This window comes from Trematomus bernacchii, unplaced genomic scaffold, assembly GCF_902827165.1.
Source record: "Trematomus bernacchii unplaced genomic scaffold, fTreBer1.1, whole genome shotgun sequence".
Lineage (NCBI taxonomy): Eukaryota > Metazoa > Chordata > Actinopteri > Perciformes > Nototheniidae > Trematomus > Trematomus bernacchii.
The window spans coordinates 633,004-705,092 of NW_022987705.1; the positions used below are offsets into that span (position 1 = coordinate 633,004).

General features: G+C 40.8%; 2 protein-coding genes across 2 annotated transcripts; both read right to left on the bottom strand.

Annotated features, from left to right (window-relative positions):
- Positions 1–4,266: 4,266 nt before the first annotated feature.
- Positions 4,267–32,692, bottom strand: LOC117490690 (protein NLRC3-like). The gene is made up of 10 exons (XM_034140469.1): positions 32,546–32,692; positions 21,775–21,909; positions 18,868–19,026; positions 18,232–18,275; positions 16,199–18,056; positions 14,090–14,263; positions 13,022–13,192; positions 9,073–9,113; positions 8,877–8,904; positions 4,267–5,461 (listed from the first exon to the last, which is right to left on the bottom strand). Exons 2-9 carry the CDS (start codon positions 21,897–21,899, stop codon positions 8,891–8,893), a joined length of 2,586 nt encoding a protein of 861 aa, XP_033996360.1. The 5' UTR covers positions 21,900–21,909; positions 32,546–32,692; the 3' UTR covers positions 4,267–5,461; positions 8,877–8,890.
- Positions 32,693–60,951: 28,259 nt separating this feature from the next.
- Positions 60,952–71,417, bottom strand: LOC117490181 (solute carrier family 35 member F2-like). The gene is made up of 9 exons (XM_034139795.1): positions 71,289–71,417; positions 69,719–69,824; positions 67,220–67,392; positions 66,471–66,598; positions 63,794–63,953; positions 63,446–63,602; positions 63,276–63,328; positions 62,857–63,011; positions 60,952–62,431 (listed from the first exon to the last, which is right to left on the bottom strand). The coding sequence occupies exons 1-9, from the start codon at positions 71,320–71,322 to the stop codon at positions 62,174–62,176; spliced, it is 1,224 nt and encodes a 407-aa protein (XP_033995686.1). The 5' UTR covers positions 71,323–71,417; the 3' UTR covers positions 60,952–62,173.
- Between the last annotated feature and the right edge of the window lie 672 nt (positions 71,418–72,089).

The following is a 72,089-nucleotide window of genomic DNA, read 5'->3' on the forward strand; positions in this document are numbered from 1 at the left end:
GAGTTTAGAGTGAAATGATGTTAGAGGTTTAGAGTGAAATGTTGTAGAGTTTAGAGTGAAATGATGTAGAGTTTAGAGAAATGATGTAGAGTTTAGAGTGAAATGATGTAGAGTTTAGTGAAATGTTGTAGAGTTTAGAGTGAAATGATGTGGAGTTTAGAGTGAAATGATGTAGAGTTTAGAGAAATGATGTAGAGTTTAGTGAAATGATGTAGAGTTTAGAGTGAAATGATGTAGAGTTTAGAGAAATGATGTAGAGTTTAGAGTGAAATGATGTAGAGTTTAGAGTGAAATGATGTAGAGTTTAGAGTGAAATGATGTAGAGTTTAGAGAAATGATGTAGAGTTTAGAGTGAAATGATGTAGAGTTTAGAGTGAAATGATGTAGAGTTTAGAGTGAAATGATGTAGAGTTTAGTGAAATGTTGTAGAGTTTAGAGTGAAATGATGTAGAGTTTAGAGAAATGATGTAGAGTTTAGAGTGAAATGTTGTAGAGTTTAGAGTGAAATGATGTAGAGTTTAGAGTGAAATGATGTAGAGTTTAGAGTGAAATGATGTAGAGTTTAGAGTGAATGATGTAGAGTTTAGAGTGAAATGTTGTAGAGTTTAGAGTGAAATGATGTAGAGTTTAGTGAAATGATGTAGAGTTTAGTGAAATGTTGTAGAGTTTAGAGTGAAATGATGTAGAGTTTAGAGTGAAATGTTGTAGAGTTTAGAGTGAAATGATGTAGAGTTTAGAGTGAAATGTTGTAGAGTTTAGAGTGAAATGATGTAGAGTTTAGAGAAATGATGTAGAGTTTAGAGTGAAATGATGTAGAGTTTAGTGAAATGTTGTAGAGTTTAGAGTGAAATGATGTAGAGTTTAGAGTGAAATGATGTAGAGTTTAGAGAAATGATGTAGAGTTTAGTGAAATGATGTAGAGTTTAGAGTGAAATGATGTAGAGTTTAGAGAAATGATGTAGAGTTTAGAGTGAAATGATGTAGAGTTTAGAGTGAAATGATGTAGAGTTTAGTGAAATGTTGTAGAGTTTAGAGTGAAATGATGTAGAGTTTAGTGAAATGATGTAGAGTTTAGTGAAATGTTGTAGAGTTTAGAGTGAAATGATGTAGAGTTTAGTGAAATGTTGTAGAGTTTAGAGTGAAATGATGTAGAGTTTAGTGAAATTAGATCAAGATCTGAGTACTTCTACTTTTACTCAAGTACAAGTGTAACAGTTGTGAATATGCAGTGGTGTTTATGTGTAAATCATTTAGTATAATCACACACATTCTGTGTTTTATATTTAATAATTCTGTATTCTTCATTTATTGAATGTTCAATACCTGACAAGGTCGGAGATCAGTGGGCGGAACCTCTGAAATGTAGTCCCTGTACTCAGAAGATTATTTTTGTGGGGACTTCACCCTTCATATTGTGTCCCTCACGTTTCCTCTTGCCTTGTTGTAAATGTTCCACGTGAGAGGAGTCACTGTGAGGGATAACAAATGTAATACTGATTTGTTATATTCTGTCAGATTGTCAGTGATTAAACGGATATCGTCTAAACCAGTGGTTCTCAACTGGTGGGTCGCGACCCAAAAGTGGGTCGCGGACCCGTTTCAAGTGGGTCGCGGATGTGTGAGTGAAGAAAAAAAAGTTGAAAAAAAAATTGCAATTATTTTTTTATTTTTTTTGGGAAAAAATGCAAACTTTTATTTTGAAGGACCGATTTTCTAACGCTGTGCATTCAGTAGGCGTTGGACTGGAAGTACCGGAGACCATAAATGGTTTTGAAAACTTCTGTCACGTAGTGATCATCTTCTCAATAAAACATCTCTGCTGATGTTTTTTCGAGTCTTCTGGCCAATCAGAATCAAGATTGTTGGCGGAAGTCCCCACGGAGAATAACTGAGGTAGAACTATTCTTTATACATCCATGGGTACAACTTCAGATAAAAATGAACACATAATGAAATATGACCCCCTGTTTGATGATTGACAGGTCACAGAACAATGGGAGCTATCTACCCTTACCCACAATTTAAAGTAAATCACACAGACTATCTCCTCTTTACTCTTCTCGCAGCAAGATGTCAGAACAAAGTGAAAAACAAACAATGGCATAAAATATTATTAATATGTCAGGTAGTAATAGATTTATTTATTTTCTTCTCAGAGTGTACCAGAATGCGTAGTTTATGTTATTATTTCTAAAAATCTCCTGGGGGAGAATCTCCCCAGACCCCCTGCTGGGGTTGGGTTTTCAGCATGTGTGCCTTTTTATATAGTTCAGCTTTGACTCCATCATCTCATTAAACCTTGTTTAAAAGCATACTTTAGTTCTGTGAAGGGATATATGCACTGTACTTCACTTTTATTAATATTGTATTCTGAAAAGCGTATATATTACAGCACGATTTTTTGTTGAATAGATTTGAGTGCTTCAAAATGTTGGGTCACGATGTATTGACCAAGTAAAAAGTGGGTCCCGAGGCCTGACCAGTTGAGAACCACTGGTCTAAACTGTATGCTGGCTCGGGTCTCATCCATGAACAACGCAAAACACAACGCAGAGCCCGCTTAACGACACCGGTTACACAAGATCTGAGTACTTCTACTTTTACTCAAGTACAATATATGAGTACTTCTACTTTTACTCAAGTACAAGATCTGAGTACTTATACTTTACTCAAGTACGAGATCTGAGTACTTCTTCCACCTCTGTTCATTGCTCAGGTGGAAATCACAGAAAAGACTTGAGGAGAAAACAGAGCTTGGACTACCATCTAGTGCAGTGGTTCTCAACTGGTTAGGCCTCGGGACCCACTTTTTACTTGGTCAATACATCGCGACCCAACATTTTGAAGCACTCAAATCTATTCAACAAAAAATCGTGCTGTAATATACGCTTTTTAGAATACAATATTAATAAAAGTGAAGTACAGTGCATATATCCCTTCACAGAACTAAAGTATGCTTTTAAAAAAGGTTTAATGAGATGATGGAATCAAAGCTGAACTATATAAAAAGGCACACACTAACCCAACCCCAGCAGGGGGGTCTGGGGGGATTCTCCCCCAGGAGATTTTTTGAAATACTAACATAAACTACGCATTCTGGTACACTCTGAGAAGAAAATAAATAAATCATACATATTAATAATATTTTATGCCATTGTTTGTTTTTCACTTAGTTCTGACAGCTTGCTGAGAGAAGAGTAAAGAGGAGATAGTCTGTGTGACTTACTTTAAATTGTGGGTAAGGGTAGATAGCTCCCATTGTTCTGTGACCTGTCAATCATCAAACCGGGGGTCATATTTCATTATGTGTTCATTTCTATCTGAAGTTGTACCCATGGATGTATAAAGAATAGTTCTACCGCTAAGTTATTTTCCGTGGGGACTTCCGGCAACAATCTTGATTCTGATTGGCCAGAAGACTCGAAAAAACATCAGCAGAGATGTTTTATTGAGAAGATGATCACTACGTGACAGAAGTTTTCAAAACCGTTTATGGTCTCCGGTACTTCCAGTCCAACGCCTACTGCATGCACAGCGTTAGAACATCGGTTCTTCAAAATAAAAGTTTGCCTTTTTTCCCAAAAAAAAAAAAAAAAATTCCAATTTTTTTTTTTCTTCACTCACACATCCGCGACCCACTTGAAACGGGTCCGCGACCCACTTTTGGGTCGCGACCCACCAGTTGAGAACCACTGATCTAGTGGACAAACAGAAAACTACACCCACACACTTGGAGCCCAACAGCAGACTGTGAATTACTGGAAATGGTCTGTGTTTCTGACAGACGTGGAAAATATATATAAAAGTACACACTCACACAAATACCTGTACTTTCTACTTCTTACTTTTTCTAAACAGGCTGGTTACTTTAGTTTTAATCTGTGTTTGGTGGCGTGATCATCATGATTTGAATGTCAGAGTTTTTTCAGACAGGATTTCATTCATTAGTTCATTTATTTTATGAGTTTGATGTTAGTTTCAATCTGCTGATGAAGGAGGTGCTACATGAACAGAGCTCAGAAACAAAGTGTGAGAATTTACCATATGCATTTTTTATTTACTTATATTACATTTTTATGGATTCTTTATCATTGTAATTGTATTGTTTTATCCATAACTCCATATATATCCATAACAAAGATTATTATTTTTATTACATTTCTATGGATTCTTTATACGTGGACACAGACCCTCGTCCCCCGTCAATAAACTGAATCCCCTCTCTGCTCAGCTGCTCATGCATTTCATTTTAAAGACATCACAGAATCAGAATCAGAAAACCTTTATTAGTCCCAGAGGGGAAATGTACATTTGTTCCAGCAGAAAAGAGTAAAAGACAGCTTAACGTTAACTAAGAAGCATGCATACAAATATTAAAGATACTTTTTTTTTTTTTTTTTTTTTTTAAATGGCACAATTTACAAAATACACATCCTGTAGCAGTTCTGAAGAGAACACATCTTAAAGGTTTCAACAATATCTGATCACATTTCATAAAGACTACATGCACACAAAGCTTTAGCAGAGTTTCAATGACACCAGGCAGAGCTCCTTTAGAAGAGTTACAAATCAACGGAAACATTTGATTGGATATTAAAGGTCTCCTATTATGCTATTTTTAGGCATATATTATGGGTCTCAGATATAAAAAAAAACATGTCTATTAGGGGTGGGGGAAATAATCGATACAGCATAGTATCGCGTTACTTTGGGCGGCGATATTGTATCGATACACGGATGCCAAGTATCGATATTTTATTATATAAACTGTAGCATATCCCTCCGAAAGATGGTCGTATATAAAACAGGAAGTTAAGACATGTATACAATTGCAATGAAAGTAACAGAAACAATGCCATCTCCTTTTCAGGTTCAAAGAACACACATTGGGTTATTTACATAAACTATTCATATTGTAAATACATTTTTTAACCTGGAAGGGAAGATGGACATGAATATGACCCATGTGATTTGCAATATATCGTATCGCAATACTTAGCATATCGTAGAATCACAATACTATCGTATCGTGGCTTAAGTATCGCGTGTAAGCCTGCCCACATTTTAGTAGTGTCGTCATGACGCAGCAAATCTGGATCAGCTCCGTTGTTCCCCCGTTTTTAGAGATGTGGGTACGGAGGAAAAGAGAGCGGGTTTTATTTTCTGACACTTTGTGAGTCTCCTGACACACCAGGGACACATATTTATGTATAAAAGACATCAAAAAGTGCATTTTGCATGATAGGAGACCTTTAAATGAACCCGGGGTGATGAACACAAAGAAGAACACATTTCTTCTTCTTGGCTTTTTCTGACTTTGTCCTCAAAGACTTTGAGAGCGTCTCCAAGAGAACCCAGTGCTTTGATCACAGGGAGAACGTCTCCCCCCCAAACGCAGGATTATGGGATGCCTGTGGACCATTTTGAGATGGACACGGGTCAACAGGTAACCCTCTGGGACCTGGAAGAGAAACAGGGAAATACTTTGGTTATAAAACCAGCAGTAGATTGTAGACGGGCTTCTTCAACTGATAGAGGAGAGTATTTGTTCTCACTGGATCAATACTCTCTGATCTGCTCTCACCTCTCTGTACTGTATATACAGACAGTGAAGTAACTAAGTATATATACTCATGTGCTGTACTAAAGTACCATTTTGATGTACTTGTGCTCTACCTGAGTATTTAAAGGCCTCTGGTTCAGAATCCCTGCTGGTTGAACCTGTTATCTGAACGTATTCATGTTTATGTTAGGCTGACCCCATCCTAGGTTAGTTTACTGTATAGCAGAGGTTCTTCTGAATGCAGTCCCTCATCAGAACCACCTTTATTAACAGGTACGTTTACACACACAAGGAAGTAGATTTAGTGTCTGGTGGTGCAAACATAAACAACATAAGAAAATAAGTTGCAATAGAAGGTCAAGAATATAAAGATAATAAAAATAAGTATTTTTAAGAAACTATTTACAATTAAAAAAAGAATAAGACAAGTATTTACACCAAATGTAAATGTAAATATACACAGAACCTTAAAAGCTACAACACTTAGCAGAATGAAAATATGACAATATATGTAAAACTACAGAGAGTTGTATTTTAAAGCAGGGCAGTTTCTAGCTGTTTGGGGGCCCCATGCAAGATGCTGTTTGGGGGCCCCATGCAAGATGCTGTTTGGGGGCCCTATGCAAGATGCTGTTTGGGGGTCCCTATGCAAGATGCTGTTTGGGGGCCCTATGCAAGATGCTGTTTGGGGGCCCCATGCAAGATGCTGTTTGGGGGCCCCATGCAAGATGCTGTTTGGGGGCCCCATGCAAGATGCTGTTTGGGGGCCCCATGCAAGATGCTGTTTGGGGGCCCCATGCAAGATGCTGTTTGGGGGCCCTATGCAAGATGCTGTTTTGGGAGCCCTATGCAAGATGCTGTTTGGGGGCCCCATGCAAGATGCTGTTTGGGGGCCCCATGCAAGCCGCTGTTTGGGGGCCCCATGCAAGATGCTGTTTGGGGGCCCCATGCAAGATGCTGTTTGGGGGCCCCATGCAAGATGCTGTTTGGGGGCCCCATGCAAGATGCTGTTTCGGGGCCCTATGCAAGATGCTGTTTGGGGGCCCTATGCAAGATGCTGTTTTGGGAGCCCTATGCAAGATGCTGTTTTGGGAGCCCTATGCAAGATGCTGTTTGGGGGCCCCATGCAAGATGCTGTTTGGGGGCCCTATGCAAGATGCTGTTTGGGGGCCCCATGCAAGATGCTGTTTGGGGGGCCCCATGCAAGATGCTGTTTGGGGGCCCCATGCAAGATGCTGTTTGGGGGCCCCATGCAAGATGCTGTTTGGGGGCCCCATGCAAGATGCTGTTTGGGGGCCCCATGCAAGATGCTGTTTGGGGGCCCTATGCAAGATGCTGTTTTGGGAGCCCTATGCAAGATGCTGTTTGGGGGCCCCATGCAAGATGCTGTTTGGGGGCCCCATGCAAGATGCTGTTTGGGGACCCCATGCAAGATGCTGTTTGGGGGCCCCATGCAAGATGCTGTTTTGGGGCCCCATGCAAGATGCTGTTTGGGGGCCCCATGCAAGATGCTGTTTGGGGGCCCCATGCAAGACGCTGTTTGGGGACCCCATGCAATATGCTGTTTGGGGGCCCCATGCAAGATGCTGTTTGGGGGCCCCATGCAAGATGCTGTTTGGGGGGCCCTATGCAAGATGCTGTTTGGGGACCCCATGCAAGATGCTGTTTGGGGGCCCCATGCAAGATGCTGTTTGGGGGCCCCATGCAAGATGCTGTTTGGGGGCCCCATGCAAGATGCTGTTTGGGGGCCCTATGCAAGATGCTGTTTGGGGGCCCCATGCAAGATGCTGTTTGGGGGCTCCATGCAAGATGCTGTTTGGGGGCCCCATGCAAGATGCTGTTTGGGGGCTCCATGCAAGATGCTGTTTGGGGGCCCTATGCAAGATGCTGTTTGGGGGCCCCATGCAAGATGCTGTTTGGGGGCCCCATGCAAGATGCTGTTTGGGGGCCCCATGCAAGATGCTGTTTGGGGGCCCTATGCAAGATGCTGTTTGGGGACCCCATGCAAGATGCTGTTTGGGGGCCCCATGCAAGATGCTGTTTGGGGGCTCTATGCAAGATGCTGTTTGGGGGCCCCATGCAAGATGCTGTTTGGGGGCCCTAGTTTTTACAGTTTTTTTAACTACAATGGGGGGATCCCGAAGCCTTTAAGATGATCTGTGGAGATGCATCAATCTGTTACACTTTAAGAGGAAAACAAGCTAATTTCACGAAAACCAAGCAATTGAAACTTAAAAATTATTATAAAAAGCCAAACAATAAGGCTCCTCTACCTCAATAAATGCAAGAGATGCAGCATTTTCTCAACAATGTATAATTGACATTGACACTCAGACGTCACTCATTGGCTGACAGCCCAACAATGATTTGGACTTTATTGATCCCCACAAACACAAGCCTCAGCTTTGCTATCATTGCAGATTAGTTGTGTTTATATCCTACATTTGATTCTTAAGCATATAATGCTTCACCGAACACAGGAGGGGGCTTGGCTGTCTACAAATAAAGACGGCTCATTTGAATTCTCCCCAAATATATTGAGGCTGAACCTGAACTTTCAGCTTTGGGCCCCCTAGTGGGCATCCGCACAGTCCGCCTATAGGAAGAAACGGCCCTGCTTTAAAGTGGAGGGCTGTGCAGACGTGTGCAAACATGGCATGAAATGAAAGAAGGATGGTTATATAAAGATCTTATTAAAGTAGTGTTTGGTCATGTTAGAGGATCAGCTGTATGAAGATTCAGGTGTGTGTTCAGGTGAGAAGAACACTGGATTCTGGAGTTATGAAACAGAGTTAGTAAAGTTCAACTCCAGCTCAACGAACACAAAGTACAATAACAGAACATCTAAAGACCAAAGCTAAATATTCAGATTACTGGGAACCTCTGAGTTCCTTGTCAATTTCCAATGGATTATTAACGAGTTAATAAGCAGGACCAGCCAATCACAGCAGAGCGTGAGACATTGATCACAGCAGATGAACTGATATATAATTACATAAAAAAAATGTTTTTTCAGGTTATGGTGACACATCTTTCTTCTTAAGAAAAGCTTTAAGTACAATTGATTGTTTTTGCTCATTTAATATTGAGGGCAGCCAACAGGAAGTCTCAGCTGCAGCCTTCTTTCATATTTTCCAAAATGCCTCCACGCTCCTCTTTACGTCTCAAACTCGCCCCGTAATAAATAAACTGTGAACAAATAAAACCTGAGTTTGCAGATTTGTCTTGAATCCCAGAAAACACTGACCAATAACTACATTTTATTCTGTAGTGAAACCTCAATAAATAAACTTCACACGGTGCGACCTCTCACCTTTCTGTGTGTCTTCACTTCCTGTCACCTGAGAGGAGAAGGAGAGAGAGAGAGAATAATGATGATGATAATAAAACATGAAGAGAAACAGACAGAATGATGAAGAGAGAAACAAGAGTATTGTTTTCCTCTGAGGTCATGCTCCATGAAAGAGTTTAGTATCTTGTTGAATGGAGGATATGGTTTCAGTACTCACAGGTCTTCTGGATCGTGGCTCTGATCGGCTCGTCATTGATCCTGTAGGGATGAACCCAATCCAACAGTTTTAGATCCAGTTTAAAATAAGTGTTTGTTCTTTGAGTCAGCTTCAGAGTCCTGATCTCATGCTTTACATCCCATCATATCTTCTCTGCAAACACTACGACTGACTGCCACAGCTCTCAGCTGCATTACAGGAAGTAACCAGTCATTAGAAACTAGAAACATCCCATAAAAAACAGACTACCTTTCCCACTCTTCTGTAAAATCCCATATGTCTGTTAGAGAGTTGATTACTAAAGTGTGGCTTTGCATGTTCAGCTGGCCTTCTATAGTTGATGGAAGAATGAGAGAGCCTGCAGTCAGTGGGTAACATCACTGATCTGTTGTGATTCCCCAGTGAGAGAAACACCTCCCTGTGTTTAATACAATACTGCTGAACCAGCAGAGACCCCTTACTGACCTGAGGGTCTCCAGTCTGCAGTCTGGACTCTCCAGGAGATCTCTCAGCAGCTCCACTCCTGAATCCTTCAGAGCGTTGTCACTCAGGTCCAGATCTCTCAGATGGATGTTGAACTTCAGAGCTGAGATCAGAGCAGAACAGCTGATCTCTGACAAACTGCAGTGTCTCAGTCTGAATAAAGAAAACATGATGGAAGTTTAGAAAACAAAGTTCCTGTTAGAAATAACTCCAGGTTTAATAATCTGTTCAGAGTTAAACAGGGTTTGAATTAGGGATGGGAATGATTCATCGAATATTCAAAATGATTCAGGTATTCGAATATGAGGTATGAATATTTGTATTGTAATTATTATTGTTTTTATGGGAGGGGTGCCTAAGTTGATTACATATTATCAAATGGATTAATTAAATGTTTACGACCGTGCCATTTTAAATGTCTAAAGAAAAATATCAATAAAAAAACCACGTGTAACGTTACCAGGGCTCAGCACAGAGGACGATGCTCTGACGTCATCACCCTCGCACATTTGTCATATGTTTACAAAAAACTATATATATATGTTAAAACCTTTCTCGTTCTTAATATAGACTATATTTAAGGTCGATATGTGTTGACTTTAATTTAAAATAGCAGATCTCTGTGACCGGATATAGTTTTTCGGCTTAGTGAACGTGTCTCTGCTCTGATCAGTGTGTGTGTGTGTGTGTGTGTGTGTGTGTGTGTGTGTGTGTGTGTGTGTGTGTGTCAAACCCCCCGACCCGTCCTGTAACACGGAGCCGTTTCCTAAACCATGCTAAATGTGTGTGTGTGCATAAAGTGAGTTATGATCACTGAATCTGGTGATGATGAAATAGTTTGCAGTGAGATTTACTCTCATACTTCTGGCTATACTCGTGCAGCCCTACAAATGAACTGAGATTTCAACACAAATGATCTTAAGCAAGTGTGCAGAGCGATGTTGATTTAAAATAGTAATTTGAAGGTTGGATATTTGTAAACCTTTTTTTGATTATATATTAATAATTTAATATATACCCCCGCACCTCCACACAGGGTTCCTGCAGGTTTCGCCTACTCAAATTTAAGACTTTTTAAGACCTTTTTAAGACCACTTTGAATAGAATTTAAGACCTATTTCACGGCAAGAAAGTATGAAGGAAAATTGCTATGAAAGAAGAAATACGTCCCATAATTACTTACAAAGTAAATGTAAAGGCATAACAGAACTGTGTTAGCGTGTTAGACAAAAAGTGTATGTGTCTGTGTGTGCTTGTGTGTGTGTGTTAGGGGTGTGCAATTAATCGTATTTTAAATCGCAATTACGATTTTGGCCTGCCACAATTACGAAATTATTTAGCTTTGCTCGGTTGTGACAGTGCACTACAACATATTTGATCTAATTAATTTTAGTCTAATTTATTTGTATTTATCATATTTATATATGTTTAGTAGCTTGTGGAAGTGCGCTCCAAAATATTTGTTGATCTTGTTTATTGGTATTTATTATTTTGATATTATTTATTTAAATGTATAATTTATTTAATTTATTTTTGTATTGGTTTTTCAGTTGAATTATACGTTCAGGGTAATCAACAGTTAAAAAGATACTGTTCAAATTATTATTTGTTTTAAAGTTCAATAAATGGATGTTTTCAAAGTCAATGAATAATCGTATTTAATAATCTTGATATCAATTATTGACCAAAATAATCGTGATTATGATTTTTGCCATAATCGAGCAGCCCTAGTGTGTGTGTGTGAGAGAGAGAGAGAGAGAGAGAGAGAGAGAGAGAGAGAGAGAGAGAGAGAGAGAGAGAGAGAAGAGCTATATTCAGAGCTCTGCTGCCTTGGCTACAATCTTTCATCGTTGCTGTTGTAGGATTGGTGTTTAGCTACGGTATTTAGCGTCTACGGCACCTCCGCTTTTAGGGTTGACATACACCCAAACGTCGCCCAGAGGTCCGCCGGTGTTGTTGCAGGAGCTGCTGCACTAGCTAACGCTACATTAGCATACGCTACTTTCTTTTGCAAAAGGTGCAGCGGGCTTCAAACACGTTCCCCTCCACTGGTTTCAACCAAGCACTAAATTCGATGTTTTCCAACCAAATACGGTTGAACTTACACTTCCCCATATTTATTTTTAAGTAGATTCTAAGATACATGAGTTTCTGACTGCCGCTAGCTGAAGCTTGCTAGGTTACTAGCTGGGTGTTCTCCAATAAGGGGCCGGGGGAAACAAAGTTAGTGATTACTGGTTCCATGTTGATTTATTTCAATACAAATTGTTGGGGGGAACTGAAAGGCTCTTACCGTACTGGTTACTTTGCAGCCCGGACATTTCCCCCAAAACACATTTAGACGCGATCTCAACACAGAAGTACCTTTCAAATCCGATCATTTTTAAGACCTTCTAAATCATATTTAAGACCTTTCTTATTTTTTTGGTCATATTTAAGACCTTTTTAAGGCCTTAAATTCAGATTATCAAAATTAAGACTTTTTAAGACCCCGCGGGAACCCTGTCCACAGAGAGCCCCCCCCCCCCACATATCAAACCCCAACTTAACCCCTGAACGTTACACCCTAACGGAGAGTCCTACCCAACAAACTAAAATGTATTTATTATTAAAAATATTTATATATTTGTTTTTACAGCATCTCCACTGACTCATGGAGCACAGAGTGAGTCTGTTATATCTCATCTTAGCTCTTAAGGTTGCCTTTCTGGTAGGTCAGGTACAACTGGCAAAAAAGGGGTGGAGCACCAAGATTGGTCCATAACCAAAGGTGAATAACTTCAATACGCAATCACATCCCATAGGCACACTGTGGTAGGCTATGTGGGAGGCATGGTTTCCCTTATTCTGCACTGTGACTGCAGAGCTGCTAGAAGTCCTTCTCTGGGGGATAGACCCATGCATTGGAGGAGAACATCATTTTACTAGATGTTATGTTTGCGTGATTATTCATAATGGATAGAAAGACATATGTTGGAGGAGAGTTAGCTTGTCTGTTTCTCTTGTGATCCTAATTTTCATATTTTTTAAAGTTTGCATTGCTCAAATTAACAATTGTGTGAAAATTAAAGGATAAAGAACAAAAAACAGACCAAGCCAGGCCAGCTGTTTTTCCCCATCTGTTTAATAAGTCAAGCTAACCAGCTGCTCATGGTAGCATAATGACATACAGATGTGATGATATACCAGCCATTAGTCTACAAACTAAAAAAACATCACGTAAAAAACATTAAAATAAAAAACAGACTACCTTTCCCACTCTTCTGTAAAACCCCATATGTCTGATAGAGAGTTGATTACTAAAGTGTGGCTTTGCATTTCCAGTTGGCCTTCTATAGTTGATGGAAGAATGAAAGAGCCTGCAGTCAGTGGATAACATCACTGATCTGTTGTGATTCCCCAGTGAGAGAAACACCTCCCTGTGTTTAATACAATACTGCTGAACCAGCAGAGACCCCTTACTGACCTGAGGGTCTCCAGTCTGCAGTCTGGACTCTCCAGGAGATCTCTCAGCAGCTCCACTCCTGAATCCTGCAGAGCGTTGAGACTCAGGTCCAGAACTCTCAGATGGATGTTGGACTTCAGAGCTGAGGCCAGAGCAGAACAGCTGATCTCTGACAAACTGCAGCGTCTCAGTCTGAATAAAGAAAACATGATGTAAGTTTAGAAAACAAAGTTCCTGTTAGAAATAACTCCAGGTTTAATAATCTGATCAGAGTTAAACAGGGTTTGAATTAGGGATGGGAATGATTCATCGAATATTCAAAATGATTCAGGTATTGGAATATGAGGTATGAATATTTGTATTGTAATTATTATTGTTTTAATGGCAGGGGTGCCTAAGTTGATTACATATTATCAAATGGATTAATTAAATGTATACGACCGTGCCATTTTAAATGTCTTAATAAAAATATCAACAAAAAAACACGTGTAACGTTACCAGGGCTCAGCACAGAGGACGATGCTCTGACGTCATCACCCTCGCACATTTGTCACATGTTTACAAAAAACTATATATATATATATATTAAAACTTTTCTCGTTCTTAATATAGACTATATTTAAGGTCGATATGTGTTGACTTTAATTTAAAATAGCAGATCTCTGTGACCGGATATATGAAATTATTCAGGTATTGGAATACGAGTTGTGAATATTTGTATTGTAATTATTATTGTTTTTATGGGAGGGGTGCCTAAGTTGATTACATATTATCAAATGGATTAATTACAACAGCAGCACAGCTGATCTCTGACAAACTGCAGCACTCTTTAACTTTGATCAGATGTTTAACAGCTCCTTCATCTCCCTCACAGCTCATCAGTACTGACAGCATCTCCACTGACTCATGGAGCACAGACTGAGTCTGTGGAAGCTCAAACACTCTCCCTCACACATTCACCTTCTCTTTGTTATTCTGATCAATATTCACTCATTAGCAACAGTGGACAAAATAACAATAATATTGTATTTGTTCAAATTCAGTAAATCATAAACACAACGCAGTATGAACTGCAGTCAGTGAACTGACCTGAGAGCCTCCAGTCTGCAGTTTGGACTCTTTAGTCCAGAACTCAGCAGCTCCACTCCTGAATCCTTCAGATCGTTGTGACTCAGGTCCAGATCTCTCAGATGAGAGGGCTCAGACTTCAGAGCTGAGGCCACGACTTCACATTCAGTCTCTGAGAGTCCACAGCCACTAAGTCTATAATAACATATATATTACAACATGTGTTAAAAAGAGGAAACATTATATTAAACTCAAGCATTTGATGAAAACATATTTGACATTTGCTGTTAGTCCATTTAATATGATATATTTAAGCAATAGCTCACGACAGGCCGTGGTATATGCTCATTATATCACAGCTAAGGGGCGTGGTTCGGCCCGACGCGAAGCGGAGGGTCGACAACCCCCTTAGCTGTGATATAATGAGCATATACCACGGCCTGTCGTGAGCTATTGCTTTTATAAAACGGTTACCAAGTGTGGCAATATGAAAGAAAAATACACACTCTAATTTAAATAGTTTTTATTAGTAAATAATGATGTTCAAAATAAAATAGTCCCTCCGTTGCCTTCTGCACGAAACATAGTGCGAGGTGGTTGCTATGCAACAACACTAACAACAGCTAGCGAACATATTAGACAGAGAGCGTTGATCCATTATTTGGCTATTTATTTACATTAATGTGTATGTTGCCGTTTATTGTGCACCCACTGAAAAACTGTCCAGCATCAGTAGCATGGCTTACGTGGTTACTTGTATAGGCTGAGGTTGTTCTAGGCTGTTGCTTGGCGTGGCGAGAATATTGCTCCACTTTCTCCGGTCCCCGAGATTGGGCTTCCAGTAGCTCTGGAGAGAGCTTTCGCACCTGTGGCCACTAACGGTCATAATTTCTCTGCTTTGTTTCAAGACCCGCATCAGAAAGCTTTTGAATGGTGATACTTTTCCAGTTGGTCTACCTGCTCTTCACGTAGCTCTACATATCGTCGTTTAGGTGCTTTTTGTTCTGGAGATAGGCACTCCTCAATCCACTCCTCCATAGTAAGACCCCCCCCCCCCCCCCCCCCCCCCGGAGGTCGAAGTTAATCTTAAATGTTTTTGCGGACCTTTTTGATTACAGATTTGAAAACATCGTTGCTCGCTTTAAAAGTAGCACAATTCATTATGTCAAACCTTGGAAAGTATCTAAATATCCCTGCCCTAATGCCAAAGGAACTGCACACTGAATATGTTTTTGCCGTTTGATGTCTATGTCTGGACCGTTGCGTAAAAAGGAGGGTTTCTGCCCCGTTACTTCTCCGCTGCTTTCTTGTTCCAGTTTGCCAACTGTATACTGTTTATCTCAGACGCGGAGGGATACTGAGTTGTTGTGAAAAGTAACTTACAATTCTACCCGTGGTATACGCTCAGTATACCACGGGTAAGAACCAATCAGATTGCTTGATTTTACTTGTCCGTTTTATAAAATATATATAATATATAATAATATATGATAATAGAGTGTAATGTGTTGTCAGTGTGATCTGGTCACATGTCTGTGCTCCTCCTGTCACTGACTGTTACCATAGAAACAGAAATTAAATAAATCACAATATTAGAGATGTCCATATTTCAATGTGGATGTGAATGATGGATGGAGGATGTTTTGGCTTCTCTGAGCATCTGAACATTTATTGTAGAAACAAACACAATTAACAAACCAATAAAGTTTCAATATTTTCAACTGAATACCATCAGATGTTCCCAGTATATCAGCATTAAGACTTAACTCTGTTATTGGTGGGAAATGTTTTATTTTAAACTCTAATACATTGTGATAGAAACGTGTGTTTAATGATAAAGAAACTACTAGAAAGTAATAAGTGCTTTCTCTGATAACTGTAAGTCCTGCTGTGTGGTGTGATCACATGCTGAGAAACCTCTCAAGTCCTTCATGTGTTTGACATGTCTCCTCCATCACTCAATATGAAGAGAGGAACGGTTCAATTTAACTATTATTATAAATAAATAGAAGAACAGTGTTGGTTTATTTTGCTCTCAGTATTTAAACAGCAGAAATGTCATCGTGTTCATTTGAATAATTAAACTTCTGATCCACATTAGTTTATAAAGTTAATCACATCTGGACTTACTGTGCCTTCCGGCAGTTCCTCACAGCTGGAATCAGTCTCCGTCGTCCCTCCCGTGATGTGTTGTACTTCCTCAGGTCCAACTCATCCAGAACCTCCTCTGACATCTGCAGCATGTCGGCCAGAGCAGAGCAGTGGATCTCAGAGAGTTCCTTCTCTGATCTGTTCTCTGACTTCAGGAACTCTGTGATCTCCTGATGTACTGAGTGGTCCTTCATCTCTGTCAGACAGTGGAAGATGTTGATGCTCCTTTCAGGAGAGATATCATAACTGCTCATCCTCTTCAGGTTGTTGATGGCTCTTTGGATGGTTTCTGGTCTGTTGTCTTTGTGACCCAGCAGGCCTCCTAAGAGTCTCTTGATGATTTTTGGACGGTTGTCTGTGCGACCCAGCAGGCCTCCTAAGAGTCTCTGGTTGGACTCCAGAGAGAGGCCGTGGAGAAAGCGGACAAACAGGTCCAGGTGGCCATTTTCACTTCTGAGGGATTTCTCCATGGCTCCCTTCAGGAAGACATCCAGGGATGGGTATTTCTGATCACTGCTGTTGCTATGGTCTCTCTTCAGGAAGTCCTCCAGTACCTCTGTGTCTCTGTTGGTGTAACAGTGGAACATGTAGACTGCAGCCAGAAACTCCTGAATGCTCAGATGAACAAAGCAGTAGACTGTTTTCTTGAAGATCACTCTCTCTCTTTTGAAGATCTCTGTACAAACTCCTGAGTGCACCAAGGCCTCGGTGACATCAAGACCACAGCGCTCGAGGTCTTCTTGGTAGAACATGATGTCTCCTTTCTCCAGATGTTCAAACGCCAGCCTCCCCAGCTTCAGAAGAACCTCCCTGTCAGCCTCCGTCAGCTGCTGTGGACTCGTCTCATGTCCCTCTTCATACTTCTGCTTCTTCCTCTTGGTCTGGACCAGCAGGAAGTGTGAGTACATGTCAGTGAGGGTCTGGGGCAGCTCTCCTCTCTGGTCTGTAGTCAACATGTGGTCCAGAACTGCAGCAGTGATCCAGCAGAAGACTGGGATCAGACACATGATGTGGAGGCTCCTGGAGCTCTTGATGTGAGAGATGATTCTGCTGGACAGGTCTTCATCACTCGATCTCCTCCTGAAGTACTCCTCCTTCTGGGCGTCAGTGAAGCCTCGTACTTCTGTTACCCTGTCCACACACTCAGGAGGGATCTGATTGGCCGCTGCAGGTCTGGAAGTTATCCAGATGAGAGCCGAGGGAAGCAGTTTCCCCCTGATGAGGTTTGTCAGCAGCACGTTGACTGAGGACTTCTGAGAGACATCAGACACAACCTCATTGTTTCTGAAGTCCAGAGAAAGTCTGCTTTCATCCAGGCCGTCAAAGATGAGCAGCACTTTACAGACAGCCAGCTGCTCTGCTGTGACCTTCTGTAAGGTTGGATGGAAAACATGGAGCAGCCTGAAAAGACTGTACTGCTCACCTTTGATCAGGTTCAGCTCCCTGAAGGAGAGCGGGATCACCAGACTGACATCTTGGTTTTCCAAACCCTCGGCCCAGTCCAGAGTGAACTTCTGCACTGAGAAGGTTTTTCCAACTCCAGCGACTCCGTTGGTCAGGACCGCTCTGATGAGAGTCTGTTGGTCAGGTGAGGCTTTAAAGATGTCCTGGCACTTGATTGGAGTGTCATGGAGGGTCTTCTTCTTGGAAGCTGTCTCCAGCTGCCTCACCTCATGTTGGGTATTAACCTCTTCACTCTGGCCTTGTGTGATGTAGAGCTCAGTGAAGATGCTGTTGAGGAGGGTTTCACTTTCATCAGTTCCTTCCGTCACACGTTCACATCTCCTCCTCAGACTGAGCCTATGTTCATCTAAAACCTCCTGCAGACCACGTTCTGCTGGAAGAGAAGGAAACAGGAGAGAATCAGGAAAATGCTCTGAGAATCTAATTAAAAAACAGAGTTTAAATGTTTTATAAAACACCTTAATGTCTATGCTCTACAACAGTATACCTAATCAAAACCAAATGAACCAGGAAGAGGAATAAAGCTCTGCATGAGTTCGGCCTCTTACCTCGTACAGTTCTGGTCTGACTGGCTGGACTTCTCCTCTTCGCTCTGTGGAGATGAACACATCCTTTATAGCACTTTACATTAGTGGAGTTGATTCTCACCAATGGGCAGAGCGTCACTTTACACTCAAGATGAAATGTTTCACGCTGCACGAATACGCAGGTGACATGAATTTCACATCTTCACTTCCTGTGTGTTGCCAGGCACAGATCTGGGTTTTGCATTGACTCTACATGTAATCTCACAAAACTCTGTTATATATATATGTTTTTGTTGCCTGTCCTTGTTTGTCTACCCTCCCTCATACTGTAAAGCGTCTTTGAATTCCAGAAAAGCGCTTTATATATATAATTTATTATTATTATATCTGCTAATGCTAAACACAACCAGCTCACCAGGTTATCACTATTATTAATAAACATCTTAATAATACATATCACAAACATGCCCAAGTAGTGAATAATGTTTTAGACGATATATTTAGTTTTTAGTGAGTATTTATCAATATTTGTGCCATTTAAAACCATGTTATGCCACAGATACAATGATACTATGATTGCATATTGAAATATCCTTAATATATTAGGTTGTATGAAAACTGAATCCTCTTCAGGTCAGTTACAGCAGAAACTCTTACTTTGTGTCTGAGGGTCCAGGTTCATTTCTGAAGTCTTGAAGCCAGCCTTTACTGAAGTTTAGAGGTTGGCCTCTAGACCGGTCACTCTTCAGAGACAGACAGCTGAAGACTGAAGGTGTGTCCTCTTCCTCATCTTTTAAATCACTCATCTTCTCCAGTCTGACACACACACACACACACACACACACACACACACACACACACACACACACACACACACACACACACACACACACACACACACACACACACACACACACACACACACACACACACACACACACACACACACACACACACACACACACACACAACACACACACACACACACACCCCCAACCACACACACACACACACCACCACCCACCATTTTGACTGCGATGTCACATGTTATGTAATTTATTATTAGTATTATATCTGCTAGGGTGGGAATCACCAGGCTCCCCACGATACGATACTATCGCAACACTACACTCACAACTTCAAATGAAAGCGTTTAGTTTATTTAATAAAAGAGCACATGTTCAATGTGAAAAGTGACAGTAGACATAGATTAGTTGCAATTTGGCGCTACAAATATATGTAAAAAGACAATGGAAGGGGAAACACTGCTAAGTATTGCGATACAATATATTGCAATATTGCAAATCACATGGGTCATATCCATGTCCGTCTTCCCTTCCTGGTTAAAAAATGTATTTGCAATATGAATAGTTTATGTAAATAACCCAATTTGTGTTCTTTGAACCTGAAAAGGAGATGGCATTGTTTTTGTTACTTTCATTGCAATTGTATACATGTCAGTGTTTCCCCTATATACAAATAGCGGCGGCGCAACGCCAGCCAGGTACCCAAATATTTTTATTTTAATTAAAATAGTAATAAGTGGCGACCCTTTTTCATTTTTGATTGTTTGTTATTTGGATTTGTAGTATTTGTGTTACTGTATGTTCAATAAAGGTGTATTTTTGCTAAATCTTGAGACATTGCCACTGTATGTACTAGGCAGGGCTGATTTTTGGCATAGGCGGTCGCCAGATCTGGGGGGCGCTGCGCTGGCAGCTCTGGGAGGGGAAAAAACATTTTTGACCGTTGGTGCTCATCCTAATTTTTGGCCTTGATGTAACAACATCATAATTAAGTAATTGTAACACCCTTTTCACCCCGGTTACACGTTTCATTTGCCCTGTACGATGGGCGCTGTAAGTGATGAAAGTGGGGGATGTTAGCTTATCAGGCGCCCGCAGCTCACAGCCAAAGTGCGAGCATGGGAGCGAGAGAGGGAGAGAGAGAGACAAATTATGTAAACACATATATCCAAGGCACTCCTTTATAATTATTAGGATAAATAAAAACAGGTTTGAAATCATTCCAATGTATACTATAGGACAGTAAACCAAAAATATCGTTTAAAGTTGGAGAGATACAAAAATATGCATAAATAAATAAATAAATAAATGTTAAAGGTAGGGTAGGTAAGTTTGAGAAACCGGCTCGAGATCGCTAGAATTTGAAAATACACAACCGGAGAAAATCTGCCACTTCCTTATAGAGCCCCTCCTCCAACACACACGAACGCGTACATGACCAATGAGGGCACGAGATAAGCTTGTGCACAGATGGAAGGCTGACAGGCAGGTAGGCCATCCAGTTATTTTAGCCGGGCCGGCTAAAATGATTGGTCGTGCTTTTTACAGTATTACGGCTTCCACAGATGACATTTTTTAATGGATTTTTTGTCAAAGCACTTAAGATATTCATTGCTATCGGGATGTTAAGAGCATTCCATGGAATATAACAAAAAGTGTATCTCGAGCCGGTTTCTCAAACTTACCTACCCCACCTTTAAGGTAAAATAAGATATAAATGAACAACAAAAATAAAATAAGTTACATTTATTTGTTATTGGCTATGGTAGGTTATTGGTTATGTTCACATACTTATTTGATTATTAAAATGTAAACCGATCTTTTTCAGATGGGTGTTTAGAGTTGTACAGTACCCCCTAGATCAGGTCTCTAGTAATTGTGTGCTCAAAGTGCACCAGATTGAAGCATTTTACTTTAAAATGTTCAAAAAAATCTTCCTGGGGGGGTATACCCCAGGACCCCCCTAGAGGATGTGATGTCCACACCCCAATTCAAACATGTTCATACAATACTGAATACATTTGAAGCCATTTTGACGTATATTACCTATGTCAATAGGTTTCTGTTTTTGTAGTGTATTTGTCTTTTGTAGAGATTTTTCATTTATTTTTTATATATAAAATCTCGCCTAGGGCAGCAAATTGGCTAGAACCGGCCCTGGTACTAGGCCTCAAGAGCCTTTCTTGTGCTGGCAGACACATAGAAACAAATTGGCGGGGCGCACTTTGCACGCACCCACACTAAAATATTCCCCGCGCTCCGCGCTCACATTATGCTGGGCCCACGTGCCTTAGCACCGCTGCTATGACTCCATAGGGGAAACACTGCATGTCTTAACGTAACTTCCTGTTTTATATACGACCATCTTTTGGAGGGATATGCTACAGTTTATATTAAAAGAAAAAGACTTGGCATCCGTGTATTGATACAATATCGCCACGCAAAGTATCGCGATACTATGCTGTATCGATTATTTCCCCCACCCCTAATATCTGCTAATGCTAAACACAACCAGCTCACCAGGTTATCACTATTATTAATAAACATCTTAATAATACATAAACATGCCCAAGTAGTGAATAATGTTTTAGACGATATATTTAGTTTTTAGTGAGTATTTATCAATATTTGTGCCATTTAAAACCATTTTATGCCACAGATACAATGATACTATGATTGCATATTGAAATATCCTTAATATATCAGGTTGTATGGAAACTGAATCCTCTTCAGGTCAGTTTACAGCAGAAACTCTTACTTTGTGTCTGAGGGTCCAGGTTCATCTCTGAAGTTTAGATGTTGGCCTCTAGACCGGTCACTCTTCAGAGACAGACAGCTGGAGACTGAAGGTGTGTCCTCTTCCTCATCTTTCAAATCACTCATCTTCTCCAGTCTGAGAGAGACACACACACACACACACACACACACACACATACGTGTTTATAGGATATATCAGGACGTGTGAAAAAAACGTGACAAATTGGGACATGCCTTTCCAAAGGTCCTAGGGACCTGGGAATCAAAGTATTTCATATCCATGCTTCCTGGAAGACATCCATCTATTGAGATTTTGTCTAATGCTATATTTTGCGGAAACCTGATTTTAATACTACTTCTGAGGACATGAACAGGTTTATGTGACTTATGAGCCCCTTAGCAACACACACTGATATTTCATGTTTATATGAATTGTGACCCCATAGATACACACTACATTTTCAAGTTTAAGGGACTTATGGAGACCCAGTAATACACAAAATAGAGTCTGTATTTGCAACTATGCCTTTATTACTTATGATTGAAATATCTGCATAAGAAGGATCGGTGTACATTAAAAAACTAAAACTTCAACATTAAATAATTACTCATGTTCGCCAGTCAGGTAACCTCTGACACAAAAAGTCTATTCATATTAACTTGTTGATACAACATATTAAAACTGAGCAGTCCAGAAACATAAAAAAGCTAAGTTAAAAAGGTATATAGCATTTAATTGTGGTCAGTTTACTCTTAAAGTCTTAATATTTTTCAAGTTACAAATTCTCTAATAAACGTTTATGTGAAAAAAAGGATGAAACACTTTATTTGTTTCTACATTTAATGAATTGCTGGCAAAATATATAAATTGAAGTATAAACCAGAATAGGAGCAAATATGAAATTAAAAGAGGGTGCCCTCATGACTATTCCTTTACCTAACAATAAGGATATTGTATATAAGGATATACTCTATAAGCACCTTGAGATGACGTTGTCTTTAAAGTGTGCTATATAAATCAAATGTATTCTATTATGCTTGATTCATGTTGCATAAAGATGGAACCATGGTGACAGGCGCTGCCTTTGATTAAATAATTCTTAGTCAACTAAAAGTCACAGGATTATGTCAACTTTCCAAAATGTAGTGCTTTTTAACTAAAAAACATGTCTGTGAGTATTATTGTTGCCAGAGTTGGGTTCATCATTTGCCTGTTATGAGAAAGACTAATAGCAACAACTTAAAAACATTGTTTGTCGACTTAGAACCTAACAACCAATTATTTGGTCATATCAATTGTAAAATAACCATTTTTTACACCCAGAATAGACCACCCACAACCCAGAAACTTTAGCCCCTATCCTCCATTGTGTGAGGCAGTGAAGTAGATATGGCATGTTTGAAAGTTATGAGCAACTTTCTCTTTAGTGTTTTTCTTGTAAAAAGCACGGAATTAACTTTTTATTAAAACTTCCAGCTTCTACGAAACATGACAAGTGTACACTATGTTTAGTTAACCAGTCTAAATAACTTACAACGTTTAATATAGTTTACCAAAGTTACCATAAATGAGGCATGTTACAAGTAGCCCCCACTCCAAATAATTTCTTAATAGTTGAAAGACCACATCAAACAACTTGTGGGCAAGAACAAATCAATGGTGAAAACTTGGGAAATAATGATGGAAGTAACAATCTTTTGAAGTACTAGTTATATTATTTGTTGAGACAGAACATAGTATTAACCTATCATCTCAAACCTTATTTATGAAAGAAATGATGGCATAACTGTAAATAATCGTCAAAAACACATTTTCTGTTGGCTGAAAGTGACCACGAGAGGGGGGTTGGAAAACACATTAAATCCCTCATGGATACATGTCAACATATTAACATTTGGCAGCTACAGTCAAGCTTATGTGACATGCTTGTACAAGAACAAAACTAATTAAATAATTCAAGGAAAACAAGATAATATCAAAACCAAGCCAAGTACACACATTAACACAAGAGGTCTGAGGTTAGGCTGATTATTAAATCCCTACCAATAAAACTGCAGGGAATGAAGAAACAACTATTATTTTAAAGTAAAATTGTACCTCAGACCAAGTTGGCATGTTCTAGTCCTATGTATTCATCTTCCTTTTTAATGCCATGATTCTGTTGTGAATGTAATATTTGATGGCAACCCAGTCCCTGTCTTTCAGAGCTACTGGCTCTGCCTTGAGACAGGAGTCACAGTCCTTTTTACCTGGTACTCTGCAGCTTGTTATGAAAGGTTACAAATGCCACTCAGTAGCCTTCACTTCGTCACCTGTCCACTTGCTTTCATCTTCCCAGCTGTCATAAATGGAAACAAGACACAATGTATTTGAGAAATTGCTCTGTTAAAGTGATAAATGTGGGATATGATAGAACAAATTATAGTTTGTAGTTAAATGATAGCATCATCAAATGTGTGTGAATGATGGCCTCTGTGATCAGTGTATGAATGGTAAAAATGTTGGCATACATTTGCATGTGAATGGGTATATGTTGGCATGTACTGTAAAGTGCATTAGTTGTACAAAAAACTAGAAATGTCCTTTAGAAATCCAGTTAAGATCAATACATTTTTCTAATAGAGTAATGTAAATACAAAATGCTTATTTACCTTGCATTCAATTGGAGCACTTTGAGGAAGCTTTGTTGAAGTGAAGTGTTGTGTTCTTCTGTGAATCTGAAAGGATAAATTAGAATATAATGCATGATAAAAGCACATACTGCCATTTCTTCGAAAGCAAGACTTAATAATTGTTTTCACCATAAGTATATTTAGATCAAATAGTGTGTTATTTGGGTTCCAATATAGAAATAGTTTGAACTGTACAATATCTGCTACCCAACAATATGAGGACGATGTAACACCCACACTCTACACTCGTTGGGTTGTACCATATGGGGACATTCTCTGAAACACATCATGACTACACAACCTAAAGACGATATCTGCTACCCAACAATATGAGGACGATGTAACACACACACACTCTAAACTCGTTGGGTTGTACCATATGGGGACATTCTCTGAAACACATCATGATTACAGAACCTAAAACAAAATGAGGACATGACGACTGAAGTTACATAAAGTCAGCATTCCTGACTTCTGAGGTGTGCTGTTGTTGTTAAAAAAAACTGAAACCCCCATAGCAATAAGTATGGATCTACTTCCCTATTAATTAAATCATGTAAACTGATGCACATTAGGTTAACTTGGAAAACACATTGGCAAAAGGAGAAAACACACAGAATTTAGGGGCAATAAAGATCATTTTCATGTTATAAGAGGTAGATACAGCTATCAAATGGTAGGGGTATATCTTTCTACTATGATATTTAGAAACAAGTAACAGTTATATTGGGATTCTACATGTATTTCACAATATATTAATTTGAATGAGGTAAACAGGCATTTTATGTGTGCATTGGACTTGATTGAGACATGAATTTACCTTGTATAGAAATAGTCTACAGTAAATGTTTAATTACCTGTTGGAAGGATGAGGTGGATCTCTGGCTCGCTTCAGAGTCAGCTAAAGGCTGAGCCGTGATCATGTCACTCAGTTTCTGCAATTTAAAATACAACAATAACGTGTCAGAAATCCATTGACTTTTCATGTAGGGGACACACATTTTAGTAAGAACAATTCACATGAGGATCTGGGCTTGTAACTCAAGACTCTATAGAAATAGTTTGAACTGTACAATATCTGCTACCCAACAATATGAGGACGATGAAACACACACACTCTACACTCGTTGGGTTGTACCAAATGGGGACGTTCTCTGAAACACAATATGACTACACAACCTAAAGACGATATCTACTACCCCACAATATGAGGACGATGTAACACACACACACTCTACACTCGTTGGGTTGTACCAAATGGGGACGTTCTCTGAAATACATCATGCCTACACAACCTAAAGACGATATCTACTACCCAACAATATGAGGACGATGTAACACACAAACTCTACACTCGTTGGGTTGTACCATATGGGGACATTCTCTGAAACACAATATGACTACCCAACCTAAAGACGATATCTACTACACAACAATATGAGGACGATGTAACACACACACTCTACACTCGTTGGGTTGTACCAAATGGGGGCATTCTCTGAAACACAATATGACTACCCAACCTAAAGACGATATCTACTACCCAACAATATGAGGACGATGTAACACACAAACTCTACACTCGTTGGGTTGTACCATATGGGGACGTCCTCTGAAACACATCATGACTACACAACCTAAAGACGATATCTACTATCCAACAATATGAGGACGATGTAACACACACACACACACACTCTAAACTCGTTGGGTTGTACCATATGGGGACATTCTCTGAAACACATCATGCCTACACAACCTAAAGACGATATCTACTACCCAACAATATGAGGACGATGTAACACACACAAACTCTACACTCGTTGGGTTGTACCATATGGGGACATTCTCTGAAACACAATATGACTACACAACCTAAAGACGATATCTACTACACAACAATATGAGGACGATGTAACACACACACTCTACACTCGTTGGGTTGTACCATATGGGGACGTTCTCTGAAACACATCACGACTACACAACCTAAAGACGATATCTGCTATCCAACAATATGAGGACGATGTAACACACACACACACTCTAAACTCGTTGGGTTGTACCATATGGGGACGTCCTCTGAAACACATCATGACTACACAACCTAAAGACGATATCTGCTATCCAACAATATGAGGACGATGTAACACACACCCACACTCTACACTCGTTGGGTTGTACCATATGGGAACGTTCTCTGAAACACATCATGACTATTCAACCTAAAGACGATATCTACTACCCAACAATATGAGGACGATGTAACACACACATTCTACACTCGTTGGGTTGTACCATATGGGGACGTTCTCTGAAACACATCATGACTATTCAACCTAAAGACAATATCTACTACCCAACAATATGAGGACAATGTAACACACACCCACACTCTACACTCGTTGGGTTGTACCATATGGGGACGTTCTCTGAAACACATCATGACTATTCAACCTAAAGACGTTATCTACTACCCAACAATATGAGGACGATGTAACACACACACATTCTACACTCGTTGGGTTGTAACATATGGGGACGTCCTCTAAAACACATCATGACTACACAACCTAAAACAAAATGAGGACATGACGACTGAAGTTACATAAAGTCAGTGTTCCTGACTTCTGAGGTGTGCTGTTGTTAAAAAAAAACCTGAAACCCCCATAGTAATAAGTATGGATCTACTTCCCTATTAATTAGATCATGGAAACTGATACACATTAGGTTAAATTGGAAAACACATTGGCAAAAGGAGAAAACACACAGAATTTAGGGACAATAAAGATCATTTTCATGTTTTAAGAGGTAGTTACTGCTATCAAATGGTAGGGGTATATCTTTCCACTATGGTATTTAGAAACAACAGTCAGTCTTGACATTGTGAACGTTTTTTCACAACACCTTTGTGTTAATGCAGTTAAAAGGCATTATATGTGTGCATTGGACTTGATTGAGACATGAATTTACCTTGTATAGAAATAGTCTAGAGTAAATGTTTAATTACCTGTTGGAAGGATGAGGTGGATCTCTGGCTCCTTTCAGAGTCAGCTAAAGGCTGAGTCGGGATCATGTCACTCAGTTTCTGCAATTTAAAATACAACAATAAAGTGTCAGAAATCCATTGACTTTTCATGTAGGGGACACAGATTTTAGTAAAAACAATTCACATGATGATCTGGGCTTGTAACTCAAGACTCTATAGAAATAGTTTGAACTGTACAATATCTGCTACCCAACAATATGAGGACAATGAAAACACACACACTCTACACTTGTTGGGTTGTACCAAATGGGGACGTCCACCAAAACACATCATGACTACACAACCTAAAGACGATATCTACTACCCAACAATATGAGGACGATGTAACACACACACTCTAAACTCGTTGGGTTGTACAATATGGGGACGTTCTCTGAAACACATCATGACTACATAACCTAAAGACGTTATCTACTATCCAACAATATGAGGACGATGTAACACACACACTCCAAACTCGTTGGGTTGTACCAAATAGGGGGCATTCTCTGAAACACAATATGACTACCCAACCTAAAGACGATATCTACTATCCAACAATATGAGGACGATGTAACACACACACACTCTACACTCGTTGGGTTGTACCAAATGGGGATGTCCACCAAAACACATCATGACTACACAACCTAAAGACGATATCTACTACCCAACAATATGAGGACGATGTAACACACACACACTCTACACTCGTTGGGTTGTACCATATGGGGACGTCCTCTGAAACACATCATGACTACCCAACCTAAAGACGATATCTACTATCCAACAATATGAGGACGATGTAACACACACACACTCTACACTCGTTGGGTTGTACCAAATGGGGATGTCCACCAAAACACATCATGACTACACAACCTAAAGACGATATCTACTACCCAACAATATGAGGACGATGTAACACACACACACTCTACACTCGTTGGGTTGTACCATATGGGGACGTCCTCTGAAACACATCATGACTACCCAACCTAAAGACGATATCTACTATCCAACAATATGAGGACGATGTAACACACACACACTCTAAACTCGTTGGGTTGTAACATATGGGGACGCCCTCTAAAACACATCATGACTACCCAACCTAAAACAAAATGAGGACATGACGACTGAAGTTACATAAAGTCAGCATTCCTGACTTCTGAGGTGTGCTGTTGTTGTTAAAAAAACCTGAAACCCCCATAGTAATAAGTATGGATCTACTTCCCTATTAATTAGATCATGTAAACTGATACACATTAGGTTCAATTGGAAAACACATTGGCAAAAGGAGAAAACACACAGAATTTAGGGACAATAAAGATCATTTTCATGTTTTAAGAGGTAGTTACTGCTATCAAATGGTAGGGGTATATCTTTCTACTATGATATTTAGAAACAAGTAACAGTTATATTGAGATTCTACATTTATTAAACAATATATTAATTTTAATTAGGTAAAAAGGCATGTTATGTAGGCATTGGACTTGATTGAGATATGAATTTACCTTGTATAGAAATAGTCTACAGTAAATGTTTAATTAACCCTTATGTTGTGTTCGGGTCTCCCGTGACCCGTTTCAAATTCAAATTATATAATAACTACGATCTAGTTTTTTTTATCGGAACAAGGCATCATGATATCCTCCACAACAGCTATATAAACACTACAAAACTGATTTTGACAATTTTAGCCAAGTCTGAAGGTCTCTAAAAAAATAAGTGTATAATTTGGTGTTCGGGTCTGGTTAGACCGAGCAGAATTGTTGTGGGTGACTCGGGGTCAAATTTGGCCCAATCAAGATTCATCTTTGACTTTAGACACCCCACCCCCACCCCCTTCATCCACTGTAACAATATTTTTTTTCGCAACATGCACCTGGTCTCCCATCCCTCTGGCCCCCCTCCCCCCACGGGAACTTGACCTTTCACAAAAAATATGTACACTAACACTTGAACCTGAACGTGTGCAATATGTTGTGTAATGTGTTTTGGGGCCATACAATAAAATTACAACAGGATTGTACGGTTATGAATGCATTAGAAGTTAGTTATGATGTAGTTAAAACAATATTGGATGATAGTCATTATTTGTGAGTGTTTTGGACTGAGATAAATCATGGGTCAAAATTGACCCGCGAACACCATGAAGGGTAACAGCTTTCAAACACAACACAAGGGTTAATTACCTGTTGGAAGGATGAGGTGTATCTCTGGCTCGCTTCAGAGTCAGCTAAAGGCTGAGCCGCGATCATGTCACTCAGTTTCTGCAATTTAAAATACAACAATAACGTGTCAGAAATCCATTGACTTTTCATGTAGGGGACACAGATTTTAGTAAAAAAATTCACATGAGGATCTGGGCTTGTAACTCAAGACTCTATAGAAATAGTTTGAACTGTACAATATCTGCTACCCAACAATATGAGGACGATGAAACACACACTCTCTACACTCGTTGTGTTGTACCAAATGGGGACGTCCACCAAAACACATCATGACTACACAACCTAAAGACGATATCTACTACCCAACAATATGAGGACGATGTAACACACACACTCTCTACACTCGTTGGGTTTGTACCATATGGGGAAATTGTCTGAAACACATCATGACTACACAGACTAAAGACGATATCTACTACCCAACAATATGAGTACGATGTAACACACACACTCTACACTCGTTGGGTTGTACCATATGGGGAAATTGTCTGAAACACATCATGACTACACAACCTAAAGACGATATCTTCTACCGAACAATATGAGGACGATGTAACACACACACTCTAAACTCGTTGGGTTGTACCATATGGGGACGTTCTCTGAAACACATCATGATTACACAACCTAAAACAAAATGAGGACATGACGACTGAAGTTACATAAAGTCAGTGTTCCTGACTTCTGAGGTGTGTTGATGTTGTTAAAAAAACCTGAAACCCCCATAGTAATAAGTATGGATCTACTTCCCTATTAATTAAATCATGTAAACTGATACACATTAGGTTAAATTGGCAAATACATTGGCAAAAGGAGACAAAACACAGAATTTAGGGGCAATAAAGATAATGTTCATGTTTTAAGAGGTAGATACTGCTATCAAATGGTAGGGTTATATCTTTCTACTATGGTATTTAGAAACAACAGTCAGTCTTGACATTGTGAAAGTTTTTTCACAACACCTTTGTGTTAATGCAGTTAAAAGGCATTATATGTGTGCATTGGACTTGATTGAGACATGAATTTACCTTGTATAGAAATAGTCTAGAGTAAATGTTTAATTACCTGTTGGAAGGATGAGGTGGATCTCTGGCTCGCTTCAGAGTCAGCTAAAGGCTGAGCCGGGATCATGTCACTCAGTTTCTGCAATTTAAAATACAACAATAACGTGTCAGAAATCCATTGACTTTTCATGTAGGGGACACAGATTTTAGTAAAAACAATTCACATGAGGATCTGGGCTTGTAACTCAAGACTCTATAGAAATAGTTTGAACTGTACAATATCTGCTACCCAACAATATGAGGACGATGTAACACACACACTCTACACTCGCCATTTGTTCCTCAATTAGCAAACATCTACGTGGAAGAATGACAAAAAGTCAACAAGAACAAATAGAAATTACATTTCTAATTTATTTGTATCAATTATGTTTTATAAAATGGTATTATTTATTCTTTAATCATAACTTACTAACTCATGTTCTCACTAATGCAGGATCCCATTAGCTTGATAAGCTAACTGTTCAGTGCAAACCCTGGGCAACTGCAATTAGAATTGTGTAACTTCAAGTTACTTTAACACCTCAACAAATAATGTTACAAGAGCACAGACAAAGCGTCTTCAAAGGTAAATACTGTTATAAAATTACTAAAACACGGTAAGCTCCACAAATAACATTACTTACTAGGTCTACTGAATATCTATCAATTTGGTGTTAAATTGGAAACCACTGTTACAATTCACATTTTAAAATAATATCTTGTGCTTCAGTAACAACATCTTAGAAAAAGTAATGAATTACCTCAATTTAGTGTGCAATCCTTCCAGTTCTGTCGAGAGAATCCTCCATGTGGCAGGGGTCCTTTGCATGCGGTTAGCTACGTTAAGCTAATAAGCTAACATTAGCTTATCTGGCTATTCGATGTAAATAAAAGTAATGATGGAATAACTAGTTCTCTAGATTATAAGGCAGGTGACTAAAATCAGCAGTAATTAATTGTTGATTATTTTAGTTGTCTCTGAGTCCATGGAAATACATATATATTGCAGTAATACTAAAACCAGCTTAAAACATTGGAGTGTGTTTGAACCTGAAAAATATGAGATTTATGAGGACCTTTTGAGTCACGTGACTAAAGTGTGTGAAAAGTGTGTTAAGTTCCAGAAGTGACCACTAGTTGGCGTATTCATCGATGAGCAAAATCCATAAACACACTCACACACTTCATGTCATGAAATTGTGATATTTTAGGACGTTGAAGATATTTGGTGTAGGGGCATTTGGGGGAGTTTAAAACACTGTAGTGAGTTCAGAAAAATGAGGACGCCAAAAATGTCCTCATTTTTCCAAGTGTCCTGATAGTGAAGGTGTGTTATCATAAAATTGTCCTTATTTGTCATGAAAACAAGTGCACACACACACACACACACACACACACACACACACACACACACACACACACACACACACACACACACACACACACACACACACACACACACACACACACACACACACACACACACACACACACACACACACACACACACACACACACACACACACACACACACACACACACACACAATAATAACACGCTTTTTTCAATCCAAACCATCATAGTAATAAACTTGGTTGGTCAGACTTCAGACAGGCCGCTCTCCATTTTGACTGCGCTGTCACATGTTATGTAACTCTGATGGATCAGCAAACAGGACTTTAAAAGAGTTTGCAGACGTCTCATTGGACTCGCTGATTTTTAACATACAGGTTATGTTAGAGTAAATAATGAATCTGTTAGAAAGCAGATATTGGTGTTTACACTCACCCCGTTGTTCTCCTTCTGCTCCGGCGAGCTGTAAAATGGCGTCTAGCAGTCTGACTTCTTACTTTCACTTTCAACTTCCCTCCCTGTCTGCAGCTCCTCCCTCTGTTTTATAACCAGCCTTATCAGCTGAACCAGTTCACATCCAGGGACTCTGTTCAGTGAGATAGAAATAGAGATAACAACAAGCTCAACAAAGTTATTGAAAACATGAATACCACAGTGTGGAAATAACCCAGTAAACATCCTGCATTCAAAACCTCACTGAAGTTAAAGTGTTGAGGTATTTAAGTACTCTAGTGTTAACTGTGCATTCAATTGTTCCCTATTATATATATATATACATTTGTTTCTGGATTATTAACCCTGCTGCATTTATTGCATCTATTACTGTATTCTCCCAGAATATGAATGGACTTTTTTGTTATTGGCACCAAAACACATTTCTTTCATTGATTTATGATTTCAAAGTTCTAGCCCACCATTGAACAAATGAAACATCAAATAAAAAGTGAACCATTGATGCCTGAGCTGGACCGATGTTATCCTCACCATTTTGTTTATCTTCCTGCACATGATAAACTCAAACTCTATATGTTTTCATTTCACTGTGAATTGAGTTTGTCCTTTGCAGTCTCTTCCTCCACCGTCACTACATATACACACATTACCTTTAGTCTGTGTTTTCAGTTCTTTCATCATTAGTTTTAGCTAACAAGTACAAGATCTGAGTACTTCTACTTTCACTCAAGTGCCAGATCTGAGTACTTCTACTTTCACTAAAGTACAAGATCTGAGTACTTCTACTTTTACTGAAGTATCCGATCTGAGTACTTCTACTTTTACTCAAGTACAATAATTGAGTACTTCTACTTTTACTCAAGTACAGTACAAGATCTGAGTACTTCTACTTTTACTCAAGTACAAGATCTGAGTACTCAAGTACAAGTGTAACAGTTGTGAATATGCAGTGGTGTTTATGTGTAAATCATTTAGTATAATCACACACATTCTGTGTTTTATATTTAATAATTCTGTATTTTTCATTTATTGAATGTTCAATACCTGACAAGGTCGGAGATCAGTGGGCGGAATCTCTGAAATGTAGTCCCTGTACTCAGAAGATTATTTTTGTGGGGACTTCCCCCTTCATATTGTGTCCCTCACGTTTCCTCTTCCCTTGTTGTAAATGTTCCACGTGAGAGGAGCATGGATGTATAATAAGAACTGGATACAGCGTGGGAGGCGGGGCCTCATTCATTCCTATGAGAGTTGCTCATTCGCGCATGATGATAAAATGGCCCAACTTTTGAGAGAGCGAAACGTCACAGATTACCCGGCATGCCTGAGAAGTACCCGTATGTGCGCTCATAGCGCATGCGCAACTTTAACCATGCCTGTGGGTGTTTCTCAATCGCGAGTAAAGCTGCTTCCGAGCCACTATTTCAAGCATATGACGTCATCGAGTGCCGCCGAAGTACTGTTACAATCTCCAGTATACTTGGAAATCTAGCGAGCCCGGCGTACTCCGTTTGGACAAATATCGAGTGTGCACATGAGTAGACTTCGCGGCCTTAAAATCCCCACAATGCTTTGCGCACGGACCAATTTCCCCAAATCTGTGGCGGAAGATGTAAGGCAGGGCCTCTCATATGACGCACACCTGCACACTTGCTAGCGTGTTCCTCTCTTTGTTTTCCGAATGTCAGGAAGTATTCTTGACTCGCTTCTGAAGCAAGATGCTCGGCAGAGATGTGCTACCAAGCAAGCGTACTCGCGATTGAGAAACACCCTGTCACTACCCGATCGGTCCACCTGCCCGATCTGTACTGCGCATGTGCGAGATGGTCCGCCATATTGGACAACTACATACGGCAACTCTACTAGGACACTTGACACAGTGGCTTTTGGCAAAGCAGAAAAAGAACCGAGAGAGATTATTGTTATTACAACGTGACTTCACTATTATTTAACAACTCTTTTTATTGAGTTGTTTTATTTGGGGTTAAATACAGCTATCATACTGAATAAATATTTACTGTGAATGTATGCAAAAATGTATGGCATATAGCTGTCTAACAGAAGTTAAATCCATGTCTCACTTATTCTGACAATGTATTTAACCGATTTAACCCCAAATAAAACAACTCAATAAAAACAGTTGTTAAATAATAGTGAAGTCACGTTGTAATAACAATAACTCATCTCTCTCGGTTCTTTTTCTGCTTTGCCAAAAGCCACTGTGTCAAGTGTCCTATTAGAGTTGCCGTATGTAGTTGTCAAATATGGCGGACCTTCTCGCACATGCGCAGTACAGATCGGGCAGGTGGACCGATCAGGTAGTGACAATTCCCCCCAAAATGCTCGTTCACATCAAGCACGTCAATTTGCGTACACGTAACAGCACCGCACGTTCATGACAGCATGGTAATGGATTGTTATTATGATAGATTTGATATTAACGAGGCGGCAGTTAGCAGCTAGCGGTTAGCTAGTAATTATGCTAATTTACACATCAATCGTTATGTACTTTTATATTACACTGTAACAGGATCTAGTGATATCCAAGCAACAGAGCTTCATTTAGCATGAAAGAATTATTGCACCGTATATATATGTATATGTATATGTATGTATGTATATATATATATACATATGTATATATATATATACATACATATATACAGATGGAGCATCTTATTTCAGACAGTTTGAAACGCGAGGGTCGTGATTGGGTCGTGATTGGTCCGTGATCGGCCCGTGATCGGTTCGTGATGAAGAGCCGGCCCCCAGTCTGACTTGATACCGCCCCCGTGATAAATAAATGTAATTATTGTGAAGCCAGCTGCAATGGATCGTTGATCCACCAGGGGGTGCAGTGGGGTTCCACACTGGAGCTCATGTGAAATCAACTTCGATACAGTAAGCTGGATGTACAGTATGTCTGGTACTAATGTATAGCGGATCTTTGTTAAGATCCATATGTCACGGATAGGATCATAGTCTGTGCTAAATAAGACATGTAATCATTTACAAAACATCACCATGTTGTTATTTAACAAAATAATGTTGTTTAGTCGAAAAAAACGAACGAGAGGAAATGCAGCCGGCTCTCCCGATTTTTAATCCTAATTTAATCATCATCTTCACCACGATCATTTATGTTTATGTTCGCCGAATTTACATGAAATCACTGAAAAATGATCTCTTTCATGACTTTTTATTTAATGCTTTATAACAGCTGTAATAGTTTGTTTAGAAATCCTAGAAACACTTTTACGGCAGCTCTCATTTAGGGTAACTCCTTCTGACATCATAGCTACCCACGTATAATATATAAACAAAGTCTTGGCTTTCAGAATATGAAACTTTTATTTCCAAAATCACACGATAAATACATTTGTGAAGCTTGTAAAGGGAAGATGACAGGCACCTCTCACTCGCAATCTGCTCCTCCGCAGCGCCGCCCACCTCCCTCCGGCTGAAATTATGAATGTACAGTAAGGCATAGTAATCATAGATAACACGGCAGGGTCCGTTACAGTTTGTTTTCATCTGATTTCAAATAAACAAAGTCTTGGCTTTCAGAATATTAAACTTGTTTCGGCAAATTTAGATGATAAATACAACTATGAAGCTTGTAACGGCATAATTACTAAAGCGGAGAACGGAGTAATTTAATGTTACAGCAGGCATAACAACAGTCGGTGTTTATTTTATTATTATATATAGTTGTTATTCATTTGTTTTAAAGCTCAATAAGGAAGATTTCAACTTTCACACACGTTAACCGGCGAAAAACTCTGCCCGGTTCCCTCGGCCCCCACCACGTTGAATAAACAGAAGGCTGCTTTTGTGGAGGAAGTTACAGCGCTATGTACAGGCTCGGCATATGTACTGCAGCTTTTTCCAGTGGTATCCATAAATCTCTTAATTTTGACCTCAAAGTGCACCAGATTCAATATAAAGAAAAACATCTTCTGTTGTAACAACAATAACATTATAAATAGTAACATAGCTGAACATGGTATTTCAGTGTTACTGACCTGAGATGTTTTTATTACATGAATTAAGGTGACTGAGGCTTTTTAACATAGACTTTTCAGTGTCCCACATACCCACATACCGTTCACCATCCCCCACCCCCCTACTGTATGTTGATTTTTGACTTTGTTTGCCTACATGTAAATGGGTGGCATTTAGTACCTACCCCCCTCTGAGTGAATACCTGTTGTACCTGTCAGGGGAGGCACGGATTGGCCGTCGGCAGAGTCGGGACTTATTCATAGGCCAGCTGTGAGTTCTGGAGAATCACAGAACGGCCCGGTTCGCTTACGGCCGACAACACCACCACCGATATATAATATCTGCATTTTCTCTTGTGAAAAACTAAGTCTTAGTTTGGCCATAGTTATTTAATATATAAAGACTATATATTATTGAATTACAAGATTAGATATACTTAATTTGATCTAAAATATTGATGTGTTCAAATGCTCTTCTAAACAAAACTGAAAGTCCATGAAAAGTTGTCTTCCTGTTTTTGTGAAGGAAGTGCCATCTCCTGGTTAAATCCTTTAATTGAAAATCTGGCAACGCCCTCTTGGAAAATAGTGGGAGGGCTTAACATTCCCAGATACTGGTCTTTGGCAGGTATTAGGCAGGTAACTGGCAGGTAGTAGGCAGGAAGCAGTAAGCTGGAGTCTGAAATAAGATGCTCCATCTGTACTTATATATACATATACATACATATACATACATATACATATATATACATATACATATATATACATATACATATATATACATATACATATATATGTATATATATGTATATATATATATGTATATATGTATATGTATATATATGTATATATGTATATATATATACATATGTATATGTATATATATATACAGTGCAATAAGCTTCTTAGTGCAATAAGAAGCTACAGGGACGTTAATCTACGTCGGTAATATTAACTTTATTTAATACAACATTTACGGTACAAGATTTAATCATACAGCCCATGTAGTATAATATTTTACAAATGATGAATTACAGCAAACATGTGCAATATATCCATTATTACAGCTCCGTGGGCTGGCAGTAAGGCGATATGGGTCCGCTCTTATTGTGCATCCATGGGTAAAGATAAACGCATGTAGTGCTGAATACGTAACATGAACGTGCCGGGCGGCGCGGTCCCGTGGGTTAGATGCGCGTTCATAATGCAGAGGGAAATAACTCACAGAATAACGTTATTAGCACATTTTTACAACTTGAGGAACGAATGTTTTTAATAAGGGCTATACAAGTGTTCAAACTGGGTAGTTTATTTAGTTTAAAAAAAATTATCCAACGATTTACAGACCACTCTTTCCCCATGTAAGCCAATGGGAAAAAGTGTTTCCGGGCCTGGCAACCAAAAGGAAGTGTAGTACCGCCGTTTGGCCACCACGAATATTTTCATCTGAGTCCGGCGCACTTCCTGGGGGCTTGGAGAGGAGTCACTGTGAGGGATAACAAATGTAATACTGATTTGTTATATTCTGTCAGATTGTCAGTGATTAAACGGATATCGTCTAAACCAGGGGTTCCCAACCTTTATTGTGCCAAGGACCGGCAGATACAAAAAAAAATCGCGGACCGGTTGTCAATTTTAACTGATTTTAATATTTACTCACCACCAGCAGGTAGCAACAGAGGCTAATTGTATGTAACAGCCTGAACAAATACTAGAACAATATGCATCCAAAAGATATTAACAAAGTTTAAAAAATAACCAGTGTTGTTTTGTTTTTTTTCGGAAAACCAAAGAACCAACGTTATTCAGTTTTTAAACCAAAACGGGAAAACAGATAAATCAACGTTTTGGTTTTGTTTGATTTACGGATAATCCAGTGAATGCTGGGAAAACGAGGAGAAGGCGCATTATGAAGGAGATGTCCGGTCGCCAGGGTGTGTGTGTGTGTGTGTGTGTGTGTGTGTGTGTGTGTGTGTGTGTGTGACACTGGCATTTGTTTTCAGAAGATATTATGATAGTGTCGTTCTGTTACGGTTTTGTATTTATGTTTTCCTCCTTGGCCCGTTCTCATGTCTTCAAATGTCCCTCCTCGACTCCCCTCCTCGACTCCTATCCTTGAGACTTAGTCCCGCCCACAGGAGATGCGAGCGGAGGAGCCGAGGAGGGGAACCGAGGAGAGAGGAGGGGAAGCAGCAGGCGGTTAGAGAAATGAGAACTCCTCTCCTCTGAGCGGTCATTTTAAAGAGACGTCCATTAATGATGACAGGAGGCACAGCAGCCCTCTGTCTGATGGACAGATGTGTTCATGACGACTTATATTTACTTTTAATTCATTCACAGTGCGGTATAATGAGACAATAACAGGCCACACACACACACACACACACACACACACACACACACACACACACACACACACACACACACACACACACACACACACACACACACACACACACACACACCACACACACACACACACACACACACACACACACACACACACACACACACACACACACACACACACACACACACACACACACACACACACACACAGCACTCTCATAATAACGTAACACTATCAGAGACTGGATATATCCCCCCCCCTCTCTGGTCGCTACAATGAGGGAAATAAATGACGGGCCAAAAGTTTTATTTACAAGTATTACAAGTAAGCAGAGGACACCAAACCAACTGAGACCTGTCTGTCCGCTGCATCTACACACACACTGCACCACACACACGCACCTACAGCTCCTAAAGCATATAATCAGGCTACAGCCGTTGTGTATTTTATTATGTGAAGCACTAAATGGTTTTAGAAAAATATCGACTTTGTTTGTAGATATCTACTAAACTAAAGCAAATAAAGAGAGTAGGCCTGTTATACTGAGTGATATGATATATATTATACACACTGCTCTGCTTTCTGTACGGACCTCACAGCTGTTCTCACTGTAAACATCGCGTCGCGATGAAAGCAGTTAATAAAATAATATCCAGGGGATGCATGCAGAGCTGTCATTGGCTGAGATAAGTCCGGCCGTGCGTCTCGACTCTTTGAAACATCACTGTTGCCGGAAATGCATCCACGAAGGAGCCGTGGAGGACCCATCAGTGTATCCTCGGTTATAGCTCCTCCAGAGAGCCTCCTCGACGCTCGGTCCTCGATGTGCATTTCGAGAAATGAGATGTCCTTCAACATGGCGCGCTAAAATTCATTTCCGGGTCACTACCGGAGGACCGAGGAGTCGAGGAGGGACATTTGATGACATGAGAAAGGGCCCTTGTGTCTTCTCTGTTCCTTCTTCTGTTACGATATCCGATAGGACCCAAACGCAGGACACGGCAGAGTGTTGGAAAAAGGTTTATTGTGAGGTGGAGGAGCGTGGAGAGTAATCCTGTAGGAATGAAGACTGGTGAGTGTGGAGAGTAATCCGGTTGGAATGATGACTGGTGGCGGCAGGTGATGGTAACAAGGCGGCTGGATAGTGATCCTGGAGCATAAGAGAAACAGATGAGAAAAGTATTCCGTGTACAGAGAAATAGTTTTAAATCGGCTAAGAAGGCTGAGAGTTACCACTGGGGTTTAAACAACGATCTGGCGCTGACATGTTGTGGAGCCTCCGCTGATATACCATTAGTAAATGGCTGAATGGGAATCAGGTGTGTAAAGCTGATTGCACCAGGTGGAGATTTGCAGCAGGTGGAGATTGAGCCGGGAGCCAGGAGTGACAGCCACCACGCCCACACAGACAGGGAAAGGGAACACACACTCACAAGGGAGGTGGCTGAAGAGTAGAGCCACCACAGTACCCCCCCTCTTAAGGGACGCCTCCAGGCGGTCTACCAGGTCTACCAGGTCTACCAGGTCTACCAGGTCTACCAGGGTTATCCCGGTGGAAGTCCCGAACCAGGGACGCGCCCACGATGTTTCGCCGGGGAACCCAAGACCTCTCCTCTGGACCATAGCCCTCCCAATCCACAAAATATTGGAATCCCCTTCCACGGCGACGAACGTCCAACAATCGCCTGACGGTGTAGGTTGGGTGATCATTGATGATGCGGGGGGGTGGGGGAACACTCACTGGAGGAGACAAGGGGCTGCTGGCAACAGGTTTTAACAGAGAAACATGAAATGTCGGATGAACCTTCATGTGTGGGGGAAGCTTGAGTTTTACTGCAGATGGGTTGATAACTGAGTCGATGATGAAGGGGCCGACATAACGTGGCGTGAGTTTCTTCGACTCTGTCTTGAGTGGGAGATCTTTGGAGGAAAGCCAAACACTCTGACCTGGTAAGTAGTTGGGAGCCGGGGTCCTGTGGCGGTCTGCGATGAGGCAGTTGCGGGCAGCGGAGCGGAGCAGGGCGGCTCGGGTATCCCTCCACACCTTATGACAGCGACGAAGGTGGGTCTGAACGGAAGGAACAGCAACCTCCTCTTCCTGGGATGGAAACAGGGGTGGTTGGAAACCCATGGCACAATGAAAGGGTGAAATACCTGTGGCTGCATTTGGCAGGGAGTTGTGGGCATATTCGATCCATGGCAGATGTGGGCACCATGACGAAGGGTTCCTGAAAGCCACACAGCGAAGAGCCGCCCCCAGATCCTGGTTGGCCCGTTCCGTTTGCCCGTTCGTCTGAGGATGATATCCAGATGACAGGCTCACTGATGCTCCCAGAGCCTGACAGAAGGCTTTCCAAACGTGGGAAATGAACTGGGGACCCCGGTCAGAGACGATGTCGGTGGGAATCCCATGGAGTCGAACAACATGATTGACCAGAAGATCTGCAGTCTCTCGGGCTGTGGGAAGCTTGGGAAGAGCAACAAAGTGTACCATCTTGGAAAATCTGTCCACAATAGTTAGGATGATGGTATTTCCTTGTGACAGTGGAAGTCCAGTGACAAAATCCAAGGCCACATGCGATCAAGGACGCCTAGGTACCGGCAGCGGCCGAAGCAGGCCAGAGGGAGATTGGTGGGAGGACTTGGCGCGGGCACATACTGTACAGGCAGCAACAAAGGCCCTGGTGTCTTGAGCCATGGAAGGCCACCAGAACCGTTGTTTTAGAATAAACAGTGTGCGATGGACACCAGGATGACAGGAGAGACGGGAGGCGTGTGCCCACTGCAGGACCTTGGAGCGAACAGGGGTAGGCACAAAAAGACTATTAGCTGGGCAGTTACCTGGGTTAGGTTGCGCCCGCTGAGCCTCCTTAACCAATGACTCAATCTCCCAGGTAACAGCCGCCACCACGCAGGAGGCAGGCAGGATAGTGTCTGGATTGGCAGCTGGTCCTTCGGAAGCGAACTGGCGAGAGAGAGCGTCCGGCTTGAGGTTCCGTGACCCTGGACGGTAGGTAAGGGTGAATGAGAAGCGGCCGAAATACAGGGCCCATCGAGCCTGACGAGAGTTAAGGCGCTTGGCAGATTGGATGTACGCCAAGTTTTTGTGGTCTGTCCATACAATAAAAGGGAGCTCGGCTCCCTCCAGCCAGTGCCTCCACTCCTCTAGGGCAAGTTTGACAGCCAGCAGCTCTCTGTTACCCACGTCATAGTTCTTCTCAGCTGGAGTGAGGCGGCGAGAGAAAAATGCACATGGATGTAATTTTTGGTCTCGTTCCGAGCGCTGGGAAAGAACTGCCCCTACCCCGGTGTTGGAGGCATCGACCTCCACCACAAACTGGCGAGAGGAATCAGGGTGGATGAGCACAGGGGCAGTGGTGAAAAGTCTCTTTAGCTCCGAGAAGGCTGCATCGCACTCTGGAGTCCAGAAAAAAACCAGTTGTAGGGGAAGTGAGTCTGGTTAAAGGGCCCGCCACTCTGCTGTAGTCTCTGATGAAGCGCCGATAAAAATTGGCGAAACCAAGAAACTGTTGAAGCAGTTTAACTGAGGTTGGTTTGGGCCACCCCGCCACCGCTTGGATCTTCTCAGGGTCGGTCCTAATCTTTCCTTCCTCAACGATGTAGCCCAGGAATGAGACTGTGTTGACATGGAATTCGCATTTCTCCGCCTTCACAAAGAGTCTGTTTTCAAGGAGTCTCTGCAGCACCTGCCTGACATGGATAATGTGCTCCTCCTTGTTACGGGAGAAAATGAGAATGTCATCCAAGTAGACAAAGACTGACCGGTTGAGGAGGTCACGGAGTACATCGTTCACCATTGACTGAAAAACTGCTGGGGCATTCGTCAGTCCAAAAGGCATCACCAGATACTCAAAGTGACCGAGTGGTGTGTTAAAGGCAGTCTTCCACTCGTCCCCTTCACGGATTCTGACGAGGTGGTAGGCATTGCGGAGGTCCAGTTTGGAAAAGATGGTGGCTTCCTGGAGGGGTTCAAAGGCGGAGTTAATGAGGGGTAATGGATATTTGTTTTTTATAGTGATGGCATTGAGACCCCTGTAATCAATGCAGGGCCGCAGTGAGCGGTCCTTCTTGGACACGAAGAAGAACCCAGCACCGACCGGGGAGGAGGATGGGCGGATGACACCAGCAGCCAGGGAGTCATGGATGTAACTCTCCATGGATTTTCTCTCAGGGCGAGACAGGTTGAACAGACGTGAGGAAGGCAGAGGGGCCCCGGGAAGGAGGTCAATGGGACAGTCGTAGGGTCGATGAGGAGGAAGAGAAAGAGCTCGCTGTTTACTGAACACCTCTCCTAGGCTATGATATTCCATGGGGACAGATAACAGGTCAGGCGGCTCGATCTTGGGTGGTGGAGCGGCGGCCTCTGCTGGCGGTAGGGCAGACTGCAGGCATGAGGATAAACAAAAACAACTCCAACTAATGATTTTGCCAGTTATCCAATCAATCTGGGGGTTGTGTGTTCTTAACCAGGGATGACCCAACACTATGGGAGCATGAGGTGAGGAAATAAGGTGAAACTGAATAAACTCACGATGGTTTCCAGACAGAATGAGGTTTACTGGCTTGGTGCGGTGAGTGACTTGGGCCAGGAATTGTCCATTAAGAGCATTGGCATTAAGAGGTGAATCCAACACTTCGCAGGGAATTCCTGCCTGAGCTGCGATGTCAATGTCCAAAAAATTCTCGTCTGCCCCCGAGTCCACTAAGGCGAGCAGGGGTAGTGACTGTTGGTTGCAGCAAAGAACGGCTTCTAGCTGCGTTCTGGGTCGGGGGTTGAGAGAGGAGGAAGGGCTCGCCAGAATCCCCACAGCTACTGACGAGCCTGACCTTTTGGCAGATTAGGACAGGAGGAAACTAGATGACTGGTTTGGCTGCAATAAACACATTCCCCAGCCTGGATCCTTCTAGCCCGCTCAGATGGTGAGAGGTGGGCCCTTCCCACTTGCATGGGCTCATCTTCGGGGGGTGAAACCGAGAAAGGAGTCGGAAAGGATCTGGAGATTGGGGCAGTGGCAGTGCCAATTCGGGGATCAAGTGAGGAGTAGCTGGGATTGGGGTGACGGCTATTCCTATCCCTGCGTCTCTCTCTGAGGCGATTATCAATCTTGATAGCTGTGGCAATTAAATTATCCAAGCTAACTGGATCATCCCTAGCAGCTAGCTCGTCTTTAATTGCTTCGTTCAGCCCTTGAAGAAAAACATCTTGCAATGACTCGTTATTCCAGCCTGAGTCAGCAGCAACTGTTCTAAACTCAACTGAAAATTCGGCTACACTACGGGAGCCCTGCCGGAGAGAAAGAAGGCGCCTAGAAGCGTCCCTCCCCCGTACCGGGTGATCAAAAACTTTTTTCATTTCGGAAATGAAAGTATCAAATGATGAGCAAATGTGTGGCTGGCTCTCCCTAACGGCTGTAGCCCAATCTAGAGCACTCCCCCTCAACAGACTCATTACATATGCTACCCTAGCCCCATCTGTGTGATAAGTACTAGGCTGCTGCTCAAAGACTAACGAACACTGGAACAAAAAGGCTCTACAAATACCCAAATCTCCAGCGTATCGCTCCGGTGTAGGAATAACAGCCTCTCGTAGCTGATGGAGAGGTGCGGCAGGAGCGGGGGGAGGAGCTGTCGGCTGTGCAGCAGGCTGCGGGGGAGAAAACTGGGAGGTGAGCAGTTCCACTTGTGTGCCGATCCTTTGCACGTTAGTGGAGAGGTTCCGGAGAGTCTCCACAACCTCACGGAGAACCACGTCGTGATGCCCCACGAGAGCACCTTGATTGGCCAGGGCTTGGCTGAGTTCGTCCGCAGTCTTGGACTGGTGGCCTGTGTCCGCTGAGTCCATACTGGCCAGATCGTTCTGTTACGATATCCGATAGGACCCAAACGCAGGACACGGCAGAGTGTTGGAAAAAGGTTTATTGTGAGGTGGAGGAGCGTGGAGAGTAATCCTGTAGGAATGAAGACTGGTGAGTGTGGAGAGTAATCCGGTTGGAATGATGACTGGTGGCGGCAGGTGATGGTAACAAGGCGGCTGGATAGTGATCCTGGAGCATAAGAGAAACAGATGAGAAAAGTATTCCGTGTACAGAGAAATAGTTTTAAATCGGCTAAGAAGGCTGAGAGTTACCACTGGGGTTTAAACAACGATCTGGCGCTGACATGTTGTGGAGCCTCCGCTGATATACCATTAGTAAATGGCTGAATGGGAATCAGGTGTGTAAAGCTGATTGCACCAGGTGGAGATTTGCAGCAGGTGGAGATTGAGCCGGGAGCCAGGAGTGACAGCCACCACGCCCACACAGACAGGGAAAGGGAACACACACTCACAAGGGAGGTGGCTGAAGAGTAGAGCCACCACATCTTCCTGTGTTTGCCTTCCTGTCGTTAGTTTCCCTGGTGTGTCTGATTGTCTGATTGTGTTCACCTGTTGCCCTTGTGTTTCTGCCTCCCTTACCCCAGCTGTGTCTTGTCTTGTGATTACCCCTCTCTGTATTTAGTCTTGTCTTCCCCTGTGTGCCTTGTCGGTTCATTGTTGGTTTTTCCTGTCTCCCTCCATGTCAGTCACGGTCAGTCTTTCGGTAAATGTTTTTTCCTTTTGCTTTCGTTTTGTTTCAAGTCATGTTTTTTGTCATCAGCTTTTGTAATAAAGCTCGTTTTTGTTTATAGACCTTTACCCTTTTTGTAGTCTGCATTTGGGTCCTACCCTTTCCACATTACCTAACACGTTCGTTCCGGTGCACTCCGACAGCATTTAGCACTACATCGAGATTAAGATTAAACTAATTTATTTTGGGAACAGCCGCATATATGGAGTTAGCCATATGTGTGTAAATTACTGTTCATAAACATTTGAAAACAAATGCCGGTGTCGGACAGACACAAACACACCGAACACACAGAGCTGAGCTGAACAGAGCACATACACACACACATCATGCGCCTTGGTGACTGACTGGACATCTCCTTCATAAAACTAATAAAAGGGGGAGTAATCGGGCAGTTCGATGTGTGTAGAGATGTGTGTAGAGGTGTGTGTGGTTAACACGTAGCAGCCTGCAGTCACTCTTAAGCTGTTCTGATTAAGGCCCCGGCTCCACGGGAAACCCATACGGCAAAACGCATCGGAGTAACGCAAACGCAACCGCAAAAAACCTTCCGCCCACACGCAATATACACCGGATTGTGTCAAGCTCCACGAGACGGCTCCGTTTACATCCAACCGCTGGAAAAGCTGCAGTACATATGCCGAACCTGTACGTGGCGCTGTAACTTCCTCCACAAAAAGCAGCAACTTCCTCCACAAAAGCAGCGAAGAAGAATGGTTGTCATGGCTGCACTTCTGTTTATTCTCCGCGGTGGGGGCAGAGGGAACCGCGCAGAGTTTTTCGCCGGTCAATGTGTGTTAAAGTTTAAATCTTCATGCTTCCTCATGCAGCAGCTGATCCAGTAAGTAAACAGTAAAAATAAACATATTTATAACTAGTTTAGGTAGTTTGAGAGGTAATTAAAATAGCTAAGGGTGGTGATCTGACTTGAAGTGTGTGTTTTGCTCCCGCTGCATCACAGCCGGAGGAGCTGCGTGTCTCCGTCCTGTCAGATTAGACTTCACTCGCGTTTATGTCCATATCGAGATAAAGATAAATAATCTGAATTCAGTGTGCAGTGTGTGGAGGAAACTTCTGTGTAGTAATGCATGGAGTCACCGACTCAGGAAGGAGACACGGTGAGAGTTGGAGCTTTGATGTCAAACACTGATGGGTTTATTCAGAGTATTCGGCCGGAGGATTCACATCACAAATCCAAGAGTCAGAGGTTCTGACCACACGGTAGAGTTGCCACGTCAATTCTGAAGAACCTCTCTCTATGCTAGACCTTTTAACAGGTTCACAGAGAATCAACATCTCTGAAGGAGTAGACTAAACACTGAATCATCTGCGTCCAACGCTCATGGCCTCAAGGATTTCACATCCGAGAGCCCACAAACACCGATAAAGAAATGCTTCAGTGTTCTCACAACAATTACCCTACGTGCCAGTCAAGTTGACCGGTCTCACACTGGGGACAACAACACATATGGCACCAAGGCCTTTCCTTAGAGGAGATAACATATGTCAGAGTAAAAGGTTAGATATCTAGAAGAATTATTCCTTAACAGTTCCTCTCTTTTTATCATTTTTGATAACCTTAAAACATTAGTCTAATAATTCTGGTCAATACTTAAATCAATCTTCAGATTCGAGTGTGGTCTCACCTTACATTCAATTACATCACAAAGTAGAATAAGATTGAAACATTCAATCACAATGATTGATACAGCCAATCATAATAGGAACAATTATCTCTCATCAGTGTTTGGAGCATCTTTTGTCAAAAGCATAATAATGAACACACATAAAACACAGATACATAATAGCAAAATATTTGTTTTAAACTAATATCTTTTATCATTTAAACCATTAGTTAATGTCATTTATCAAACTATAAAATCAAAACCAGAAACAGCTTAAAGATTTGCTTTAAGGCAATCACTAGTCAAAAGCATTTCAAACTTAGGATCATAAGAGATCCAGCTAAGGCATAAATTCACAGTGGTGATTTGATCAATCTGTAATCCACAAAGTTGCAGTGTCCTCAATTTTAGGATTACTTTATGTTTACTTCATTACGCTTTAGTCAAGAGTAAGGCACTTAGTCTTAGTAAAATCAATACATTCATTTTAGTCAAGTACATTGTTCAAAATCTGAAAAGGAAAAGTTAGGCAAATATTCAAAGACTTTTGTAAAAACCTGGAAAGGAAAGATTAAACATTCTTAAAACTTTAATTCATACATTTGTAAATGCTACAACTGATCTGTACCAAATTAAGTCTATCACTTATTCTTATTAGCCATACTTACCTGATCATCTACTTATGGTACTTGGAAAGGGTTATTCTGTGTTTATCTAATGTTGAAATATAGAATATCAATTTCTTTAAATTATAATTCTCTAATTTGAGGATCAAATATGCTGCATAATTGTTATATTAATTATTATAAATATTTGTTTTGGGCCAAAACTGAAATGAATCCAGTACTTGAAACATCATTTTATGTCTGTCTGTGCATGGGTAATACATTACAGAGTAGTGTTGTTAAGCCTGAGTGCTGGATGATTAAGGATATTAACATTATCTGTTATAATATTAGAAATACCTTATTATTCAATACTTTATAATCTGAAAATATTTATTTATTAATTTTGTTTAGTGTGAAAGTGTAATCTGATTTTACAAAATATATTTATCACCACTATTTAACACATGTCTGGTCATTGGAAATATAAAAAACAATCACTAATTGTACATCTTTAAACATCTGGACATTCAATTCAAAGTTCATCTTTGTACAAGAGCTGGAAGAACATGTCTTCGTTCTCCTCCTCCCTTTATGACACCGAGTGTCTGGTGTGTAAAGGCATCCTGATACTGTAGATTAGCACTGAGGTGCTGATTGGCTCAAACTCTTCTTCATCAGAGCGCCATATTTCAACCCCCCAATTGCTCTGCTTTTGTGTGGCTCATTCAGTGAGCTCTGTAGCTGACCCCCCAGTGAGACGGAGGCTCATCTGCCGGTATTCCTTCTGCTATCTGCTTGAGTACAACTGCGTATTCCTGATGCATCCAGGTGTCCCCCCCGTGATGGGAGAGGTTAGGAAGACATCAAACTCCTCCAAGAAACATGGAACCTTGTATTATAGAAGCCTCTGAAACCCTCGCTCGTCCTGCAGGGTTGTCTGCTAGAGCCCACCGAGCAGAAAGATGAAGAGAAGAACCCCCTCTTATCAGAAAGGTGAAGAGAAGCGTCCCATCTCGAACGACCTTGTGCTTCCTTGCACGTGGCTGGGGGTGCTCTCTGCACCCGGAGAGTGTGACCCTCTCTCTCTGACCCTTGGCCTTGAGAGCTGTCCTAGTTATTGGGTTAACACTTGATAGGGATGGTTTTCTGAGTGAAGACAACTCAAAGTAATGGATTAGCACATTATCATTTAATTACAAAAATAGGATAGGCCCCTCAGAATTATTTGGGAGCCTTCCTGACACATGCACATTATCATTTTGAAGGTTTGTGTTAGTCATTGAACATGCAAGAATCATATACTCATCAGTCCTTAGCAGAGACATGTTATTGTAAGTTAAAGGTGAGCTTGTCCCTGTGGATATAACCCCTTCTCAATGATTCTAAATGCATATTAATTCACCATTTACCTTTTGATAAAATATTAGTTTATCAGAAATATTTTGTCTCTTCCATAAAACATAGGTTTGAGAAATAAATTACCCAATATAAAATAATTTACTCAATATAATTGACTCTTCCCTCCCTTTTCTTACATATGGTACATATGAAATAATAACTTAGGAGTCTATTTAAACATGGTATAGTTTATAATCTATTAATCGAGAAGACTCAGTATCACCTGTGTGCAGCTTACAAAAAACCATTGTGAGAAACATATATTACGCAGGAAATTGATACATTTGTTGAAAAACAAAGCATATCTGATTTGGGAGGAAAAGTTTCATCCCTTTAACATCTGAGTTATTACTGAAGGCATAGCATGAATGATACTGGGTGTCTGAGGGTGTCATTACTGAGAAATGTCAAACAAAATCAAAACCTTACATTTGAAAACAGGTTTGCATTCCTCCACTTAAGGTGACGTTATCATTGGAAACAATAAAAGCTAATTGTTTTGATGTAGAATCTATATATTGAATCGTTAGAGCAGAACAGATTGGTTGTATTGTGGCCTGAGTTTTGTGCAGCCTTTAGTTTTACCAGGTGGAAACATTGTCTATATAATGTGAATACATGTAGAACTAGACATTAAGAGACCCCTGACATTAGGCCTATTTGAAACAATAGTAGGGGCTTTTACCAGCTCGCTAACTTACAGGCATCCTCTGCATAGCAGTATGAATAGCCTTAAAAACAACCCACTCTGCGGTAACGAGAGTCATGTATCTGAACCAAATGCCCTAAGTGAAGCCGTTAGTCTCATCTGACTGACCCAAGGGTTGGTGCTGGTGTGACAGGGAGGCTTCCAAGTGTTCATAGCAGATGTCATGCTTTCAGTTCATGGCTCAGTGGGGGGGAGCAGACCCATGTGAGACAGTATCAACGGCTGTAATGTTCAGTTTGAGGAGTGTCATTCTCTCTGGGAGCAGGAAATGGTGTCCATTCAGACCAGACCATTAATGTCATGTAGAGCAGCCATAGCATCTCTGTGACTGCACTCAGCCGGACTGCCGCAGGGCAGAACTGGGTGACTTTTAGTGAAGCCGTCCAAGGCCATAGACAAAATGGAACCACGTACTAACAAAAGGGACACAAGGTCATCAATGTCTCTCTTTACCTTTGGTCTAATTGTAAAACAAATTAGTGGAAGAAATGTGGAACCCTAATCCATCATCATGTGACATTTAGAGTTAATTTACTTAATTACTTATGGGTTGAAGTCAAATTAACATTAACATTAGAACTAAAGTCAGTTAAAATTGGACTTGCACGGATCAGAATCTAATCAATACACCATTTTCCCAGCTCTGTAATGAAAAGGATATCAAGATTAGGTACATTACAGGAGTGTTAAAACATCCAAACATGCACACTTATCTTATTCTAGTAGAGATTAGAGGACAGGTCTAATGTTGTGAACAAAATGATCAAGTCAAAGTTATTTTTATCTAATGTACCACATTTAATTTAACAATTAATCTTAAATTACTAATAACTTTAAAGAAAGCAACAATTTACAATGTGGATAAGGTGACTACTTATCCAAAGTGTGTGGGTGTGGGTGTGTGAACAGCTTGTCTGCCCAAGGTTAAAACATTTGGGACAGCAGTGAGAATGTTATGAGAAACAATTTGTTGCTTCGACTGAACTCGAAAGAAGCTGAGATTAGAACATTTTAAATAAATCAAAACACTTGCACCTTAATTAAATACATTTGACATTTAGCTTGAGCTGGGTTCAATACTTTCTTTATGGTATTTAAATTGGGCTCAAGTAGAACCTTTACATGGATTTGGCTTGCAACACAAAGTGATACCGATCTCTGTCTGTTATGATTTGAAAGTCTCATGATTTAAAGTGTAGGGCTGTGAAGGAGAGGCCCTTGGAAAACAACCTCTACTTCTTTAACTGTAATTACTTATTGTAAAGAGATTGCAACATTATACTTTTTAAATAATTGCTCAATTCATTTAACACATTTATTATGCACACTGTAATGAAAACGTCAACAAATATATTGATCCTGGCTTAACCAGCGACCTTTACTCTTTTGTTCATAAACTCGGTTTCAGAGAACTTGTCAGTAGTTTAACAACTATTAGAATTTTAGTAATGTCTATGGAGACCAATTGGTTGATACGAGAAATCATTTGAAGCAGTTTAATAAAGAATGTTAAACTATATTTAAAACTGTAATTAAACTTCAACTTATATTAATTATCTGAATCCAGTGGCCAGTTGGAACAGATAATCAACAAAGTTTCCATTTTGCAGCAACAGCGCAAAAGGTTTCAACAATAATTTGTATTATGTCTGAGTCAAGTTCTGTCTTATCAGCTTTGTTTCGGAATGTGTTCAATACATTACGTTTTTTTCATTATTACCATACAATACATAGATTTAAGAATAAATGAAACAAATAATACAATATTGACCTAAAACAGCAGACAGATTTTGCCACCCTGACCTCCTCAAGCAGGTTGTTTACGACCAGCAGTGATGCCTCTGAGGGTCTCAGGGTGCAGGACGGGGCATAGGGTTTATAAAAGGTCACAAACATATCTTAACATACCAGCAATACAATTTAAGAATGTATTCTTAAAGTAATATTATCTTCTCTTCTTCTTACACCTACAGCGCACACCCTGAACAGTGTGCTCCTTGTTTACATTTCCTCTGCACACTCAGATGCAGCGCACACCCTGAACAGTGTGTTTCTTGTTTACATTTCCTCTGCACACTCAGATGCAGGACATAAAACACTCTTTTGCTATTTATTTTCATTTTGCAGCACATCTATACTACCAGAATTTTGCAAAACACTATATATTATTTATCTTTCTCAAGTCATTTACTTTTGGTGAGTTAACTAAAGCTTAGTTTATTTTACCCTGGCTATGGACTGATTCATTATTAGTTGTTACAAAACATGCACAAGACGGCGGTTAGACAAACCAATATAGACCCCTGATACAAACAATCAGACAAACAAACATGATGAACTCATAATAAACACCAGCGTGACAGCAAAAATTCATCCAGCTCAATTTAGTCCGGATTAAAGAGGTTTCAGAGGGGGTAGGGACTATTATGATCTCTCCCAATGGGAATCCAGTGGGGTACCTTGACTCGTACCTCCACCCTTGTATACAAGTCCTTAGATCGGTGCCTGAAGACCGTCCAAGAGCAATAACTAGCTTATCCTCTTGCGACTCCACTATCCCTGCTTTAGTGGTGCTATGCCCCCCCGATCGGGGCACATAGACTTTTTTCCTCTACCCTTTCTATCCGAAACCACACAGTTAACTGTAGTCCTACTCGACCAGCCTATACACCTCCCATCATGTTCATCCCAACGATGAAACACAGTTTTGCTCTACACTTGCATACCACTGCCCACCCATGATCAATTAGCCTATAATTTTATGTATGCACCCCGGACCGACATCAGCTCCTCCAGCAATGTAGGGAGCCTGTCGCATCAGGTAATGCACGCACCTCGCACCTGCCAGCACACCTCTGAATGTAAATGGCCACAAGCCACGAGAGTGCTTTTAAACAGTCTCGATTTTAATAGAGACGGCGGTGGTGTGAGTTAAAGCTATAGACAAAAGCTGTGATTTTCTCCCTCTTAGTTCACTTCACCAGCCCATGCAGATACGGGGAGGTATTTTGCATCCCTGCGACTGCCTGTGCGGCACACATGTCCCGAGCAGCACACACAGAGGACACACACACCCGGAGCTGCAGCTGGAGCCGTGTTTTTTTTAGAGGCGCTGGGGGTAATATCTCTGGCTGCTTTAGTTAACTGCTAGTGTTGGCCGCTGAAACCCCCGGAATCTCTGCGATTTGTTCATTACAAATCTCTATTTTGATTTCACACAGAAGTTCCACTTTACTGCTGCCCTCATTAAGGTCTTTTTAAACATCTCCGTGTATGCCTGCACGGCACATACGTCCCGAGCAGCACACACAGAGGGAACCAGCCAAGACAGAGTCCCTGGATGATCCCCTGGGGTTACTAGCCCCAAATGTTCATTAACCAAAACAAAACGCAGCCGCTTAGCTTCACAGATAATTTTAGGATACCGTCAATCACAGATTCTGGTAAGGCAATGTCCAAATGTAGATTTGAAATCACACTTACCAGTCTCTGAAGATATGTTGGTATCCTGCCGACAACGCCAATTTGTGGAGGAAACTTCTGTGTAGTAATGCATGGAGTCACCGACTCAGGAAGGAGACACGGTGAGAGTTGGAGCTTTGATGTCAAACACTGATGGGTTTATTCAGAGTATTCGGCCGGAGGATTCACATCACAAATCCAAGAGTCAGAGGTTCTGACCACACGGTAGAGTTGCCACGTCAATTCTGAAGAACCTCTCTCTATGCTAGACCTTTTAACAGGTTCACAGAGAGAAATCAACATCTCTGAAGGAGTAGACTAAACACTGAATCATCTGCGTCCAACGCTCATGGCCTCAAGGATTTCACATCCGAGAGCCCACAAACACCGATAAAGAAATGCTTCAGTGTTCTCACAACAATTACCCTACGTGCCAGTCAAGTTGACCGGTCTCACACTGGGGACAACAACACATATGGCACCAAGGCCTTTCCTTAGAGGAGATAACATATGTCAGAGTAAAAGGTTAGATATCTAGAAGAATTATTCCTTAACACAGTGTACTTTTGCGGGGGTGGGGAGAGGCGGGGCTATTGAGTCGTCATTATCACAACCCACAATAATGGTGCAACCCTGCGATCCGCCATTGTTGTTGTTAACGAAACACATCAGCAATGATGCGGGGTACGCGGAGAGGTGGGAAGAGGCGGGGCTATGAAACGGATGACCGTATAGGCGACCCCACGGCCCCGTTGGACCCCCCCAGAGCGCTCCGTTCCCAGATCTATCCACCTTTGGACCCGTTGTCGTTTGCGGGGTCTGTTTCTACGTTTCCGTTACGGCGTCGTCGAGCTTAAAGGGCTATACGCATGAGAAATATGCGGATTCAACCCGTTTTCGTCCCCGTGGAGCCTAGGCCTAAGTTAAACACAGCGAATGCGGTGCGTAAAAAGGCACAGCTCTTTACCCGCTGGTGCTGCACTTCTCAGAGGCGGAGTATACGTCCCGCCGCAGCCTAAGGTCTCAGCCTCTTGTGCGCACGAGAATGTTACCGGTGCACCAAGTAGGAAGAGGAGCGCACAGGAGACAACCGTTTGATTGCAGACTGTTATGTTTATGTGGGGAAATGGTGGTGCATACATTATTTGAGATATATTTCAAACTCTGACTTCATTTTAAGGACATGTCGGCCAGGGGTGTAGAGCTATTTGTTTAAGCACCGGATTGGCAAAACAGGAGAGTAAACCAGTCTGCCTTGATCTATGAATTAATGTCCGGGACTCTCACGGTATCTGCTGCCCGCAGCTGTTTTATAGAAGGAAAACCTCCTTCACTTCATGAAATGGCTGCAGCATGGCTGAGCCGCCGAATCCCTCGGAACATCATAAAAGCCATTTTCAACGGTTTTCTGGTGAAAGATGAACTAGCTACTGGATGAAATAATATGACTGGTGGCATAGGTGCGAACATTAAACACTTTTTGAAAAAATATTATGATAAAATATTTTTATATATGTATAATTCTGCAAATATTACGATAAACTCACAGCTATTTTGCGGCCCAGCAGTAACACCTCCGCGGCCCGGTACCGGTCCGCGGACCGGGGGTTGGGAACCCCTGGTCTAAACTGTATGCTGGCTCGGGTCTCATCCATGAACAACGCAAAACACAACGCAGAGACCGCTTAACGACACCGGTTACACAAGATCTGAGTACTTCTACGTTTACTCAACTTCAAGATCTGAGTACTTCTACTTTTACTCAAGTACAATATCTGAGTACTTATACTTTACTCAAGTACGAGATCTGAGTACTTCTTCCACCTCTGTTCATTGCTCAGGTGGAAATCACAGAAAAGACTTGAGGAGAAAACAGAGCTTGGACTACCATCTAGTGGACAAACAGAAAACTACACCCACACACTTGGAGCCCAACAGCAGACTGTGAATTACTGGAAATGGTCTGTGTTTCTGACAGACGTGGAAAATATATATAAAAGTACACACTCACACAAATACCTGTACTTTCTACTTCTTACTTTTTCTAAACAGGCTGGTTACTTTAGTTTTAATCTGTGTTTGGTGGCGTGATCATCATGATTTGAATGTCAGAGTTTTTTCAGACAGGATTTCATTCATTAGTTCATTTATTTTATGAGTTTGATGTTAGTTTCAATCTGCTGATGAAGGAGGTGCTACATGAACAGAGCTCAGAAACAAAGTGTGAGAATTTACCGTATGCATTTTTTATTTACTTATATTACATTTTTATGGATTCTTTATTATTATAATTGTATTGTTTTATCCATAACTCCATATATATCCATAACAAAGATTATTATTTTTATTACATTTCTATGGATTCTTTATACGTGGACACAGACCCTCGTCCCCCGTCAATAAACTGAATCCACTCTCTGCTCAGCTGCTCATGCATTTCATTTTAAAGACATCACAGAATCAGAATCAGAAAACCTTTATTAGTCCCAGAGGGGAAATGTACATTTGTTCCAGCAGAAAAGAGTAAAAGACAGCTTAACGTTAACTAAGAAGCATGCATACAAATATTAAAGATACTTTTTTTTTTTTTTTTCAATGCCACAATTTACAAAATACACATCCTGTAGCAGTTCTGAAGAGAACACATCTTAAAGGTTTCAACAATATCTGATCACATTTCATAAAGACTACATGCACACAAAGCTTTAGCAGAGTTTCAATGACACCAGGCAGAGCTCCTTTAGAAGAGTTACAAATCAACGGAAACATTTGAATGGATATTAAAAGTCTCCTATTATGCTATTTTTAGGCATATATTATGGGTCTCAGATATATAAAAAAACATGTCTATTAGGGGTGGGGGAAATAATCGATACAGCATAGTATCGCGATACTTTGCGTGGCGATATTGTATCGATGCACGGATGCCAAGTATTTAAAAAAATATATAAGCTCTAGCATATCCCTCCGAAAGATGGTCGTATATAAAACAGGAAGTTAAGACATGTATACAATTGCAATGAAAGTAACAAAAACAATGCCATCTCCTTTTCAGGTTCAAAGAACACACATTGGGTTATTTACATAAACGATTTATATTGCAAATACATGTTTTAACCAGGAAGGGAAGACGGACATGGATATGACCCATGTGATTTGCAATATCGCAATATATCGTATCGCAATACTTAGCATATCGTAGAATCGCAATACTATAGTATCGTGGCTTAAGTATCGTGGGGAGCCTGGTGATTCCCAGCCCTAATGTCTATGAAGTGTTTTGCTCAAAATACCAAACAGATTCTGCATTTTAGAATCCCTCATATCCCTCTGTTCCAGCTGTTAGAGAAACACTGATTCTGGGTCCGTACCTTTATAAAAAAAAGAGGTGGGGAAGCTTTTGCCTGCTCAGAATTCTCCGGAGATAAAGCTAAACACTGCGGTGATTAAACGCCATCATGTTCCAAACCACATCAAGGATTATTTCTGAAACAGTATGGAGCTCAAACTCTTTTTCTCTCTCAGGTTTACCACAAGGTGAGTTCCTTTTTATTTCCTGCTTCTTTACACTTACTCTCTCCGTTAGCTCTGAGTGTTAGCGCTGCTTGCTAATTTAAACAAAGACCATATTACGTCCAAAACACGTCACGCATTGTTTCTGATAGCAACTTTCTGATAGGGCCGTGGGTCTGCATTGCAGATATTACGTCATATCGGACGCAAATCTGGATCAACTCCGTTGTTCCCTCGTTTTTAGAGATGTGGGTACGGAGGAAAAGAGAGAGGGTTTTGTTTTCTGACACTTTGTGAGTTCCCTGACACACCGGGGACACATATTTATGTATAAAAGACATCAAAAAGTGCATTTTGCATGATAGGAGACCTTTAAATGAACCCGGGGTGATGAACACAAAGAAAAGCTCAAATCATTTATTCTCCTTGGCTTTTTCTGACTTTGTCCTCAAAGACTTTGAGAGCGTCTCCAAGAGAACCCAGTGCTTTGATCACAGGGAGAACGTCTCCCCCCCCAAACGCAGGATTATGGGATGCCTGTGGACCATTTTGAGATGGACACGGGTCAACAGGTAACCCTCTGGGACCTGGAAGAGAAACAGGGAAATACTTTGGTTATAAAACCAACAGTAGATTGTAGACGGGCTTCTTCAACTGATAGAGGAGAGTATTTGTTCTCACTGGATCAATACTATCTGATCTGCTCTCACCTCTCTGTACAGAGACATACTGTAGAGAGACTGTGAATGGTCTGTGTTTCTGCCCACACACACACACACACACACACACACACACACACACACACACACACACACACACACACACACACACACACACACACACACACACACACACACACACACACACACACACACACTTAAATTGTCTTTTTGTACATAGTTTTAAATTGGAGCAACTGTCACTAAACCAAATTTCAAATGTAAAAGTAACTAGTGTCAAATGAATACGGTGGACGTAAATATAAATACCCAAGCGAAGTACAAGTACCTCAAAGTAATACAGGGTTCTTGATGGACTCCAACTCTGCTTCAAAGTATGCTTTTGCTTTACCATTGGTTTATTCAGTTTTAAAAGACACTAACTATCTATGTCCCTGTCCACTGAGTATTATTTACAGTGATGCGTCACATGCAGCCTCCGTCGGTCACAGTCTTTTTTCTATTCTGTTTTATTTGTATTTACTTGCACTATTTGATCTGTTTTGTCCTATATGTTGCACTGTTGGAGGAGCCTGGCTGTGACCTATGATTTTCATTGACACATCTACACTGTAGCTATGTACAAATGACAATAAAGCCTTGAATCTTGTCCCCCTGCTTGATTCTTTGCGGTGAGCACAGCATTACGATGTCCTCGAACAGGGCGGAGGTGAGGGGGCGGAGGCGTCTGAAGTCCTCCAGGTAAAAGTCTCCGCTCAGGATCACACCTCATAACCTTCTGGAACAAAATGTATGTGAGGCCAGTCGGGACTGTAGCCGTACGCCTCGGCCACCACCAACACCTGAGGGAGGAAAACACAGGAATAATCAGAGACGATCAGGACCAGAGGGGGGAAGTATTGGAGTACAAATACTTTGTTACTGTACTTAAGTACATTTTTCTGGTATCAGTACTTTACTCCACTACTTATTATTCTGACGACTTTTTACTTTGACTTCTTACATTTTGAACTCAAATACCTGTACTTTCTACTTCTTACATGTTGAACTCAAATACCTGTACTTTCTACTTCTTACATTTTGAACACAAATACCTGTACTTTCTACTTCTTACATTTTGAACACAAATACCTGTACTTTCTACTTCTTACATTTCTAACCCAAATACCTGTACTTTCTACTTCTTACATGTTGAACACAAATACCTGTACTTTCTACTTCTCACATTTTGAACACAAATACCTGTACTTTCTACTTCTCACATTTTGAACACAAATACCTGTACTTTCTACTTCTTACATGTTGAACACAAATACCTGTACTTTCTACTTCTTACATTTTGAACTCAAATACCTGTACTTTCTACTTCTTACATGTTGAACACAAATACCTGTACTTTCTACTTCTTACATGTTTTACACAAATACCTGTACTTTCTACTTCTTACATTTTGAACTCAAATACCTGTACTTTCTACTTCTTACATGTTGAACACAAATACCTGTACTTTCTACTTCTTACATGTTGAACCCAAATACCTGTACTTTCTACTTCTTACATGTTGAACACAAATACCTGAACTTTCTACTTCTTACATTTCTAACCCAAATACCTGTACTTTCTACTTCTTACATGTTGAACACAAATACCTGTACTTTCTACTTCTCACATTTTGAACACAAATACCTGTACTTTCTACTTCTCACATTTTGAACACAAATACCTGTACTTTCTACTTCTTACATGTTGAACACAAATACCTGTACTTTCTACTTCTTACATTTTGAACTCAAATACCTGTACTTTCTACTTCTTACATGTTGAACACAAATACCTGTACTTTCTACTTCTTACATGTTTTACACAAATACCTGTACTTTCTACTTCTTACATTTTGAACTCAAATACCTGTACTTTCTACTTCTTACATGTTGAACACAAATACCTGTACTTTCTACTTCTTACATGTTGAACCCAAATACCTGTACTTTCTACTTCTTACATGTTGAACACAAATACCTGTACTTTCTACTTCTTACATTTAGAACTCAAATACCTGTACTTTCTACTTCTTACATTTTGAACCCAAATACCTGTACTTTCTACTTCTTACATGTTGAACCCAAATACCTGTACTTTCTACTTCTTACATTTTGAACACAAATACCTGAACTTTCTACTTCTTACATTTTGAACACAAATACCTGTACTTTCTACTTCTTACATTTTGAACTCAAATACCTGTACTTTCTACTTCTTACATGTTGAACACAAATACCTGTACTTTCTACTTCTTACATGTTGAACCCAAATACCTGTACTTTCTACTTCTTACATTTTGAACTCAAATACCTGTACTTTCTACTTCTTACATTTAGAACTCAAATACCTGTACTTTCTACTTCTTACATTTTGAACCCAAATACCTGTACTTTCTACTTCTTACATTTTGAACCCAAATACCTGTACTTTCTACTTCTTACATGTTGAACCCAAATACCTGTACTTTCTACTTCTTACATTTTGAACCCAAATACCTGTACTTTCTACTTCTTACATGTTGAACCCAAATACCTGTACTTTCTACTTCTTACATGTTGAACACAAATACCTGTACTTTCTACTTCTTACATGTTGAACACAAATACCTGTACTTTCTACTTCTTACATGTTGAACACAAATACCTGTACTTTCTACTTCTTACATGTTGAACACAAATACCTGTACTTTCTACTTCTCACATTTCCCAAACAGGCTGGTTCCTTTAGTTTGAATGTGTGTTTGGTGGCGTGATCATTATTATTTAGAGTCATTGCGTGCCTATTGATTTGAACACGATCCGTGTATCCATCATTTCCTGGTCTTCTCTAAAGAAGAGGGACCAATGAAAACGTTGTCATGTTGCCGTTGTTCAGCATGGAAACATTCATTAGCTAACAATGACATTATTGTTCTATTATGGCCTATAATTACAAAAACAACACTCCTGATAATACTTCTGATTATTATTGCACTGGCTGGGACTCCTCAACCACCTCCTCTTTAATCTGCATTTTAATAATTGGCCACTAGAGGACAGTGCAGCAAGCTGTAATCCCTAATATTAATATGTAAAGTAGTTTGTTCTGACTGGGTTAAAACCTTTGAAAGGAAACATTTCCAGGTGAATTGGTATTAAGATATGTTGTCCTAATGTCATTAAAGGAGGATCTTTGTTCAACCTGTAAAATACAAAAACACTTTATTGAATCTGATGTAGACTATGAAAATCTGTGTGTGTTTGTCTTGAGTGTACATGCACCCAGGTTAAAGTGTATTTCCCGTTCATTTTGTGGATTAAAACATGCACAACGTACACAGAACAACCAAACAGACACACTCAGATAATTGGAAAGATAATGCAGAGCCAAGAGAATATAAAAATGTCATTTAATATTAAAAAAGTTCTCTGTGCTTTTCATAGAGCCCTGTGATTGACAGCATATATATTACAGTTGTAACTGCAGTGTAGACAACATTCAAATCCAGCTTAGTGATCACATTCAAAACAAAGACAGAGTTAAAACAGATGATGCATTTTGTAAAATACCAAATATATTAATTTAAAAAAGGAGAAAGGAAGTAACACATCAGTTTTGGCACAATAAATAGAAGTGCAGTGTTTGACACGTCCACATCCTGTAACATCATTTTCGTTTTCCTTAGATATGAAAAATGCATAATAACAAAAACCAGTGGACTTTGTGTCAGAGAGAAGAAGACATGGACTTTGGATCAATGTTGGTAAAGAAGTATCTAAAATATGTATGAAATTAAAGAATAACAAATGTGCCACCGTTAAGATGCCGAAAAGCATTTTACGTCAAATTAAAAAAGGCAAGGAAAATAAATCAAACTTTCTGTATGAAGGGGAAAACATGCACTTCTGGGGAATGTTAAAAAATAAATATCAACAACTAAAAACACAAAAAATATGTCGATGCAAAATGTTGACATATCTAAAAAAAAAAGAAATGAAACAAGCATAATGAAATCTAAATTAGGGATGGGAAATGTCTCGATGCAAATTGTCCAAAACAATATTCCTCGAATATAAAAATACAAGAGTGAACGTTCTGTGTGACGGTCCACAAGCGCTCAGATGTCATAATGCATGTCTCTTAGTACAGGTTACTAAATGTCTATTTAAAAGTTTAAAATGAGGGATAATGAACGTGTCGACGCAACCGTTGAGATGTCGTTTTCTGTAATATTCAAAATGCACAAATTAACTGTCTGTCTGACGGGAGGAAACCCGGAGTTAGGAATGAAAATAATGCAGCGATAGAAGCAAAAATACTGAAAAAAAAGGACTTTTCTGTCTTTGGAGTCCCTTAGTAACAGGGTGGGAGCAGCTGGATGAACACAACCTGCTGCAGTCTCTCTGGTACTACCACCTCTTCCTCCTCCTCCCTCACTCACTCACAGAGCGTCTGCAGGGTGGGGGTCTCTGAGGGTCTCTGGGTAAAATAGAGTGAATTTTCTGTATTTTGAGTCCCTTTGTAACAGGGTGAGAGCAGGCAGTCCTCTTCACAGAAACCTGCTGTATGAACACACCTAATGCAGTCTCTCAGGTTTCACCTCCTCTTCCTCCCTCACTCACAGAGCGTCTCCAGGGTGGGGGTCTCTGAGGGTCTCTGGGTCTCGCCCCTCTTAGTGTCTCTTCTCTCTGGCTCTCTCTGAGCCTCTGGTCCTGCAGAGAGCAGCCGATTTGAGGAGCTCTCCTCCTCCTCGGGGGGGTTCTCCTCCTCGTTGGACCCGGACCCCGGCAGAGCTGTGTACGTTGGGACGGCGTTAAACATGACGAAGCCCACCATGATGACCACGAAGGAGATGATGTAGAGCGTGGAGAACTGAGGAGAGAGGAGGAGATGTTACTGAGAGACACCATGTTTACACGTTACATGTTTTATCTAACTGAGTTTTAAAAGAATCAGAATCAGGTTTATCACCAGGTAGGTAGACACGTACGAGCAATTTGACGGAAATGTAATTATATAGACTTATTCACACTTTTTCTACCACCTTCAGCTTTTTATACATAGTCCATACAAGGAAGGACAAGAGGAAAACAAATGGGAATCAATCAAAAACAAACAAGTTTAGTTTAGCACCACTAGCATTTAGCATCCGAACAAAAACAGTCGATGGGGCAGCTTATTTTTGCATAAAATAAGGATAAGTGGTGTTGATGTCAGACAACAGCCTGATGCATATCACCTTGAATAGACATTTTAAACAGCTAAAGTCTCCCTGACTGGTTATTAAAGTGCCTCACGCTGTAGTGGAAGAGGAAGAGTCCGCAGAAGAGGCTGAACAGGTCGGCGGTGAGCAGAGACAGATTCACCGCCGTGGCACTCGTCATCTTCACCACCACCGGCATGAAGCTATACAGAGAGTACATACACAGAGCATACACTGCAAACCACAGGGCTACACACACACACACACACACACACACACACACACACACACACACACACACACACACACACACACACACACACACACACACACACACAACACACACACACACACACACACACACACACACACACACACACACACACACACACACACACACACACACACACACACACACACACACACACACACACACACACACACACACACACGTTAGAGACCATTGACATACACTCAACCACTCTTAATTGACAAAACAGGAAGTTAACTTACACGTGTGAAAATCCCATGTTATCGCTGCGACTGCGTGAGTTTCCAGAACAGCTCTGCAACAACAAGTAAGCATGAGAGTACACACTTTAGAGTGTGTGTGTGTGTGTGTGTGTGTGTGTGTGTGTGTGTGTGTGTGTGTGTGTGTGTGTGTGTGTGTGTGTGTATCTCACAGCTGCACTCCGCTGATGAGGGTCCCGAAGAGTCCCATCATGCCGAGGAACTCGATCCGGCTCAGGTTCTTCACCGTTTGTTCCTGACAGACGTTAGAAATGGCGTACAGAACGGCACTGAGGAGAACCAGACCATCACCCAGAACCACACTGCTGGCTGAGAACACACACAGAACCAGACTCAGGGACAGTTTTATCCCACAGGCCATTTCATTGCCATTTCTACACTGTAGCTTATGTGCATATGACAATAAAACCTTTGAATCTTTAACTGCTGGCTGAGAACACACACACACACTGCTGGCTGAGAACATACACACACACACGAGTAAATAAAAGGTTCCTCACTGGACCCCTGGTCGCGCCCTGCCAGGATGTCGGCCCCCACCATCGCCCCTACCCCCAGCAAACACACCCCCACGGACACAAAGTGGACCGGTCTGAAGCGGGTCTTCAGGAAGAACCAGGAGAGGACCATCAGCACCGGGATCACGAAGCAGTCCAGCAGCTACAGAGACAGAGACACACACACACGTTGATTGATAGAGGTCAGAGAAGATAAGCCTTAGATGTCACATTTCTGATTAAAATACTTCACGAGGGCACGAGGTGGAGGACTTGTGTGGCAAGTTTGGACATTGGAGAAACAACTGCAAATTAAGAAAGCCGCAGGAGGGAACGGAGGACTGGGTGGAGCAGGCATGACTAAAGCCAAGTGCATCTACAGAATCAGGTCATGTATTATCACACACAAACATAGACCCTGAACAGATGAAAAAGGCTAACGTAGAAAGTCAAACAACTACAGAACAGACTAACCCAAAAACAAGATAACCCAAATCAAGATGACCTAAGACAAAATGACTCAGACCTTGAGTGACACAGAAGCAAGTTCAGATAACGTGTCTATCAGCTCATCCGATGAGGAAGTGGAGATTTTAGAATTAGGTACAGTAGAATTAATGTTGGCTCACGTAGATAAACCATGTGTTACCTTAAAAGTAATGGGAATAGATGTAACCAGAATATGCAAAACCTTTGTTCAGACAGCAGATTGTAAGAATGGATTTATGACGTCAGTGTACTCACTCAACTGCATGGGGGGAAAAATAGACCAGTGGCATTTTAGTCCTCACAGTTAGACACCATAGCTCGAGCCATGCCCATTTGTTTACAAGCAGTAATAGCAGCCTCCATGGCAGTACAGGCATCTGCAACAATAGTGCTTTTTAGATCATTAACTCTAAAAGTAACTCACGCAGTGTCCGTACTATTGTTACAAAATAAACAAACCTATATGTCACCAGCTAGACATTTAGCATGCATGGCTACGTTGTTATCACAACCAAATCTTACTATCGAGAGATGTACTACTTTAAATCCAGCTACACTACTGCCAGTAGAGATAGATGGGGAACCACATGACTGTATCGCAGAAACTGAGAACAGAGTGTTACCAAGGACAGACCTGACTGACATTCCCTTCCCAAATGCAGACATAGCAATGTATGTTGACGGTTCATGTAAGAGGAATCTTGATGGAACTAATGCAACAGGCTATGCTATAGTGACACAGACGAAACTGCTCAAGGGCGCATCATTGCCGTCTCACTTATCAGCACAGGCAGCAGAACTAATCACACTAACAGAGGCATGCAAACTGGGGAAAGGGAAGACAGTTAACATTTATACAGACAGCAACTATGCTTATTCATGTATACATGTGTTTGCACAACAATGGAAAAATAGGGGGATGGTAACATCCACAAACAAACCTATTACACATAAAGATTTGATCCTATCACTTTTGGATGCAGTACAACTCCCTAAGAGAGTAGCGGTCTGTAAGTGTGCAGCACACACTACAGGGACGGACCCAATTTCCACAGGGAACCGAAAGGCAGATGAGGAGGCTAAGAAAGCAGCACAAAGACAGTGACATGACAATGACCAATATATTTCTGAAAATATGGAACACATTGATCATGACATACTAAAAGACATGCAAGCGAATGCACCTGACAAAGAGAAGGTATACTGGAAGAAGAAATTGTGTACACAGAATAAAGAGGGGTTGTGGGAAAGTACAGAAGGCAAATTTGTATTACCAAAAAGCTTATTTCGATATGCAGCTATATTGAGCCATGGGTTGGACCACGGCTCAACAGTGGGAATGGTGGACGTAATACAGAAGATATTCACAGCCTATGGCTTCACAAACTACTCTAAAAAAAATCCGGCTCGAAGGACCAATATGTTCGAAAAATATCACTCGACACCAGGTTGAGAATCAATGATCAGGTTCTAGTTTATTCTTGCAAGAAGGAGCAGAGTTAAATCACATACAAAGGATATGGGTTAACTCACACACATGAGGTATGTTGCTCAAAGGAACAGCAAAAAACGTCAGGCTTATATAGTCCCAAAACACGGAGAGTAAAGCCGTAAAAGGACGGTGGCTGCGGGTGTCGGAATGTCAGCCGTAGGTGAAGGGAAGATGGGACAACTGGATGGGTCATCTGTGACTTCTGGACTCCCAACAATGTGAGATAATATAGGAGACTGTCTCCTCAGAATAGGACAAACAACCTGAAATGAACAAATAAGTCCCTGCCTCCTCATAATAGAACAACAACCTGTCTTCTGTTATCAACAGAGGAGGCAGCTGCAAGGTCGTACAGTCTCAGAGCCACACATGATCTCACTGCATTAAAACAACCCAAAGAGTGGAGAAAACAGTATTTCTCCAACATTTGTGATGTTTTCTTTGCTATTTGTCCTCAAACTTAAAAAACCTGAAATCAAATTGCAGCTGGTTTTTCAAAAGTATTAAATAACAGGACCAGCAAGACAGAGAAACATCGGCTTCTGCCAATTGACACTAAATCTGATGTTAGAATCGTCCAAAAGAGTCACACACTGTGTTTTGGCCTCATTTTAGCTTCTATTCCTATCCTACTTCTTAATATGGCATCTATTGCCCATTGACATATGGTTTGTCAGAGACCAGTGACGGTCTTCTCACCTGTATACTGGTCAGAGTGGTGTACTGGTACGCCTTCACCACGGTGTAGTTTGCCTCCACATCTGCTACTCCCATCAGAAAATACTTCCACCACTTGGTCTTTAAGATGTGGAGGATGTTCCTGTCTCCTTTAGAAACACATGCAGTTTGATTAGGAGGAAAAAAGGGCTCTGGTTTCAGACAGAGGGTGAAAAGGTAAAGAGCTTTTTGAACATTAAAGCATGGAGACATGTCACAGTAGAGACACTACATACTGATATACACCTGAACATCAGCAGGAGAGGACTCTTTAAAGTAGAGACACTACATACTGATATACACCTGAACATCAGCAGGAGAGGACTCTTTAAAGTAGAGACACTACATACTGATATACCCCTGAACATCAGCAGGAGAGGACTCTTTAAAATAGAGACACTACATACTGATATACACCTGAACATCAGCAGGAGAGGACTCTTTAAAGTAGAGACACTACATACTGGTATACACCTGAACATCAGCAGGAGAGGACTCTTTAAAGTAGACACTACATACTGATATACACCTGAACATCAGCAGGAGAGGACTCTTTAAAGTAGACACTACATACTGATATACACCTGAACATCAGCAGGAGAGGACTCTTTAAAGTAGAGACACTACATACTGATATGAACCTGAACATCAGCAGGAGAGGACTCTTTAAAGTAGAGACACTAAATACTGATATACCCCTGAACATCAGCAGATTATGTCCCCTTTAATACCTTTTCTGGTGCAGAGGATGGTGGTGTAGACCAACAGCAACATGGCGTAGTTCAGGAAGCTTTGCAGCATCGGAGTCTCCACCTTAGCGTCAGCGAGGTACTGACAGCTGACCGCAGTCCCACAGATCAGCAGAGAGCAAACCTGCCCCATCAGGAGGGTTTTCAGCAGGCGCCTGGGGGGGGGAAGCATCGTGATATATAATCAAACTAACGTATATGCAAGAGGGCTGAAACGCATAATTATTTCCAGATAAATTGCTATAAAATGTGAGAAAATAGTGGAATATATCTTCAGTTTCTCAGTCAATAAGTCAATGTCTTATTTCATCAGACCTGAAGATAATCACTTTAATATGATAACATTAAAGACATGTACAGTAACGGCCCGTCCACACAGCGGCGTGCATTGAAGCTTCAACGCTTCTGCCCATTCACTTTGAATGGGGTGACGTCACGCTTTGCCGAACTGAATTGTGGGAGCGTTGCTTCGCTTTTGCTCGCTTCAAAAGTTGAGCAATGTTCAACTTTTGAAGCTTCGACGGAAGCGTCAGCCAATCGAATCATATGCCAGTACAAGCTCTAGCCAATCAAACCGCTGCTTGTGTGTCCGCGGCGGGAGATTCAGGTGAATGGTTGTTGGTCTAGCTTCAGACATGCCCGCCGGCAAGCGTCAACGCACGCCGCCGTGTGTAGGGGCCGTAAGAGGGATCATTTACAAGTCAAACTACTGTTTCCCTGGGTGAGGTAGGAAGTCTGCTTTATGCACCTGAAACCACACCTTGTTCACTATGACGTCACTGCGCTCCTATTGGCTGGCGCTCGAACACATTGTTTGTGATAGGCTAAGGGCGGGACATCTCTAAGCAGGTTGACCAATCACAACAGAGCTACAAAATACAAATATAAGACGTATCTGACACTCCCACTCACCAAGGTCAAAGGATAATGTTCCCCTTTTTCTAAGGTCAAGGATTAAAAACTAATTACAGACATTTGAACATGAACTCTATTATGTCTCTTGCAGCAGGACAGTTTTCACTTTTAGTTTTTAAAGATAAATATGGTTTAATGAACTCGTATTTACTGTTAAACCAATATAAAAGTGTCTTTGAGGACAATGATCAGCACTCTATAAACAAAATGTATTATTATTGTTATTATGACAGACATTTTGTATTTTTTATATGCAAATACAGTATCACTGATGTACATGGTATGCAACTAGAAAAGTATTTTATGAATTCTCCTTTTGTTCACTTGATTTTGTTTTGAATTATTATGTGTTAATGCCTATGTAAAGCACGTTGAATTACCTTTGTGTCTGAAATGTGCTACATAAATAAACTAACCTTAACCTAAGATGTTCAACTAGAGCGTATTGACCCGTTTTATATTACTGATTGAATGATAATTGTAATAGAAAAATATTATACTCACTTACTTACTTTAAAGGGGACCTATCATGCAAAATGCACTTTCTGATGTCTTTTATACATTAATATGTGTCCCCGGTGTGTCAGGGAACTCACGCAGCGTCAGAAAATAAAACCCTCTCTATTTTCCTCCGTACCCAAATCTCTAAAAACGGGGGTTCAACGGAGCTGATCCAGATTTACGTCCGATATGACGTCATATCTGAAATGTGGACCCACGGCCCTATCAGAAAGTTGCTATCAGAAACAATGCCCGACTGTTTTGGACGTAATATGGTCGGTGTTTACATTAGCATCGCTAACACTCAGAGCTAACCTGTACTGGAGAGCATGTGTGTGAAGAAGCAGGAAATAAAAAGGAACTCACCTTGTGGTATAACCGGCAAGAGAGAAAGCCTTTGAGCTCCATACTGTTTCAGAAATAATCCATGATATGGCGTTTCATCACGGCAGTATTTAGTTTAGACAGTAGCTGCCGGGTCCCGCATGAGCTTTATACCCCTCCTTTTTTATTTTTTTTTTATCACATTTTTTTTTTTTAAAGCTTTATACCCCAAATCAGCACTTTTGAAACAGGAAGTGAAATAGAGGGATATGAGGCATGGCTAGAATGGAGACCTATGCTATTGCCTAAAAATAGCATGATAGGTGACCTTTAATGATATCATTGTGTGATTCTTATTTGCTAATATTTAACTATATTTACTAATCTTACACTTCTTAGCTAAGCTTTGGAAAAGTCCTTATTAAGAAGGTGTGTTGCAGTGTTGTTAGTTACACTCTATGTGCATCAACATTATGACCTTCACCTTCTGTTGAACTTAGAACTTCCTGATAGCCTCCCTAACTCCCTAAACTCCCAGAATGCTCCTTTGATATCACCAAGCTCAAGCCCTCCCTTCAAATATGCAACCCAAACTCTACTCTTCAGCTTCCACTCTGCAGACTGTATGCTCTCTGTGTGACTGACTGAACTTTCTTGCAAGAAATAAAATACGACAAAGACAGCTGAATGGTTAGATTCTCTATCCACATTTGATAAATAAATTCCCACCACATTACTCACCATGTGAACACGTCCCTCAGGTTGTAGTTGTACAAACCGCAGGCGACCCTCCATTTCCCACACAACCTCTCGTCTTCATGCCCCTCCATATCTGAGAGAGCTAGATCTAGAAAAGAACATCAAAGATGAAAAACCTTTAAGAATTAGTGTCTTTAAAGCTTACTGTCTGCATCAGACCATCCGAGCAGCAGAATCTCCACAGGAATGTAAATGTGAATCATGTGACTGATGAAGAGGCTCATTTCTGCTGATTAAATGACAATAACTGAAAGCATGGTGCCCAAGATCAGATTAAATTAAACTGCTCAGAGTACTGAGACCACGAAATGCAGTTTGCACTTAACCAGAAGTGCAGAGTTACTCAAGTATAATATAAATAGATATATATATATGACATAAACAAACTGTTGTATATACACTATAAGGAGGTTTAAACTGTATCAACAGCGAATTGAATACACTATACAGTAGATCAGGTATAAATAAACACAGTATAATACAGACACAAAACAGAAGAAATATGAATATACTATAGAAAATATAGTTGTTTGGACAGACAATACAGATAGGTCGGTCGGACGTAAAAGTCTCTTAATATGACAATCTACTCTGCCTTGTTTCTAGCCTGGTTAATAAGAATTGAGATTACAGAACTGCACTTAAAGTTAAATTACTTACAGACTGGGTATACATTAGAGGCAATGGAGCTAAAAGCGAACAGATATGTACATTTTGGGAAAGTTGAACTACAATTAGCCACAATTACGCCAATAGATGTATGCCGAATGTTAATGTAGCTTATTATAATGCCAATTAAGGTTTAACATTATGTTTAAACGGGTATAAACGACTCAATATTCAACAGTTATATTATCTTAATGAATTAAAAATAAAGACAATATTTACAACAAACTAAAATACGTAAGAAACTGGGTAGGCGGCCTACAGTAAATAAAATAAAATGCGACAAATACTATATTCAAAGTGCAGAGCTGTGCAGATTTAAAACAGGAAGTGCGGAGGAGAAATGTTTAACATATTTTGCAGGATTTACTGTATTAACAAATACAAGATATTGCACATATAAGCACATTTTAGGACTATTAAACTAAATTAAGCTAAAGTTCCATCATTAGATGTATGCCAAATTATAATGTAGGTTCTTATAATGCGAATTATGGTTTTAAATATGTCAAAACATGTTTAAATGACTTGTAATACACAAAACATAATTAAATTGTCCCTTTTTTCAATGCAGTTTGGTTAAGCTTCAGTGACAGCGTCTTATATCGACCTAAAAGCGAACATTTGAGCACATTTTGAGAATATTAAACTACAGTAAGGCATACTAATACCATTATATGTATGCCGAATGTTAATGTAGCTTATTATAATGCGACTCATCGTTTAAAATATGTTAAAGCATGTATAAATGACTGCCAACATCCAAAGCGAAATTAAAACCGTCTTTTTATCAACGGAGTTTGGTTTTGTGTGTTTTACACATGAGCGACAGCGTCATAAATCGGGCTTCCTGAATATTATTTATATCTTAACAAAGCGTACATACCGTAATATACTTTTTCTTTTTCCTCTTCAGTCATGACAAGTGTGGAGAAAAACTCAAACTGTGATAAAAGTCCATCCTTTAAAAAAAATCGCACCAAATTCTCATCCACGTTTGGCAATTTGAGAACGTCAACCAAACCTCGTGCTGACAAGCCCCGCCTCCTGCGTCCTGATTGGTGGAAATACAACAAACGAGTGAAGTGACGTCGGCGCCGTGCAGTCAAACTTGATCTGATGCTGATGAGAATAAACAAAAATTACTCAAATTCGGTATGAAATACACATATAAAGGGACTTATCTTAAGTGTATCCATGTTATTAGATGTTTAACTTCTACTGCACTACATGTCAGAAGGAGAAATGGTATTTCTTTGTCTAAAAAATGTGTTCACTTCCATATTTAACCTTCATACTGTTCTTGTTTGACATACAATCACAGCTGTTTTAACAAATACTGCCCTTGTTTCTTCCTAAAGTGAAGGTTAGAATCCTTGTGTGAGAAGGTATTTGACCATGATTGCGGAGACAGAGAAAAAATGATAACACACACCAAACTGATTGTAGGAAACAACAACTGTCCTTGACTCAAATATGATCCACTCTATGCAGAGGTGTAAAGTAGCTTAGTACATTTACTCAAGTACTGTACTGAAGTACAATTTTGAGGTATTTGTACTTTACTTGAGTATTTCCATTTTATGCAACTTTGTGCTTCTACTCCACTACAGTTCAGATGTAAATGGTGTACTTTTACTCCACTACATGTATTTAATCCCTTCCCTTTAGTTACTTTACAGATCTG

What these genes read in the sequence shown, in the direction of transcription:
- LOC117490690 (XM_034140469.1), bottom strand. Translation starts at nt 21,899, where the DNA reads ATGAGTGATTTGAAAGATGAGGAAGAGGACACACCTTCAGTCTCCAGC. An exon ending in CCTGGACCCTCAGACACAAA is followed by an intron (nt 18,276 to 18,867) that starts GTAAGAGTTTCT and finishes TCATCTCCACAG; the next exon opens with AGCGAAGAGGAGAAGTCCAG. An exon ending in TGCAGACTGGAGGCTCTCAG is followed by an intron (nt 13,193 to 14,089) that starts GTCAGTTCACTG and finishes TTCTTTATTCAG; the next exon opens with ACTGAGACGCTGCAGTTTGT.
- LOC117490181 (XM_034139795.1), bottom strand. Translation starts at nt 71,322, where the DNA reads ATGACTGAAGAGGAAAAAGAAAAAGTATATTACG. An exon ending in CATCCTCTGCACCAGAAAAG is followed by an intron (nt 66,599 to 67,219) that starts GTATTAAAGGGG and finishes GTGTTTCTAAAG; the next exon opens with GAGACAGGAACATCCTCCAC. An exon ending in TCTTCCTCTTCCACTACAGC is followed by an intron (nt 62,432 to 62,856) that starts GTGAGGCACTTT and finishes CTCTCTCCTCAG; the next exon opens with TTCTCCACGCTCTACATCAT.